Source organism: Marmota marmota, unplaced genomic scaffold (genome assembly GCF_001458135.2).
Source record: "Marmota marmota marmota unplaced genomic scaffold, marMar, whole genome shotgun sequence".
In the NCBI taxonomy this organism is placed as follows: Eukaryota; Metazoa; Chordata; class Mammalia; order Rodentia; family Sciuridae; genus Marmota; species Marmota marmota.
Genome location: NW_026000026.1, coordinates 12,776,924 through 12,846,386, shown reverse-complemented (window position 1 = coordinate 12,846,386; position 69,463 = coordinate 12,776,924). Strand labels below are relative to the sequence as shown.

At 54.4% G+C, this 69,463-nt stretch overlaps 1 protein-coding gene and 2 long non-coding RNA genes across 3 annotated transcripts in view; 2 read left to right on the top strand and 1 right to left on the bottom strand.

Annotated features, from left to right (window-relative positions):
* Window positions 1-6,557, top strand: part of LOC125610357 — a 7,271-nt gene extending 714 nt beyond the window's left edge. Inside the window, exons 1-2 of the long non-coding RNA XR_001502870.2 lie at window positions 1-369; window positions 540-6,557. The exon at window positions 1-369 is cut by the window's left edge and continues 714 nt beyond it. This is a non-coding gene — a long non-coding RNA (uncharacterized LOC125610357). The remainder of the gene's footprint in view (window positions 370-539) is intronic.
* Window positions 6,558-20,788: 14,231 nt separating this feature from the next.
* Window positions 20,789-45,172, top strand: Ctcfl (CCCTC-binding factor like). The gene is made up of 10 exons (XM_048810870.1): window positions 20,789-21,520; window positions 21,939-22,164; window positions 28,953-29,132; window positions 29,716-29,849; window positions 31,763-31,883; window positions 32,375-32,524; window positions 34,157-34,317; window positions 36,473-36,655; window positions 39,736-39,859; window positions 43,796-45,172. Exons 1-10 carry the CDS (start codon window positions 20,978-20,980, stop codon window positions 43,942-43,944), a joined length of 1,971 nt encoding a protein of 656 aa, XP_048666827.1. The 5' UTR covers window positions 20,789-20,977; the 3' UTR covers window positions 43,945-45,172.
* A 1,114-nt stretch (window positions 45,173-46,286) lies between these two features.
* Window positions 46,287-48,496, bottom strand: LOC125619164. Its single transcript, XR_007350675.1, has 2 exons — window positions 47,886-48,496; window positions 46,287-47,215 (listed from the first exon to the last, which is right to left on the bottom strand). It is a non-coding gene; the product is annotated as an uncharacterized LOC125619164 (long non-coding RNA).
* Between the last annotated feature and the right edge of the window lie 20,967 nt (window positions 48,497-69,463).

Here is a 69,463-nt window from a genome sequence, read left to right as displayed (position 1 = left end):
CCCTGAATCTGCTTTCACAACCGGGCTTTGTCTTCCCCTTCAGTTTGCATGTTGTAGACAAGGTGTACAAAGCCCATTCTGCCTGAATTTTTCAACATTCCCTTTTATTCTGAGCCTGAGTTTGCAGCTGGCTTTCCATGTCAAGGATGCTAGCTGCCTTACAGAGCTCCATGTGGCCTTCTAAAATGCAGGCCATCTCTGTGTGACTCTAGCCTGATCGACAGTAGAACTGGCAAACAGACAGATGGCCCCCACTGATTCGTCCCTGCACCTGCAGTCCCTGACAGCTCCCTGAGGCTCCAAGTTTGCTCATCTCTAACTGAGACGGCCCTTCATACTCAAATCACTCTTGGCTTCAGGTACTACCGAGTAAGTCAGTCCGTTTTCTAAGAGTTTGCTTCAAAGAAAGTGAGAACGAATTTGTCACAGAGCACAGCTCCAAACGCACTCAGAAATGACAGCCACATCAGGCAGAGCAAGGGCAGGAGGGACTAATTGTATAGTTACCACAAAGACAATCCAACACACTTATTTCACAGGGAGAAAATGGACCATTCTGTTACTCCACTGGAAGTAACAATGATTGCTCAGGAACTGAACGCCACCTTCCGCCAGCTCCCTGGTATCAATGCAAATCGTCCCGTTTTCCTGTGATGCCGCCACTCAGAACAGAAACATCTTTTCTGATGGGTGCTGGGGATAATTCCTAAAACTCAGTGAAGTTAGCTCAGCCTGTGGGCTCTTCTACCAGGGGGCAGACTTCACAGCACCCAGACGCGGGCCACACAGCCCAGGTGGGCCCAGCCCAGCGGCTCCGGGGCTGGGCATCTAACTCTGCTATAGAAACCGGAAGTGTTTCCAGGTTGAAGTTTAGAGGGGACGGAGCCCCCTGGGAACGGCTGTTCCGGTAGCTGGTGCTGGAGCTGGGTCTGTGTTCCCGCACACGGGTCGCACTGTCAACCACAACTCTGCTGAAGACAGGTGCCACCTGGAAGCCCCTTCCCCAAGGGGAGAGCATGGCTCAGAGAGGCCCCCACCAGGGCCGGGGGTGGGGGCAAGAAGCTTTCCCTTGTGCTTGGGTATTGCAAAAGAAACTTGAGGAGCTGAGAGCTCTGCCCCAGTGAGTGTCCCAAGGGGAGGCTGTCTTCTGGGTAGGTTGGGGCCCCCGACTGGAAAGCGGGAAGTGGGGATCAGGGCACCTGTGCTTTCTCACATGTGCTAGATTCCTTCGTTCCTGGATCCCCCACCGTTTTCTGCTGAAAGCCGGCCAGGGTTGTGCAAGTTTTCTTTCCCCAGCTTGGCACCAGGGAGCTGTGAGCCAAGAGGCCGCTTACTGGATCCCTCCGTCCTGTCCCGTGCCGACCCCGCTGGGCCCACGGGGGAAGGCAGGGTCGTCTGTTTGGGAGCAGCTCTTAGCTCACAGGCTCTCCCAGTAACAGGGTCAAGTACCCAGTGCTGGGGGCAACGGGGCCTGGCTTCAGACACAGACCTCCCTGCAGAGGCCATCCGTCTTGCTGAGTGGCTGACCCCACTTGGCCAGAGAGCGCGTCGGAAGCCAGGATGGGCTCAATCTGTGGGCTGCAGCGGGGCACAGGAGGGGCAGCGCAGCGCGCAGGCCATCGGCATGGGCCCTGGAGGCAGACCCTCCCTCTGCCTTGACCTGGGCGCTGCCACTGGGCGTCCTCAGTCTCCCCACCTGTCAAATGAGGTGGATTTGTCCCTGCTTCCAAGGGGAGTCAGCTCTGAGCATTAGACACCCCAAGGAGAGCACCAGCACGCTCAGCCAGCACTCCCCAGAGCTACGGAGGAGCAGCACGGTTCCTCTGCTGTTGTGGGCAAACTCCTTTAGGGACTCTACTGTGGGCGGCTCTGGGGCACTAGCTGTGGGGGGAATAGGATAGTGAACGCAGAGCCCGATGTCTGGGGGTCTGCATTCTCACCCCTGTGATGGCCTCCTTGCCCCTAACGTAGCTGGTACACAGGAGGCAACCTCCTTACCCCAACCGCACCTGGCACACGGGAGGTACTTAGCAGATGCCTTCTGCACGCCCAGCGGGGAAGCCCCTTTGCCCACAGAGCTCCCCAGCGAGCCTGCAGGTGGCTGGGCCCCAGAAGAGCTGTCTGGCAGCAGACGGCCCTGCGGGAGCCCCTTCAACTTTCCCCGCACACTTTCCCGTCTGGACTTCTCTCATTTCCCTGAACCAGATGCATGTTATCTCGTGGGGACGAACTGGCTGGTCCTTCACTGTGGTGCTGTGTCCCCATCATCCACAGCTCCCAGAACACACACGGCCCCAGACTCTCCGAGGCCTCCCCAGTGGGTCCCCTCTGAGCCACGTGGTTTGCTTTTCTAGAGTCTGTCAGTGCATTCTCACACTTGTGAGCACCGGGGGCCACAGGATGCAGGCACCTCCAGCCAAACACGCGCGCTGAACAGCCAGAGTCACTTCCAAAGTCCTCCAAGTCCCAGCAGGACCAGCCCCTGTTAGCACAACTCCAGAGCTTACTGGGAATGTGGGTAAACACTCTGGCAAGACACTCGCCCTGACAGCCGTGATGAATAGCCGGACTCGTTCTCCACCTGGCCCAGCTCGCTCCAAATGCAAGCTCTGGAAAGATCCTTTTCTCGTTTGCCCTTTGGTAAGTGCTGAGGCATGAACAAAAGTCCATTCCCTAGCTGGGTACCTAATTTTTATTAATAATATCTCCACTCTATCAATCACTGCTAACTAACGGGAACACTTAAAGAAATTAATTTAAACCTGGCAAGAGGAAACACAGCAGTCCACCGCTTTCCCTCCTCGGTGAATTCTGAGACTTTGGCTGCACTGAAATGTGCGCCATGCCATGGGCTGGCCGGCTCAGCTTCCCCCAGTGGAGGCCAGCTTCTCTTTCTGCAACGAGGCACCCTGGACAAGGGGCAGTGTCAGCAGAGTCTCCTAATTACTTCCCGACACCCCACCTGTTCTCGGAAGTGCTGGAGTGGCCACAGCCCACAGGGGGCCTGGGCACAGGGCTGGCCCACAGGTTGGGGGAGCTGCCCATTCTTTGCAGGACACATCTGATGCAGAGGTGGGGCCCCTGCTGTGTGGCTATTCCTGCAAGTTCAGGCGTCTACATTTTTTACCCAAAGGTAGAGACACATGGGGCAGGAAGACACAGGCGAGATGCAGGAGTTGAACAACCCTGAGAGGATATACTCTATTCTTGCTTTGTCTTGCCCCTGGGTGCTGGTCCCTATCTAACCTGAAACCTGGTGCTCCAAAGATGGCTGGCTGTGGGCCCGTCTTCAGGGGCCCATGTTTATTTGTTCTCAGCAAAATACAACGTCTGGGATAAAAGTCAAAGACAGCACTGGCGCATCCCCACACCCATCCCCACACCGAGACTTCTTCCCAAACCACAAAACAAGGGAGGCTGGACTTCCAAAGAGCTGCCCACGGTGCTGGAGGGACGGTTCAGGTGCTTCGGGCCAACACGTGTTTTCAGAGTGATGTATTTGAAGACAGGCAGCAAGTGCTTCTGCACTTGGATATTTCTGCATACATATTGAATGTGAGAAGCTTATTTGAGCAGTGTTAAAAAAAACTTTATCTTTTAATTTAATGTTTAAATTAATTGGTTTTATAACTCCTTTTAGAAGCTTCTTACATTTCGGAGAGTAGTTATTTTTTAAGTTGTGCTTTGTTTTATTTTTGAGTGACACATGATAACTGTATACATTTGATGCCTTGTTTTCTCCCTTTCATGTGAAAGTCTCAGGTGTCCTTTATGTTCATGTGGTCTCCACAGCCTCCGTTCAGAGAGCGGAGGCAGAGGAAGTCAGTGGGGTTGGATAATTGCATTCAGCAGGTGCCACATACAGAGCAGCTCCTGTGAATTATTAATGATAAATTATTTTGGGAAAAAACTTCTTGGACTTTCTTTGTCGTACTTTTAACAATTGAGCACGATACTCGTCAGACAGCTTCTTGCGAGCTGTCAAATTATTTAAATGACAGATGAATGTGCTGGGTATGTAACGAAAAAAGAGTGCTCTCTGTGCTGGTTTGATGGGCACCGTTCGGGCTTTTCAAAATAAAGGTTCTGAGCACTTTAATTTTGGAGTGACTTGCTGTGGTTCACCAAAGAGATTTAAAATGCTCTCAACTACTTTGGAAAAGAACAGAAAGAAAGTTTGGTGCTTCGTACAAACAGAGGAACACTCCACAAGTGACATTTGAAAAGCAGCGACGGTGGTAATCACTGCTCAAAATACACTCAGAGGCGCTCTGCTCTCGTTGTTCCTGATGGATCTCATTGTTCCGGGTATTGTCGTGTCAAAAGAAAGTTTCATGTGACATCTGTTGTTCCTTAAGAAAAACAAAAAAAAAGCCCAAGTCAGAGATGAGATCCAACTTCGCTCTGGAAATCGAGGCCTACACAGGTCACCAGGGTGAACATGGAGGCCGCATCGTCTCTGGCTGCAGGCCCTGTGTCCCAGCAGATGGGCCTTGACTTGCTGCACTCCTGCCCCGGCTGCTCCGGCCCAAGCTCTGCAGAGCCCCGGTCCTTCAGCAGCACATCCTGAGTGCAGTGCAAGGGCTGGGTGACATGGGCGAGCTCAAAGGACAACCAAAAGAATCCTGAACATTTCAGTCCTTGTTTTTTTTTTTTTAAATACACCCCTTCTGCTGAATCCATCCTCTGAATCAGAGGATGGTCAGCCCGCGGGAGCTGCAAGTTCCCTTCGAACTGCAAAACGAGCTCAGCTTTTGTGAGTTAACTTTGATCGTATCCTAGAGTTGGTCTCATGCCCACCTCGGAGCCTTTGCCTGTACTGACTCCTGCCTGCAGCACCTGTCCTGGTTTGTGCATGGTTGGGCCTTCTTGTCATTCTCGTCCCAGCGGCTCCCACACCCTCGGGCATACCGCCCCATACCTGCAGCGTTCCCTCCCAGAACTTTCACTAGTCCATATTAGCTTCTCCACAGGTTAAATCAGAATCCCTGACTAGGACCTGAGCTCTGTCCTGGGCAACACTGTCTAGGTCAGCCCTGAAGACTGTCTCCGCCAGGGTGAGTGCTCACGGTGTTGCTGGGTAAGAGTGGCTTCAGCTTATTAACCAACGTCTCGGCTGGTTCTCTGGTCTGGGATTATGATGTGGGGTCCTAAGGTCCTACGGGTCAGAGGCGGGGACCTCTGGGTAGCACAAGACCCTGTTTCCCTGCAGGCCAGCCCGGCGGCCTTGCCATCCAAACATCAGTCTCCAGGGTTCTGCTAAGACGAGGCCACCTCTGATACCCCAACTGCCAGGTTGCCCACAGCCCTGGTCCAGGGATGTGCAGAGTTAGAGGTCCTAACCCTGGCATGTGGGAGGCTCAGCCTGGTGTAAATGTCCACACCCACCCCTGCACTAGGGACTCAGCCGTAGGCCCTGCCCAGGCCTCCGTCTCTGACTTCCTCCAGAGCTCGCTTATTTGCCTGAGGTACTTTACCTCTCTCCTTGCCTGAGACCCCAGAGCCTATTTCTGCAATAATTCTTCATTAAGAAAATGAAATACAAAAATAAAACAGCCTCTTGCCAGGCTTAACAGCAGCACTAAATTAGATCTCTGTGAGTAGCCAAGTGGCCACTGTAAAAGAGATGGATGGGCTTTTAGCCTCAGAAACACACAGCATCTTCTAGAACTTGGCAGAACTGACGGTCCCGACACACTCTCACCAGAGGCAGAGCCCTCCCTACCGCCTGCCTCGGAGCTGCCTTTGGAGATGTGGGGGAGGCTTTGAGGTTGTCACAGAGATGGGGGGTGCCATGGGTGTTCAGGGGCCAGGGATGCTCTACATCCTGCAGAGGGCTGTACTGGGCCAAGGAAGTCCTGTCCCAAGTGCCAGGACATCTCCTGGGAGTCTCTGCACCCTTGAGACTTTGTGGAGGGCACCGAGAGTGGACTCTGCCCATGGGTGTGGGCATCCTGCGGACCCCTGGCCAGGGGAAGAAACACAACAACCTCTCTTTGGTGGGCAACCTCGTAGCAGCTCCATCTCCTCAAGGGTGGCCCGGGACATGAGTCACCTCAGACAGTGGAGCACGGGGCAGAGCATATTTTATATTAGTGATTCATGTGTGTTTTTGAAATTAAACAATAACTTCCCGCCTGCTCCCCTCGTTTACATAACCACGACAGCAAGACCTATTATGAGTCAGGAAGGAAGGGTTTGGGGGCTCAAGTTCATCCTTTATCACAAGATAATCAGTCACCGTTCACCAAATGCCAGCTGAGCACCTGGAACACGCAGCTTTAATGAGACTCTTCTGTGGTCATTATTAATTAATTTATTCATTTATTCATTAAACCTTTCAGGGTAATTTACCATCTGAACAGAGAGATGATGGCAGAAACACACTCGGGTTGGAGAAAGTCTACAATTTAAGCCTGAATGAGCCACTTTAGAAAATATTGAAAAGTTTTTCAATATTGAAAGTACCAAAATTAAGGAGGGGAAAAAAAAAAAAGCAACAATTGTGGTGGTAAATTACAATATGCTAATATATAAGAAAGGCAATTACATACTCATCACTTGCAGTAAAATGGTTATTATAATAATGTGGTATTATAAAATTGATATGGTTATTATAAAATAATAGGGAATTTATCTTACATTGTTTCGCATTGAGAAATAATAAAATTACCGTTGGAAAACAAATTATGCTTTCTATCGTCCTCGTGAAACATTAGCTAGGCCTGCACAGCACTCTAGAAACTTCCTTTGTTTTGCTGGGGGCTTCTGGAGTGGGGAGCTGCCGAGGAGCTGTGGGGTTCACAGCCCTTCTCCCAGGCCTAGCTCCGGGGTGCACAGAGACCCCTGCAGGGGAGGCACAGAGACCCACACCCCAAGTGTGCCTCCTTGGAGGCCTGCATTAACTCCCTGGTTGGGTCAAGCTGTTGAAAGACTGCAGAGAACCTTCTGGAAAGACCACGAATCCCTCCTCGCCCAGCTGAGGCTGCTGCGGCCCACATGGTCACATGATCGGCTTGGGCCTCAGAGCAGGGGAGGGGACCTTTCCTCCACACTCCTATCTTGCCACACCCAGAGCTAAGCTGCTCCTGGAACCTGAAATTCCGCTGAACTTCCTCCGAGCCAGTGTAGCAGAGCACAGGGCTCTTTCTTCTCGTGACACTGGAGGCCCGGCCTCCGCTTGGGCCATGAGTATTTTGACTGAGAAACTAAGGGAACGTTGCCAAGGAGAGAGGGTTTGAAAGCCACCAAATGCCAGAGAGGACAGCATGTTCCCTATCTGGTGGCAGGACAGATGAAATCAATGTCATCCAACTCTAGGTGGCCTGTGAAAACCCCTCCCTGGGGCTGAAGACCACCCTGGCCCCGGGGAGAAGGGCCCTGTGCCACCTACTTGGTGGCTTGGCAGGAGGCCCAGGGAGGGGGATGGCAGGGAGGTCAGGAGCAAGACGCCTGGCAGTGCATGTGACCTGGGGCAGCTGCCTGCCTCAGTTTCCTCATTTGAAATAGGAGGCCAAGAGCAAACCCCCTGCAGAGGCCGTCCCCAGCACCCAGGGCCCTCGGCCATGTCCCAGGCTCCATCACTGTTCTCTCTGGACAGCAGGACCAAGAAGCCCCGGCGAGCCCTCACACATCGCCTCGGCCCTGGGCCTCCCTGACACCTGCAAACTTCGGCAAGTGCAGAGGAGTCAGAGGGAGCCACACGGGGGACCCTGCAGCCACCATCGCCCCCGCCCGGGAGCGCCCGTCCCAGACTGTCTGATCATGTTTCCAAATGAAAGTACACTTATAATTTGTCTGGCTTCTTAATTTCTCCTAAGACAAAGTGACAGGCTCCTCTGCTCTCCCCCTCTATGTTGGCTTTCATGATTTCTTTCTTTATTTTTCCATCTCGCCCACTCCTCCCCGGTGCTCAGCTCCCCGCGGCATTCAGCTGTCACTTTGGCATTAGCCCACTGTCTGCCTGGCAACCCACTATTATGCACTTATTTTATTACTTGGTTTCCTACCCTGATCTTGTGATTCATCCCTAACCTTTCCTGGCTGTAACATAACTCCTGTGCGGCTCCTTCTCTCCCCCACCAGCCCCCTCAGCCTTAACTTTCAGATGTCAGTGTCTGTTCAACCCCGGTGGGAAACAGACTCATCTCTAGCTCCAAGCCCACAGCCTTGTTCTCCGCTCATACAATCAGTTTAATCAAATGAAGGGCCGTGCTTAATGTTTTCAAGTCCTGTTGAATAAGAGCTGAAGAGATCAACAGTCATCGGGAAGGGAAGAGGGTGAAAAATGGGCCCATGGGCTGATCCTGGACCTAAGACAAAACCCAGGCCACTCCTCTTTGCAACCCAACCTCACAGGGTGAATGTGTCAGCAGAAGGTTATATAAATGGAGGTCGATGTCCACGATTCAGATGGTATGCACATGGGGTTCTAGATGTTTCCAGAATTGCAATGGGGTAATTCCAAGAAGGGTTAGGAACGTCCTGTTTGAAGGATGCCCCACTCAGAGGAAACTCAATGCATGAAGCATCCCAAGGGATAGAGCACAGTAAGTTCTCCTCACTTGGGATAAGTCCTCCTCACGTGGGCACAAGTGAGGAGCTGTCAGGGCTGATCTTCTGGGAAGACACATCAAGGACTAGAGCTGGTCTCTGACTCCGAAACCCAAATATTTTCAGGCCTGTTTACTCATGAGTGTGAAGTTCAGATTGAGAAATTGGATTAAGGACTTTGAAAGCACACGTGCACCTTGGTTGATTATGGCCACACTCCCAGGTCCTTCTCCTGACCTGGTGGGTCACAAAGGTGAATGCACCCCCAACCCCTGCTGGGCACAGCAACATAGGTTTCACTGTATCCCACAAGGTGAGGCATCTGTTCACAGCACCTGGGAGTGAGCTTTGGTAGCAGAGATAATTATCTAAAGACACGCAGTCTCCTGTTTCATGACCCTAAACTCTCCTAATATGTGTGCTCTCTCCCATCTCTTTCCTGTCTTCCCCATTTTCCACGGGTCAGTCTCTCTCTCTCTCTCTCTTTTTCCCTTCATAACAGTTTAGCCGAGATAAAGTTCACACACCTTTAAAAATGCACAACTCTGTGGTTTTTACTGCACTCGCAAAACTGTGCAACCCACATCTCCATCTCCTCCAGAACATTTCACCTCCCCTGAAAAAGGATGTGGCCGGTGGTCTTCCGTGGCGGGCACCTCCCTTGGATGATGTTCTCGAGGCTCTTGTGTATGGGGGTATCAGAGCATCACTCATCACGGCTGAACAGGATTCCATTGCATGGTGGTGCCACGTGCAGCCTGTCCAGTGGTCAGCCCCTGGTCTTGGTGGCTTTCTCCTTTGGCTGTGGTGAGCACACTACAGGAGCACTCCTGCTTGGTAGCTTCTCCTAATCTTGTCTGTCCAGCCCTAGGTCTTCCCACGGAGGATCAAAGACCACACATTGCTAGGCAATACTCTTCCATGGCAGGTGCTGGGGGTCCTGCTAGAGCCTGACATACCTCTAAATGGCAATATGTTGTGTGAAATGTCCCTGAGGCATTTCTGATTTTGTCCCTGCCTCCTTTCCTGTGCCTCTCTTAGTGATCCCCTAGAGTATCCATGTGCCAGTCCATCTATCCCACCTTCAGGCCTGCAAGACCTTGCTGAGAGCTTTCTGTAGAAGGCGTCTCTGCTGTCTTTGGACCCCCAGCTTCCCAAACCCCACCTTTACAGCTCCCAGAGGAAGGAAACCCAAGGATTACTCAAAAACAGTGAAACTGAATTTCAAAGAAGTGAACAGAGCTTCTCAGAACAGAGGCCAGAACGCAGCCTGCGCTTCCCATGCAGCTCATGAATGTGAAAATGAATGGAAATTCCCTGCTCAAAAATTCCTTCTTTGGAAGTGAAAAATCAACAAGTAGAAAAGGTCACAATTACCACTGGGCCTTCCCACTCCACAAGGTGAGGCTTCTGTTCACCCTGTGTCGGGACCTGACCACTGTATGTGTGACAGCAAGGTAGAATGCTTTTCTTTTTTCTAGCAAGTTCAACAAAATGGAAATGAGCTAGGTAAACTTTATTGATTCTAGATGCCTCTAATTTATAGCAATGCTGATAGTGGCCGGGTTAAATTTTACCTTTTAAGATCTTAAAGAAAGGCTTTGCTAAGCAAATTAACACTGTCAACAGGACTTCTGGTGACTCTTGCAGCTGCTTGAGAGTGCCAGGTGTCTTAGGCCTGGGAGCAGGGCGGGGATCACACACACAGACCTCTGGATAGGTACTGTCTGGACGTGAAACGATAACCAGTACAGAGCTAGAAAAACAGAGTTCCAAATCATTCTAATCTATTTACTTAATATTTCCCTAAAGAATTTTATTACCTCAAAGTCTCCTATCCCAGCTGTTGCAGGTTTTAAAAGCAATAAAAAGTCTTTTTTTTTTTTTTTAAGTTGGAAAATAATTTAAACTTTTACTCATTTAGCCAGGTCCTCTCAGACACCAGTCCAAATTATAACGGGACAAGCTATTCTGGTCATGATATAGAGATTTCCAAACCACTGAGTTCTGCTGTAAAGAACTTAACATTTTAAATTGGACAGTAATGCAGCCAAATCAGGCAGCGAGATAACAGAGGAAAACACTTAAGTCTAGACACATTACGTGAAGTGCGGCCCTGTCCTTAAAATGCTCTTGGGGTAAATACCAGGAGGCCGCAGCGAGGGGCCTGTGCTATCTAGGATAAGGTCATCGTTCAGAGGAGAGAAAAGAGCAAGAGCTCATGAGCCTCAGCTAATCCACTGGTGAGTTGCACTGGTGGGAATCCATCATCGTCCCCATTTTGCACAGGAACCCAAGGTCCAGCGTGGTCAATTCATTCACCCAAGGTTAAGATGCTAGGGAGTATCACAGGCCCTGCACAGGAGAGAGGGGAGCTCTTGGAGAAGTAACTGACTGCACAGGTTTGTCACTGGGAGCCCGGCAGTGTCCTGCTGCAGACTGCAAGGTGGCTCAGGAAGCTGCCGTTGGGGTACGGTTTTGTGCCACACAGGAGTAAGGCGAGGCCACACAGCGGTGACTGTTTCCACGGCCACAGCCACTAAAGTTCCTCTCAGCAATGGTGGCTTGCAGTCACAAAGCCCTCCCTGCACCCAGGCCCCAGGTTCATCGGCTGCCTGCTTCCCACACATGGCTCAGTTGACAAAAGAGCAGCAAGAGGCCTGTGAGGTAGATGACACCGTGACCCAGTGTGGGTTTTTTGATACTGAACCTGAAGCCACTTATTTGAGGCCATGTGTTGGGAGAGAACCCCACGCTGGTGCCAAGGCTGTGCTCTCGACCTTTGCAGCAGTCCCGAGGGTTCTCCTGTGATCTTCCCAACAACACAGGAGACAAGATCTCTAGCTTCCCCAAGAGGAAACTGAGGCCCAGGAAGGTTTAGGATTGCCCCAGGTCAAAGTGGACCTAGGACAAGGTCATAGTGGAACTAGATCAAGCCTTTCATACCAGGTCTGACTTGCTACTCTATCAGGACTGTTTTCCCACGGCTGTCCCTCATAGCAGCTGCAAGGGACAGTACCTTCTGGGTGGCGTATTTGAAGTCTGCCTCCGTGAAATGGTGGCACTTTTCTTGTCAGCTAAGCAACTGGCCCCTGGATGATATTTGAGTACCTTCGGAGTCTGGTTCGTTCCCGTGGAGCCATGAAAGTATCAGGCTTCTGGACCTCCATGCTGCAAATGAAGGCCCTTGAGGAAGAGCCTCACAGTGACCCTCAGGTGTCCATGACATTGGCTGTCCTGTGCTATCAACCCATGGGTGAGTGCAACAATTGCCAAAGCAAAATGTCACACAAACAATTGCAGAAAACCAAATACAAAAGCCACCTTATAAATAGTACCAGGCATGAGTCTGATGTTTTTGCAGATAGCAACTGTGTAGAAAAACTTCCATCTGCAGGTTAAAGCTCCTGTGCAAAGTGCCCCAGTGATATCTTTAGACATTATTATCTAGAATAGGCGTCAATAGCTATTACATCTTTAATGTCGGTGCTGACAATTGAGACTCCAAAGTGTTCCATGAAATGAAGATGAACATTTTGATATTGTCGAGGACGCAGGCGTCCTTGAAGTTTGTTCCTCTCGTCAGTTCTGCAAGCTTAACTTTGGTGGCTGGCCCTGTTTGAACTCCATTCTCCAGCAGCCAAACTCTGCCCGGCACTGGCCCTGCATTAGCAAAAGGAGCCGCAAGCTAATTGGTTTCTCATAGGCTGTCCCTGCATTCATCACCGAGGCCCAATGAGCAGCTCTGCCGCAGCACGGACTCATTTGTGCCAAGGCGAAGATCCCGCAGTCCTTTATCTCCATGTATTTGACAACTGCTGGTAATTAGAAAATTACCTCTAAATTCATCTTTTCAAAACAGCTACAGTCCAGTCTAATGGCTGAAGGGTGGCTTAGTCTTCCTGACAGATTGCTGGAAAGACACCAGAGAAAGTTCTTAGGAAGAAAGCCATGACGCTAAAGGAAAGTTTAGGATCCAAGGTGCACTGACACACATTAACTTTGGAGGGGCACAGAGCCTCCGCCTCATGGCCCAGGCATGGAGGTTCCGGAACATTCCATGTCATAGAGTCCACCAGCAAGAGCAAAACACTTCCTCCAGCCAATGCCTGAGCAGGCTGAGGTAGGAGAGCTACAACAGCATGTGGGCTGTGGTCAAGGTCAGAAGCACCAGCTCTGCTGGGCTCCCGTCTCTGCGGGAGCTGAGGACTTCACAGCATGCTGGACATGTGGACTTTTAAGGCCGTTCAGCAGGCAAATGCAAACAGGTATTGTTCAAGGCTCTGCAGAGAAGGAGAGAGTAGTCCCTGCCCTCTGAGTCTGCAAACTCATCCTAGGGAAGCTCACATGTAAATAAGAAGTCAGAGGAAAGAGATCATGAAGCTCGCGTCTGTGGTGGAGAGCATGCTGGGGTAGGGCAGGGTGTGGGAAAGAGACTCCATCAGACAAGGTGCAGCCTTCGTGGGGAGGAAGGGCCACACTTCTGCCTGAGGACAGTCGCCCACCAGGAGTGAGCCTGCCGTTGGCATCTGTGAAGGATGGGGGCTGTGAAGGCTGCGGAGCAGGGAGCAGAGGGGAGGGACAGGGAGGAGGAAGAAGACCCCTGAAACTGTGGGCACACGTGCACTGTGATCTGGCATGAAAGGACACCAAGAGAAAAAAAAAATGAGCCAACATCTCGGCCTCCTGATAGATCAAATTTTCAAGGTCAACCAACCAAAGATTAGTTTCTTTTTTCATCAGCCCAGTCTGTTTAGAAACAATGAAGACCAAGCAAATCCACTGAGGGACCCTGATGGGGAAAGTGTTCTGGCTTCCGTGACATCCTTTTCACTCAGCGGAGGGAGGAGGGGGAGGGTGTTCCTGGAGACCAAGTCCCAGCAGTAAGAACACACAAAAATGTCAATCGCTGTCATTTCCAGAGTTCTCACTTGGGAAAAGCCATTACTTAATAAGTAAATGAAGTGCTGCTAGCCAATTTCCTCTGTGTATTCTTGTTCTATGACAAAACTTAAATACAAAAATGAAGACCAGTGGAGAAATACCCCAAGCAGAGGTCACCGGCTGGCTTGCACCACATTGGGTTTATGCACCCTTCTTGTTTGGTTGACAAGAGAACTTGACATTTGTTTTAATTGGTTGCCACTGTTTAAAACTCAAGGGGATCACTTACACACCCAGGTCTGGCTTCTCCAGAAAACTGGGATGTGTCCCCATCGGGGTTGCAGTTGCTGGACCAAAGAGCAACTGCTCCCTGGGGAGAAGACACGCATCCCTCTCCAGCCGCCAGAGCCAATGGCTGGCCCGCTTCCTATGTGCAAATCACTTCGAAACCCTTGTCCTCGGTCACCCATAATGCAGGCACCCTGCGACACCCCATCCCAGCAATTACAGCGGCCACCCCGACTGGCATGGGGGCTATGGAGGGAGGGGACGCTGACAGGAGGTGCTGCACCACCTGGCCGCTGCCCTGTCCCTCTGTGGATGTCCTGGGCTCAGGGGCCAGGCTCAGAACTCTGCTCTGGTACTCTGCCCCACACTTGCCAGGTGCCAGGTCCTGGACCCTGCTGACTCTGTGGAATGAGAGGACTTTGGAGCAGGAGGCGGTAAGGATTAAAATCAGTGCTGTTTATCAGTGCCGGGTTAGGGTCCAACAGCCCAGACCTGAAATGTCAAGATAAGACAGGAGGAACCTCCCTCGGGAATCTCCAGTTCCCGAGGGGTTTGATTTCTTGTGTCAGGCAGATGGGGCTGTGGAGGAGGGCCGAGGTCACTACCAAGGGCAGCATGAGGGAGTCTTGTGGTCAACTGCTCTACCCTGGAGCGTTGGTTCTGTGAGAGAACCATGCACCCCGTTACACACACGATTATGGGCAGAACTGGGGACCACCTAAACAAACCCTATGCCTTGTACTGATGTCAGCTTCCTGGTTTTGATGTTGTACCGTAAGATGTGCCCTTGCTGTGGTATAAGACATGTCATTGGGGAAACTGGGTCAAGGTCCCATGGGAGCGCCCTGCACACTTTTAAAATTTGCAATACTCTGTCAATCTATAACTATTTTCAAAACAAAACAATAAAAGCAAAATCCTCATAGTAGGCACCATCCAAGCTCCCAGTTCTGATTAATTCCACGGGTGCATCATTTCCGCCTCTCGTGATGTGGTCCTGCCCTGTGGTGACTCACACAGATGCAGAGCCCAGCCCCTCTGTGAGGCTGGTACCCACATGCACGCACACACACACACACACACACACACACACACCATCCCTCGCCCGCAGGGAGCTTAAAGATGCACACAGTTCGTCCTTGGTGAGGGGCATCATTCTGGCACCAATGGGTGGGCAGGAGCGTTTGGTGACTCTCCTCCCCTGTCCTCCCTGCCCTCTCCTTCCATGTCCCTCTCCTTCAAGAACAAACACACAAAAAGCAAAGTAAAAGCCAAACAAGACGAGCTGTTCTCTCAAAGGAGAGTAGCAAGCGGCCCTCTTGTGTCCCCTCCTATGCACCAGGAGCTTATCAAGGTGCCCCAGGACTGTTCTGCTGCCTGGCGCAGCACAGAGCACCCCCTCCACCCCCCGCCCAGCTGCACCACCAGCGTCTTCTCTCTGAGAGGCTGGCTCACAGCCGCCCTCCAGGAACATGGGTCCAGTGGCCTCTCCAGCCCCCGCCCAGCTGGACCTGGCTTCCCGGGTGCTATTGACCTCCTATCTTTTCTTCACTCCTTCCTTTCAAAATATCTGGTCGCCCCCTCCCAAGAGCTGCACCCTGGGACAGCCCGAGGATGACAAGAAACCATTTGTGCACAAGAGGCAAATTCTCCGGCAAGTGTCCCACAGCCCCAAGGCCAAGGGCCGTCCTCCGTCTGCTTATCTGCCCACACGATTCCCGCCACCCCAGCCGGCTCTTCCTTGCCTCCTTTTTGCCAAGTGATGGTTCTGAGTTTCTACTCTGCAGACAGTATGATTCGGAACATGAATCAGTTAAAGTTCAGGGGTACTTTTAACGAGCGAGATAAACCAGGAAGATAGTTTCACCTCCAGGTTGGGGGCTTACTCTGTTGTTTTATTACAGGATGGAATCAGGAGATACTATATACTATTAGTAGCACATTACCATCTCTCTCCCTGCTTCTCTGGTCACCTTCCCTTCTGATGTGGACCTCGGACCCTCCCGTCTCCCTCTTATAAGGTCCTTCTATGGCACTGGGCACCCCCTGGGTAATCCAGGATAATCCTCCCATTTTGAGAACTTTTTTTTTATTGGGAGGGTACATAATTTCTGTGTACAATTTTAAAAAGTTAAGTGAAGCAGAAAAAGTAGCTCTGCACATCAACCCTTTAGTACCCACCACCCAAATTAACTAACTGTCACTCATGGCTTAGAGAACATCTTTCCAGATCTTTCCTTGAGATGCTAGTTTTCAGACTCCATTTAAATAGACTAAATGTAACAAAGCTCTTATTTGTCTATTTACCACCTGCTTCTCCATATGGAAGCAAGGCAGAGTGGAGGCTATAATAATTAGGTACTGGAGAATTTCAAACCCCACTGGGCTTACTTAGTGGTCAGCCCCCCACCCTGGGCTCTGCCTCTTCAGCCACTGACTTCCCAGTTTTAAGAATCCCATTTAGTATCTCATTTGTTCTCAAACCCCTCAGCCTGTGGCCAAATTCAAGAGTAACGCTGAACCACCATTAAATCAGAGTACATTCTCTGTGTTCACACCAAAGTTCAAAGTAGAATGACTGGTGTCAAAACAATGTTTTCTCAACAGGCTGCTCAACACCTTCCAAAACAGATGCCCGCATAGCAACCTAGCGCTTGAAATGAGGGTGACCCCAGGACCATCCTGGGCAAAATCAAGCTAAGCTGTTTGCAAATTATCTTCACAACCCTTGGATAAGCCAGGCTTAGCTCGTGAGGATGGATTCAACAGCGGTGTTAGACCAATTGCTGGTTCATCTTCAGAGTAATGATAAATAAACACAGAAACAACCAGCCATGCAGAAGAAAAGCCTGGCATCGAATCTCTAATCCCATTGCCCAATAATGAAGCAATCAACTCTCCAGCTCTTTCTGTTTAGAACTGAAGGTGAGGGTGGCCCACAGCCGAGGCGGCACGGAGGAAGCTGGGTAGGGAGAGCCTCCTGGCCTGCTAGGGGTCACCTTCTCTCCACCCTAATCTCTGCCATATTCCATCTTGGGAATTCACACACAGCATTCAGGCTGGGAGTCTCGGGTGCTGGCCTGCATTTCAGAAGAGCCTTCTGAGCACCCCAATGGCCCACAGTGTAGACCTCAGAGTGATCATGAGTATGAATTGCAGGAGTGAGCTACTGTGAGGGGACACAAAAGGCTCCTCAAAACTAAGAGGACGGTGACATCACTGAATTGCCTGGGTAAATGCCACATAGGGCAACGAGAGCAAATCCCCTGGGACACTTCCTTGGGGACAAAGCCAGAGGTACCCTGCACACATGCCAGAGAGGCACAGAGAGTGACCACTGGGCTCCAACACTCAGCTACCCCACAGATAGCTGGAGAGGACACTGTCCCAGGAAGCGTCTAGGCCCTCTAGGTACTGTCAGCACGAGGAGGAAGGTCCCTGCCAGGACAGAGCTTTCCCGTCCCCCCCACCACACTGCACAGACGGGAAACTCGTATAACTCTGTACTCATGTGTAAATACATTTTACACCTCTCAACTCTATTATAGTTACATGTTAAAGTGTAAATACACAATATGCGGATATTAAATAAAATATTTTATGCATTATTCCCCCCTGGGCAGTAGAGAAGAAACATGAAGAGATTACACGTGGAAGAGGCGGGAGCTCCGGCCTGCAGCTCCTGCCTCCAGCTCCTGCCTCCCAAGCGAGAGTCCTAACCCCCGCGGGCTGCTCTGGCGAGCGAGCTCCTGCAGGTTTCCGAAGGCCCTGCTTCCCCTGCCTTTCATTATCCTACTCCTTACTCATCTGGGAACCTTAAAGACTTAAGTGCTTACCCAGTGCCCCAGAAAGAGTCTAGGCTCACGTTCAGGGCCAGGAAACCATGGAGTGGCAAGCCCCGTGATGCTCACTTTGGAGCCGTGAGCAAACTGAGCCCTTTCAGGACTGTGACAGCCACTGCTACATCCATCGTGGCCCCCCGTGTTTTGTTTCAGTTTTATCCTTATCCTTCACGCACCTCCACTGAAATCACCAAGGACGATCAGGAGATGGGTCAGGATGGAGCAGGGATGGCACTCGGCGGAAGAAGTGATCTGAAGGAACGAGGGGGTAGGCCAAGGAGGGCCCAAACCAGGTGGAGGGGCATGGGCATAGGCCTTCCCTGTTTCCCCTCAACTACATGGACAAGACGCAGGCACCACAGGGCAGAGACCAGAGCTCGGCTGGTAGACACCACTGTGCACTCAGGGTACAACAGAATCCCACCTCATCCTGAGCATCTCCGTCCGGCGTGTTAGCAGGAAACCTACCATCTCTTTGTTGAGATGCCTCACCCCCAAACAACCTTGTCCAGGAAGATGGGGAGGCCGGGGGGAGTCCAAGTGCAGAGCAGTGCCCGTGTGTCTCCCGGCCCCTGCCTCCTTCCAGGTCTTTCTCTGGCTTCTCCACCCCTGTCCAGCTGTCTCCCCCGCTTCACCCCACACTTTTCCCTTCTGAATCTGACTCAGTTTCCCCTTCCATGTTCCTCCTCCTGGCCTCACGCCCTTCTATTTTAGTACTGGGGATTTAACCCACGGCCTCAGCATGTGAGGCAAAGTGCTCAACCACTGAGTTCTTCTATCTCCTTTAAAAAAAAAATAAACTTTTAATCAGTTTTTGAAATTTCAAAACACAAATCTATAATATAAACACTGCAAAGGCTTTCTAGCTGCATGAGTATTACAGCAATAATGCGAAGTTACCCAAAAAAAGGCACGAAATAGGTGGTGACTGCTCAAGCAGAAAAGCTCATTTAAATGATATAGAAGAAGTTATTATAACACACCATTTTCCGGGTGACCTTCAAATATTTATCTTCTCCATGTGGTACATAGACTGTAATAGAATCCCCAGACACGGTGGCGAGACTAGTGATCCACCAATCACCCGCAGACACATTACTGCTGGTACATGAGTTTCTTTTAAAACCGAATTTAGTTCTATCCTTTATACTACTGAAAATGAAGAAAATATTTGCGTACATATTCTGCAGAAATAAGAGAGCAACAACAAGGGTAGAGGATGGGCTAGGATATGGAAAAGCACTTGTATGGATATAGAACATTTTCTGGCTGTGGTGGGAGGAGAACCCTTCCCTGGTTGTTGGAAGAGCTGCTTAAACAATGGAAGGCCAAACAAAGCCACTTACTTCCTCCTCAAAGCCATTTCTCATTGCTCAGGGAAGTTTGGAAGCCTCTTCCCCCAACTCTTTTCTCCTTTGAGTTGTTTTTCTCCCCCGCCCCCCCGCATACAAATACATTCACAATCAGCAAAGAAAATTCCTTTATAATTTTAAAATGTTTTGAATTTGAAATGTTATGAACTACCTAAAATAAAGGAACTGCAACCCCCTGACCACGCTTTACCCATCCCTTTCTTATTTTTTACCTTGAGATGGGTCTGCTAAGTGGCTCAGGCTGGCCTAGAACTGGAGACCCTCCTCCTCAGCCTCAGGAGTGGCTGGGACTGCTGGGGTTGCAGGTGTGTCTGGAATTACAGGTGTGCATGCAAAAGCCCCACTTGAAGACTACTGTATTGACCTCCTGGTTCCAAACTTGCATTTATTTTCTGTCTAGTTTAAAGATGATCACCCGCACCCCCCCTTCTCCCCCCCCCCAGATCATCAAAATGATTAATTTCCATTAAAAAATGAATTATTAAGGTGAATAACACACAAAGTGCACTCTGTTGTTGTTTCTGGGTTTTTATTGTCTTGTTTTTGAGGTGCTGCAGGACAAAACCAGAACCTCGGGCATGCAAGGCCAGAGCTCCACGCAGAGCCGCCCCCAACCCTGAGGCGCACCATTTGAAGTGCACAGTTCGGTGCCATTTTGATTCTCAACTCGTCCCCAGCACTCCTGTCTCCTCACACTTCCGTTTCCCCCTGGACCTCCCACGCGCTTGAATGAGACAGTTCTGGAATTGCATGAGATCAAAAGAGCCAGAAAGACCTAGAGCTATGCATGCCCCAGTCGTCTTGCTCCCTTGGCTCCCAGCTCCCCACCTCTCCACTGCCCTGTCTCTGTCCCGCTGGCCTCCATATCTGTGCCACCCAGGGTTCCCTTTCCCCTTCCTCTCCCTGACCCCTCACCTCTGCACACCTACGCCTCCCTCTGCGACGCCTGTCTGCGCGTCCTCTAGGGGTCCTCCCTCCCCACCCCCAACTTCTCGCGGACTTCCCTGTCCCTCCTCGATGCCGGCAAAGCGGGGCTCTCCTGCTCGCCCCTGGGTGCTTTCCCGCACATTCCTACACCCTGTCCAGCTCCGCTCGGGAAGCCTCCTCCAGGGCTCTCCTCCCGCCACTCCTGCCCTGTCCAGCTGCACTACCCTGTTTCTGTTTCACGAACTCTTAAGGTCCGCCCTCCTCCACTCGGCCCCCTTCCTCACCCCCCGTGGCTCTTGGCACCCCCTTCAGGGCCCCCTCCAAGTCCATCATCCACTCCCCCCAGCACTCTCGGCGCCCCCTTTAGGGCTCTCCTCCGCCTCCCTCTTCTCCATCTCTCACCTCTCTCCAGCTCCTCCCTCCATCCCTACTCTCCATCCCACCCGGTCCTACCTGCCCCTACCCTGGTCGCCCCCCTTGCTCCATCCCCCCAGCTCCCCATGCCCCTGACTCCGCCCCCTCTCATAGCCCCTTTGACGCTGGCGCCTGCGCACTGGGCTCACCCTCAAGGTGGCGGCGGCGGCGGCTGCAGCACGCGGTGCACGAGGCCTGGACAGGCGGGCTGGCCCCAGGCCACGCCTCCCGCGGTGAGGGAGGCCAGGGGCGGCACGAGGCAGCCTCTAGCAACACAGACTGTACCTTAGGGTGGGAAGGGCACGGGCGGAGGGTGCCAGGGAAGCGAGGAGGGGGGCCCCTGGCGCTCAAGACCTGGCCAGTGGGATGGGTCAGGAGTCACCAGGCCGCAGGCTCCCTGCTCCTGAGGGGTTGGGCCAGCGCGGTGCACGTGGAGGCCTGCAGGGTGGAGCGGGCATGTATCCCACCTAGGCCTCACTGGGCAGAACGCACGGCCCCCACCCAGCCCGTGCGGCCCCCCGGCGTTCTAGAACATTGCTGCGGCCAAGGTCCCTCCCATGCAGCCCTCTGGAGCCACGCAGGGTCACTGTGGTCTGACCCTCTTGGGCCAGAGCAGCATCACCCCTGAAGCCCCTAGGCCCAGCCCTTTGTGCCCTTCCAGACCGCTGGCTTCTTTCCCAATCAGGCAGCGGCACCATGGCCGCCACCGAGGTCTCGGGCCCTTCCACGCAGTTTACCAAAATCAAAGAGCCTGATGTGCTGCCGGCCCAAGTCCCAGAGCAGGGTACGCAGGAAGAAACAGTGCGCAGATCTGGGAGCCCGCAGGGCGCCAGCGAGCTGCAGGCCGAGGGGAGCTGCAGGCCCCTGCAAGCCAAGCACCTGGAGGGAGAGCTGTCGCTGGTGCCCGCCCCGAGCGAGAAGCACATCCTGACACTGCAGACCGTGCACTTGGCTTCTGAAGACGTGGAGATGCGGGAGCTGGGCTGGCTGAGTGCACAGCCGGCAGAGGAGGTGCAGGTGGTGGTGCAGGCCGACAGCGGGCTGCCGTCGCTGCTGTGGCTCCGCGAAGAGCCCCAACAGAGTGCGCAGCAGTGCCTGGCCATCAGCGTCCAGGAAGAGCTGTTCCCGCTGCAAGGGGTAGAGGTGATGCAGTTCCACCTGCTGGAGGAGAACGTGTCCGCAACGGGCGAAGAGCGCCAGTTAGCGGCCAGCGGGGCCCAAAGCACAGGATTGACCAAGGTACAATTGTTAAACCGACCCTGTGCACAGAAGAAGAAAATAAAACCTTATCGTAAAACTCGGCTTTGTGCAATATTACCAACGGACAAGCTAATTTGCAGTTTAAGATTAAACACAGTAAAAAATAATTCCCAGGAAAATCGTGGGAGACCTTTGTTTCTTTTTTTTTATTAGGGTTTTTAAAGTTATGCTAACTCAAATACTATAGGTGCATCGTGTTTAAAAAAAAAAAAAAAAGTTGTTTCACCGTAAAAACCGTAGCGATAAATCATTGCAGCTGAAGCATTTTGGTTGCACTGCATAATCTTTTATTTTTGCTTTTCTTCATATATTCTATGGTTTGTCCAAGGCAGAGATTTTAGTTGGACTGTAATCAATAGTGTTGCCTTTGTTTGAATGCTCCTTTTTTGTTGATCAGCTTGAAAAAGGTGAGGAAGAGGAGCAGCTGGTGGTGGAAAACCGATCAACTGAAGGCACAGAAGAGCAATTCTTTCTTGTGGAAGCAAGGCCAGGAGTCGAAGGAAAAGATGAAATTGTTCTGACAATTTCCAATTTAAACGTGGAAGAACAGCAAGATAAACCTGCATCTGGTCAAGCAGATGTCGAAAAAGCCAGCTCTATAAAAAATCAAAGAAAAACAAAGGGTAGGCCTGTCCATCTTGCCTAAGAGACTACAAAATCCGGGCTGCTTTTTCTTTGTGGGAAGGCAGTGGTAACTGAAGTTTTAAGTGGCTGACTTTTAGTTGCTTTCAAAACGTCAGGAAATGGGGAGAATTTTAAACTAATGCTCTGTATTGTGAATCAAATTCAGAAGTGTTTTGCATTTTGCACACAAGTTTTAAAAGCACAGTAAAAATGTTCTGCAAAGTATTGTCCCCATAAATAGGAGACTGAGCTCCGGACGCTGCTGTGTAGTTTGCAGCCCCAGTGGAGTCTGAGAAGGGGGCCAAGTAAGACCAGGACAGGGGAGTGAGCCCTTCCCCGATTGAGGAGGAGCAAGAACGACAGGCCCTGGAGCTGAGCAGACTCCTTCAGGAGACTGTGAGGCCAGGGGGAGGGACTAAGAAGCCACAGCGGTGGGGACCACGGGCCTAAGCAGCAGAAAGTGCTCTGTGCTGCCCGTCTGTCCAGCATGTATACATCGCATGTGGGTGTGGACTGCTCTATGTTGGAGAGGTGCTGGGTGGGCCCCAAGAGGCAGATGGGGCCAGCCCTCAAGAGGGACTTTCAAATTCTATAAAAGCCATATTAAACCATTGTATTTCAGTGGCCCCCCAGGGTGAATTGGACCCTCAAAATAATTTGTTTGGCTTCTTTCTTAAGCAAACAAAAAAAATGCTGCTCATTTATAACAAGACTCCCCCCCCCCAGTGCCTCATCGTACCAGCTCAGATTTTCAGGGTCCTACCTGGCATCACTCAGCATTGTTCTCTTCCTGACAACAGGTAGCCCAGTGGGAGGTGATTCAGTTAAGAAGAGGACTGTCTAGGCACACTGCCACCAACGGTGGCTCTCACATGTGGCCGAGGCTGTTCCATGAGGTTTCTTGCCTTGGGCTTGTGCAGGAGGTCAATTCTGCAGCCTGTAGCTTCGTGGCCCTTTCTCAGGCATGTGCTCAGGAGATGGCCTGCTGAAATCCCCAGTTCTAGGTCATTTCAGGGTTTTACATATTCACAGTTTTGTGCAACCTTCCCTGCTGTCTGGTTTTGTCTCTCCCAAAAGAAACCTCTGTCCACCAGTCACTTCCTGCCCTCGGCCCCTGGCAACCCCCAGGCCACTTTTTGTCCTCCTGGATTGGCCTGGGTGTGGACATTTCATGCAAGTGGGGTCACTCTCTCTTCACACGTGGCCTTCTGGTCTGTACGCTTTCAACTAGCATCCTGTTGTTGAAACTCACCTACATTGGTGAGCTTTTAATGACTAAACAGTGTTCTGTTGCCGAACACATCGCATTGTGTTCTTCCAGTCCTCCTTTGCTGGACATGGGTTGTTTCTACCTTTTCACTAGTACAAATGGTGCTGCTGTGACCGTTCACACCCAAGGTTTGGTTTGAACACCTGTTTTCAATTTGGAGGTGCACACTTAGGAGTGGAGGTGCTGGGTCATGCAGATGCCCTGTGCTTGGCTTCTTGCGGCCCTTCCACACTTCCACAGCAGCTGCAGCCATCTACATCCTCAGCAGGGTGGTGGGGCTCTAGCCTCTCCTCGGCCCCTCTAACACTTACTTCCCATGTGGCTTTTAAGTTACGGCCATCTTGTGGGTGATTGACATTTCTCTAATGACAGATGACGAGTGCTTCTCACACCCTTGTTGCCCGTGGTGTGTCTTCGGGGATGGATTGCTCATTTCTCAGTGGGCTCCTTCCCATGTTAGTTTTCCAGGGCTGCTGTAGCCAAACACCACAAACTAGGTGGCTCAAAGCAACAGAAATGTCATCTTCCACAGTGCTGGGCTAGGAGTCTGAAATCTAGTTTTTGGGAAACCGTGCTCCCCAGGAAGACTCTGTGGAACCATACGTTCCAGGCCTCTCAGCCTCTAGGGCTGCCAGCAGCCATGGCTGTCCTTGGCTTGTCGGTGCCACATGCCCGTCTCTGCCCCCACTGTCCCTGGAGTTGTCCAGGACCCTCCTGTCTCCTTTCCTCTTCTTGGAAGGACACCAGTCATATCGGATCAGGACCTGCCTTCATCCAATAGGACCTCATCTTAACCTGACTCCATTTGCAAAGATACTATTTGCAAATAAGGACAAGCTCACACGCACCTATTTGGGGGCAGGGGGCAGTTACAGTTCAACCCACACACCTTCTATTTCAAGCCCCTTGAGTACTTTGTCAAGAGAAGGGCATTGGGTTCTGTGAGACTGCTGAGATGCCCGTGTGCAGTTGTCTCCTTCATCCTGTAACGTGGGTGCTGTACTGAGTGATCTGTACCTTGAACAGCCCTCTGTTCCTGGGCAGGTCCCACCTGGCCTGGCGCCCCGTCCTCGCCATTGCTGACGCGATGTGCTAGTGTTATATTGGACGTTTAGTTAGAAGGGGGCTTGCTCTGTGGGTTTCTTGGGATGCCTTTGTCTGCTTTCCCATCAGAGTGATGCTGGCCTCTGGGGATAGTTGGGGAGAGAAGTTTGAGGCTGGGTGGGGTCCATGTTCAGATAGTTGCTAGAGTTAATCAGCGCACTGGTCTTGTCCTGGGATGGTCTTTGTGGGAAGCTTGTGACCAAGTCAGTATCTCTGTCTCTCTCTTCTCTCTCTTTCTCCCTCTTTCCTGTGTTTCTTTTTTGGCAGTGCTGGGGATTGAACCCAGGGGTGCTCTACCACTGAACTACATGCCTCCCCGGCCCTTTGTAAAAATGTTTTATTTTGAGAAAGGTTTGGCTGAGTTGCCAGAGCTGGCTTTGAACTTGTAATCCTCCTGCCCCAGGCTCTGGAATCGCTGGGATGGGGGTGTGCCCACTGAGCCTGGCTGGACCCATCGCTTTACTGCTGTATGTCTGTGCAGATTTTCTGTTTCTCCTTGGTCAGTTCTGGTCATTTGTGTGCTCCTCAGAAGTTTCCACTTCGTCTGGGCTATCCCATTTGTCCACAGTGTTCTCATGCTGCTGTGTACTTCTGCAGATTGCTAGTAATGGCCCCACCTTCCTTCTGACTTTAATTTGAGTGTTTCCCCCCCTCCTTGGTTCAGAGTCTAGGTAATGGTTTGTCAGGGTGATTTCAAAAAAACCACCTTTAATTTCAGTTGGTTTTCTCTGTTTTCTGTTTAATGTTTCACCACTCTCTTTATTATTTCTTTCTACTAGCTTTGGGCTTAGATTTATCTTCTTTTTCTTGTTTTTCAAGGTATAAAGTTAGGTTACTGATTTTAAAATTTTCTTTTTTACAGTGTCAGTGTTCACCACTGAAATTCTCCCTCTGAGCCCTGCTTTAGGTCCATCTTGTGAGCCTTGGTCTCTTCCATTTCCCTTTTGTTTAATGTAGAGTATTTTTTGATCTTCCTGTGATTTCTTCTTTGACCCATTGGCCTTAGGAGCGTGTTGCTGAACTTCCACATATTCATGAATTCCCCTTAGCATGGGTTTCGAATTCTATTCCCTTATGGTCTGAGGGCATACTCTGTTAAGATTTCTGCCTTTTAAAGAGTTCATCCAGCCTTGTATTGTGGCCTGCCGTTTGCTCTGCTCAGAGCCGCCTGGGGTGCTCCTGGTAGACGCAGAGCTGCTGCTGTGCAGTGTTGCGTAGCTGTCGGTCATGCCTGCTTGGCTATGGTGCTGCTGAAGTCTTCCGTTTCCTTGCTGATCTGCATCGTCTGTAGTTTAAAGGGTGGCGTCGAGGTCTCCAGCTATCATGAGCTGTTTCTAGTTTCAGCTAAGTGCATGTGGTTTGTAACTGTCCTGTCTTTATGACGGATGACCCTTTAACCTTATGGGATGTCATTTTTGACTGACACCAGTCAGTATTGTCTGATGTCTGTGTCACCACCCCAGTCCTCCTTTGGTGGTTCTGCCCACACACCTTCCCTTTATTACTGTCAGCCTTGTTGTGCCTTTGAATATAAAACAAGTTTTGTGCAGAAGGCAAGTGGTTGGACCATGTTTTTTGTCCTTTTTTGCAAATATCTGCCTTTTAATTGGATAATTTGATCTACTTACTGATAAGGAAGGAATTTTTTTTTCTGTTTCTTTTTCTTTCTTTCTTTCTTTCTTTTTTTTTTTGGAAGTTTAATCTTTTTATTGATATTCTCAATTTGGCGAGATACCATTTCCATGGTTTCTTTCAGCTTTTTACACACCGTTTATTTAGGTCTTTGAACATACTTAAAATCATTGATTCAAAGTCTTTGGTACGTCAGGTGTCTGAACNTTATCTCATTATATATATATATATTTATTATATTATATATCTTTTTTTTTTTTTTTTTTTTTTTTTTGGTAGTAGGAATTTAACCCAGGGGTGTTTAACCACAAAGCCACACACTCCCAGCCCTTTTTATGTTTTAAATTGAGACAGAGTCTTGCTAAGTTACCTCAGGCCTCGCTAAATTGCTGAGGCTGGCTTTGAACTTGTGATCCTCCTGCCTCAGCCTCCCAAGTCACTAGGATTACAGGTGTGTGCCATTGTACCCAGCTCAATTTTTTTGAACTGTCATATTTTTCCCCTCTGTTCTTCTATGGCTACTTTCCTTCATGTTGAGTAACTATTTTCTACTGTGCCTTTATTTAAATATGTTTTTTGATTCATTTTCATTGGTTTTGCATTTAACATATCAATTATAGCAATCTAATTCAAGTTATTGCCACTTTCCTTTCAACAGTACATTTTTAGAAACATCATTTTTCAGTAATTTTACTTTCCACTCCTCCGTACCGTTATTTTCCCAGAACAACGTTATATATTGTGTGCCCATTAACACAGATACATGACACTGTTTTATGCTGTTCTCTTTTAGACCAACAGGGAGAAAGAGGAGTCACACGTAAGAGGATGGCATTTCTAGTGAGCCTGTGTTGTTGTGGATTCGAGGTATATCCAGTGTCCTTCTGTTCAGCCTGTGGAGTCTCCGGAGCAGTGTTTATAGGACAGTCTGCCCGTTGCAGACTTGCTCAGCTTCTGTCTAGCTGGGAGGGTCTGAATGTCTCCTTCAGTGCTGAAGGATGCTCTTGCCCACTGTGGAATTGCCGGTTTCCCTTTCAGCTCCTGACCACTCGTTCCACTGCCTTCCAGCCTCCATGATTCCAGTGGTGGTCAGCCGCTCATCTTGTCCAGCCTCCGTGTGGTGAGGAGTCTCATCTCAGGTTCTGCTTTCCAGACTGCCTCTGTCTTTCAGTTTGACTCCAGCGTCTTGATGCGGATCTCTCTGAGTTTACCCTGGGTGTGGTTCAGCAGGCTCCTCAGTGTGTAGAGTTTCTCATCACATTTGGGAAGTTTTCTGCAGTTATTTTTGCAAATAAACTTTTTCCCCTTGCTTCCTGGATGTCTTAGTACAATTGAGGATGTCCCACAGGTCTCTCAGGCTCTGCTTACTTTCTTCATTCCTTTTTATTTCTATTTCCAAACAGTAATCTCACTTGCCCTCTCTTCAGATTCACTGATTCATTCTCCTTTCTGCTTGGAATTGCCATTGGGACCCTTTAGTGTATTTTTCATTTCAGTTTTTGTATTTTTACATTCTAGGATTTCTTTTTTTTTTTGGAAGTTTAATCTTTTTATTGATATTCTCAATTTGGCGAGATACCATTTCCATGGTTTCTTTCAGCTTTTTACACACCGTTTATTTAGGTCTTTGAACATACTTAAAATCATTGATTCAAAGTCTTTGGTACGTCAGGTGTCTGAACTTCCTCCGGTGCGGTTTCTTTCCAGCTTTTTATCTTATGAATCATCGTATTTTCCTATTTCTGGACAAACCTTGTCTTGCTTTGCTGAGAACCATGCATGCTTTCTTAAGGGGGCAACTCTGTAAATCACATTCTTTCCCTCCCCAGGGCTGTTGGTTGCTTCTCCTTGTATTTCCTGGGCTGGTAATTTTTCTGAACTTTGTAAAACGTCTATTCTTTGCTTTGTGTGCCTGCTGCAACCCTCTGCTAATGATTGGGCAAGGATTTCCTTCAACACCTGAAACCAAAAAATAAAATGAAATCTGTTTGAGTCTTGCTGAAGAACATGTGTGTGCTGGGCCTGGCCATCCCAGTGTTCACCCAGGTGATTGACAGCTCTGCCTCAGCCTGCACTTCCTGCTTCCAAGAACATCAAGGTCAGCCAGGGCTGAGTGCTGAGAGCCTTGTCCAGTCAGGTATAAACCCTGGGCACATATGTGGCCACCTTTTTTTAAAACAAAATATTTATTTTTTTAGTTGTAGTTGGACGCAAAACCTTTACTTAATTTATTTATTTGTTTTTATGTGGTGCTGAGGAAGGAGCCCAGGGCCTCACACATGTGAGGCAAGAGCTGTACCACTGAGCCACAACCTCAGGCCCGTGCATGGCCTTCTTTATTCCCAGGGACATGTTGGAGCTCTTCAAATCCTGTGTCCCCAAAACACCTCAGAGCTGCTTTTCCCTGCTGCCTGTTGCTCAGGAGTGTTTTAAAAAAATGTCCTCCTCCCACACCACCCCAGGTAGCCTCTTTTGCACTGGGTGATTCCAGATTAGGGAGGTAAAGACAAGTCTTTGGGAAGCCACTGGCCAGCTCAAATAAAATAATTGTAATTTTTGTGAATGAGGCTGGCGTTGCTCTCTCTGGTACTGGTATCATGCATTTGGACTGAAATGCCATCAGCGGTTTGTAACTGCAAATGTGAGTCCAGGGGCACTTTTTGCGTCCCTAGCTGCTCCCGCTGGCTCCTAAACTGCTGCCTGCTCTGATGTGTTTCAATAGCCCTGGGGCTGCTAAAGGAAGACTCCGGTGACCATGTGCTTTCTCTTGTCTCCCCACAGCAGCCAAGCGGACCTTCCGGACCTTCCGCTGCAGCGTCTGCATGTTCACCTCCTCTAGAGTCTCGAGTTTCAATCGTCACATGAAAACCCACACCAGCGAGAAGCCTCACATGTGCCACCTTTGCTTGAAGGCCTTCCGCACCGTCACTCTGCTGCGGAACCACGTCAACACCCACACAGGTGCAGTGGCCCCGGGGGCTGTCCCTGGGGCAGGCCGAGGCTCATGCAGAAGGAGAAGGGGCTTTTCCTCCCCTACTTCACTCTCTGTGGCTTCAGTGCCCTATGGTCACCTGCAGTCCAGACTGCTAAATGGAACATTCCAGAAATAAACAGTTCATAGGTTTCAAGTAACTTTTATCCCAGTGTGTTCTTATGACTCTATTTTATTATTAGTTATAGTTGGTCTCAGCCGTCGTTAGTTCATCTCTAACTTGTGCATTAAACCTTCCATAGCTGTGACCGAGGTGCAGCGTGCGCAGGGCTCCTACCACCTGCCGTCCTGCAGTGTCCTCCCAGGGTCGTGGGCTACGGTCGCGGGTTGCTTTGTACTTCAGTTCTGCTGGTTCTGGTTGTTCCTGCACTAAAGTTGAGAGCACTGAATGTTACCAAGATCTCTCCCACAGACGTCTGTGATATTGATAGCCTAAAGAGCTCCTCCTTAATTTTTGAAGCATTTTGAGTTTGAGTGTAATTTAGAAGTTATGAAATCCTGGGACATTTTGTGGTTGCATCTTGTTAAGGTGTGAACACTGTGATTTTGTAGGAACCAGGCCCTACAAGTGTGGGGACTGCGACATGGCCTTTGTGACCAGCGGGGAGCTCGTCCGGCACAGGCGCTACAGACACACCCACGAGAAGCCCTTCAGCTGCTCCTTGTGCAAATACGCAAGTGTGGAGGTAGGTCCCCTCCCGCCCACTGCCTCGGCCAGCGCCAACCCCGGGGCCACTGGGAGGACCCAGCCCAGGAGAGGTTTTCCTGAAGACGGGGCTTGCTTCAGATTCATGCAGGGAGTACTACGCACCTTGTTTTCTAAACAGAACACAGAGAATTGGATTTCCTTCCCTCTTTGATTACTCATCAGTGAAAATAATACTTGAAGTTATACAAATCACAAATGAAATTACTGTGGTCAAGAAATAATTCTCGGATTTGCTGGAAAGGTCTACCTAATATGTCATTCTCGGTGCTACAAAATTGAAATGTATTTGCTCTAACATAAAACACAGATCCAATCTAAATTTTTGTTTTTTTGGCAGTTCTGAGGGATTAAGCCCAGGGCCTTGCACATGCGGGGCCCGTGCTTGCTCCCCCACTGGACTAAGACCCACTCCATCTGAATTTTTGCTAAAGTTTTTGAGCTGACCTCAGTGTCCCTGCCTCAGATGCAAAGCAACGTGCTGGAAGATGTAATCACAGCCTTTTCCACTCTTAATTACAGAGGGAGTGCCCTTTCCAAACCTGCTATTTTCAAGGTCATTCAAGGAGGCAGTTTTATAGAGACCTATAGCAGGTTTAGCAGACGCAACCGCATTTACTTTTCAAAGTCAGTTAAATTTCGGGACCTGCTCTGTTCAGGAGCATGCTGGGTCCTGGCTGGGCCTGGTCAGTTGGAACTGAGCTAAAGGGGACAGCTAGTGTGGAGATCCAATCATGGGGCAAGAGCGTTTCACAAGGGAGGGAACTGATTCCAGGCATTTCTGCCTGCTCTTGCTCTCTCTAAAGACTCGCTGTCATGTGAGTTAAAGGTTGTGACATGGGACGCACACACAGAACGAGGTTTCAAAGCCCAGAGGTTCCGGAGGACCCTGAGCTAGGGATGGAGTCTTGTTGCCCGGTGGGTTCTGGGCATGAGCTTCCAGCTCCAGAGCTTCCATGCTGCCTGGCCACCAGGATGCTGCTGCTCTCTGCTCCTCGGAGCCCTTTCCAGATGATGCCTGCTGGTCTGCGTTAGGGTGGGGAGGCTCCATCCCTGTGCACACTGGCCGGCCGGGTGTGAGGGATGCACTGTTTTGGAAGGCCTTTGAGGTCCCCTGGCCCTTCCTACCTTGAAAAGTCATTTAGAGACATTGCGCTCAGCCTTCCTCCACCAGTCAGTCCACTTGTCTGACTCAAACCTTCATGCTGTGATTTTTAAAATTCTTTTTGCTTTGCTTTCTAAAACGCTCAGAGATATCCACTCTTCTCCTGGATAATTAAGCTAAGTCGTTCAGTTTGGTTAGTTTTCCATCCTACACTTCCCCTGTTCTTGAAGGTTCTCCTGGCCTGTGCATACCTTTCACTTGGAAGCAGATGAGTGTAGCCCTAGGTGATGATAAGCAGGATGCTGTGGGCCTTGTGGGTGACCACCTCTGTCTCCTGCAGAACACACAAGGAACACAGCATAAGAACAGTTCTAGAAGGAGGTAAAGCAGGCGACCAGAAATGACCAAATGGGGGGTTTCGTGTTCGCTATTTAACTAATTCATCAAATTCCGATTTATTTTCTTAAAAAGAAATCAGTAACACACATCCCTACACTTGTGCTACTGTGAGCATCAGTGGCCTTGGAAATAAACCCACGTGGCACTGATTGGTGAGGTTCCCAGTGTTCCTTTGTAGAGTGAGGTTGAAAAGCAAAGTGCCTCCAACTGTCTGTCCCCAAAAGTCTCACACCTCGAATGGAAAGTGCCCACAACCAAATGCCAAAGGCAACGGCTGTTTGATACTTTTGGGGACATGGGCTCTGGTGCTAAGGCCTGGTTCCCTGAGGTCTCTGCTGTAAGCTGGCTGGCTGAGTTCCCGTTTCTCAGCAGCCTTCCCTTTGCTCCAGGCCAGCAAGCTGAAGCGCCACATCCGCTCGCACACGGGGGAGCGCCCCTTCCAGTGCCGCCTGTGCAGCTACGCCAGCAAGGACTCCTATAAGCTGAAGCGCCACATGCGCACACACTCGGGTGAGGCCCGCCCCATGGCCATGTCCAACTTCTTTAGAACGTGGATTTCTGTGGCCACGGGGCTTTTGATCTGTGTTGAGTGTTGAAGGGGAGGCACAGAAGCGCCCGCTGTGTCCACTGTGGCAAGTCCCCCTAGAATTTGTTCCTGTGGGTTGTTCAGGTGCCTCAAAGTCCACCCCTTAACCCATCCTTCAGCTTTAAGGCCAAACATATAACAGGTGTGCCGGCCCCGCGGTGGACACGCTGTTGAGTTTTCTGAACAACGTGTGTGTTCTTTTATGACCCTGAGGATGATAGCCGTGCGCCCACCTGAGCTGGCCAGTAGCCTCCGGGTCTGGGCCACATGGACACAGCTAGGCCCAGTGGACGCTGTCTGGCTTGATTTAGGGGCTCACACCTATGAGAAAGGGATTGGTGGGGAAGCTGCAGGCAACAGGCGTCCTTTAGAGGGGTGAGCGGCACTCCAGGGGGTGGTTCCGTTCCTGTCGTAGGTGAGAAGCCCTATGAGTGCCACGTCTGTCACGCCCGGTTCACCCAGAGCGGGACCATGAAGATCCACGTGCTGCAGAAGCACAGCGAGAACGTGCCCAAGTACCAGTGTCCCCACTGTGCCACCATCATCGCGCGGAAGAGCGACCTGCGTGAGTGTCTGACCCTCCCTCCCAGCATGGCGCTGGCGGCCCCCTCTGAGCACAGCTGGCAAAGGCAGAACCTGTCTGGAGCCTGCCCCGCGTCTTGTCCAGGGACCAGTTTTTTTCCAGAGGTCTTGCGGCGCCATCTGGTGGCAGGTTCCTTAAGTGCAGCCTCGGCAGGTTTCCAAGCTAGGCCTGTCCACACGAGGTGGGCCCCAAACCAGGGTCTCAAGTGATACTTTAGTCCACGTTGACCTGCTCTTAGGGAGGAAGACACTGTGGCTCAGAGACCTAGAGCGGCCTGCCCCAGAGTCCCCTGATCCTGGTGCTAGGGCCGGTAGGCTGTCACTCTAGCTCTGTGGGTGTTCTCTCCCCAAGTTGGGGGCCAGCCGGGCATCAAGGGCACAGAAGGCTCCCTTCAGGGGAATCACTTCACTAGGGCGACTCTGACACAAAGGCCACACTCCTCTGCTGAGCTTCGGGGACACCACAAGTCAGGACAGACACTGGGAGAGTGCACACCAGGGACCTGGGTTTTGCGTGCCTGCGGGGAGGGCCACCAGCATTCAGCCTGGGGACTGGGTGGGAGAGGAGACCGAGAGCCTGTCTCCTGGCTCCTTGGCCTCCCTTCCCGTGGCCTTTTTTCTCTTTCCCAAATTCATGACGTGATGACACTCAAAATGCATTGGCAAAGATAAAAATTCCGCAGTTTGCTCTGAGGAATTCTAGAGGTGAGATAAAATGTTTTGAAATAGTTCCCCCAAAATAGTAGAAGTGTTTGACAGATCTTTTGTTTTGCATCTGGAACATTCTGTCGATCTCGACTCACCCCAAATACAGCCCAGTGGGACTTGGTAGGAACCCAGGATCACGAGCCCGTTGCTGAGAGAGGCTAAAAGGCTTTCTGACACAGAAAGTGTGCGGCACAGAAAGTGTGGCAGAGGAGCACAGTTATGTCACATGCCTGTGGGTGACACGTTCCACGTACCCCAGGAGGCTCCATCCACCATGAGAAACCACTTTGGAGATGTCCAGGTCGGACCTCGCAGGGTGCCCTCTGCCACAGCTGTCTGCTCTGGTTCAGCCTTTCCCACGGTGACAGAAACGCCACCCTGAGACTTAGTTGAGCAGAAATTGCTCTGGAGCGTGGCCAGACAGTGTGTGTGCCCCAGGTCACTCTGGATGTGAGGAAGACAGGGCCTGACTCTCCGCAGGATTGTTGGGTCCGAGTGCAGAGGGGCTGTCTTCATGACGTGCGAGCCTTAGTTATCCTGAGACCGCCCCCCACCGTGGGACAGTTCTCAGGAGCTTGGTTAAAGGGACACTCTGGCTCCCGCAGGACCAGCCTCACGAGACCCTAACCCACACTGGAGGGGGTTAGATGAAGGTCCCATAGCTGCTCCTTGACAGCAGCAGCTCTCAGCTGGGAACAGGGCACCCGGGGATGCGGGGCACTATCTGGAGGCATTTGGGCTGTCACAGTGGAGGCAGGGAGGCTGCTGGTGTCTGGCAGGTGGAGGCAGGAGGCTGATGAACACCCTCCAGTGCACAAGACAGTCCACCCGCCCCACCAGGGAAGTCAGAGGTCAGCACCTGACAGGAGGTGACAGTCTGGGGCGGCTGTGTCCGTGACTCTTTCAGGTGTGCACTTGCGCAACCTGCACACCTACAAGGCCACAGAGATGAGGTGCCGCTACTGCTCCGCCGGGTTCCACGAGCGCTATGCCCTCATTCAGCACCAGAAGACCCACAGGAACGAGAAGAGGTTCAAGTGCCAGCACTGCAGCTACGCCTGCAAACAGGTACCGCACTGGTGCCCCTGGGTGGCAGGGAGGTGGCGCCGCGGGGCCCGGGAGGAGGGCGGAGCCGGCTTCTCTCGCTGGGAAACTGCTGAAGGAGCCTGGCACATCCAGAGTGGCCAGAAGCCAGTGTCAAGCAGCAGCCCACGGCCCCTGGGACCTGTCAGGGGCCCACCCCAGCCAAGCCACTGTCATAAGAATGCCAACACGTCCCTTTGAGCTGTGTGGCATTTGCACTAGGTGCCAGGGCTGTGGTGGTGCCTGGCCCAGAGCAGTGACCCCACGGGCCTGTGGGTCACTGTGATAGCCTCGGGGCACCAACAGCAAACACGGGGCCCTCTCACTTAGGCACGTCCTCGGGATGTGGCAGAAGTCATGAACAAGCGGAGCTTGAGCCCAAACTCAGTGCTCCGTGTCGCGGGCCAAGGGGGGAGTTGCACAGCACCCCTCCCACAGAGCACGTGCGGGAAGAGCCCGCGGGGGTGGCAGGAGCCGCCAGCTGCCCTGACCACCTCCCCTGACCTTGGCTCCCACCTGGAAGAGCAGGTGCTGGATGAACTCTGCATGCAGTTGGAGGCACTTACCTGTCCCTGAAGGGGAGCATGTGACCAGTGGTGGAATTTCACCTCTAGAAAGACAAGCCGTGTCTGGAGGGTCTGCTTACCACTGTGAGCTGCGCAGCCTGCTGGTCCTCGGAGGCTCTGTCTGTAGGATCAGGGTGAACTGAGAAAGTGCACTTGATTTTGTTCTTTTAATCTTGCAATGAAATGTGTCAACTTTACAGAATCGCCAAAGCCCAGTACGCTGATACTTTCCAAATAACTAGTCCAAGGTGTTACAGAATCACACATGGACAGAAGGTCCAGAGCACAGTGTAGACGAAAGGGTTTTCAGGACAACGGGATAGAAAGTTGACAGGCACACAGGTTCCACTGCAACTGAACTTGAAGAAACACCATTTTTTTTTGGGGGGGGGGGTACCGGGGATTGAACTCAGGGGCACTCAACCACTGAGCCACATCCCCAGCCTATTTTGTATTTTATTTAGAGACAGGGTCTCGCTGAGTTGCTTAGCACCTCGCCATTGCTGAGGCTGGCTTTGAACTCAGGATCCTCCTGCATTAACCTCCCCAGCCACTGGGATCACAGGCGTGTGCCACTGTGCCCAGCTAGGAAACACCCTTTATTGATTTGGGGTATAGTATCAAAGAGCAATATCCACACTTATTTGAAAAAAAAAACCTATTAAAATTCTGCTTCCTTTTCTAACTACATATCTATGATTTCCTCAGTTACTTCCACACACATCAGGGTAGAATCAGGGATAGGATTCCACCTAAATTCTTTGGAAGATTGTCAGATTCAGCAAATAAAAACACCAGACAGTTAAATTTGAATTTCAGATAAACCATGAATAGTTTTGCATTTCTGATTGTCCCAAGTATTGCAGTGAGCAACCTAGACTGTTAGACGTTAGTACTATTTTTGTTTTGCTTTGAGAAATATATATTTCTACAGAAATATGTTAACGAGTAGTTGGTTTGTTATTTTTTAGTGAATTGATTTTATTTTTACTTTTCAAAATCCCCTCTGCCTCAGCCTCCCGAGCTGCCGTGGTCACAGGCGTGTGCCACTGTGATACCAACGGGATGTGCTTGGCGTGACTCGTGCCTGTCTCCCAAGTCCCTTCTGTGGTTTTATTTTTGAAACAGCTAGTTCTTTCTTCACTAAGGACAGTTATTCCCACCGTCATGCTTGAAGACCAGCGTGAAGACCTGTGGTCGAGCTCTGCAGGGTCTAGCAGGGGCACTGTTGGGCAGTAGGTGGACAGGGGTTCAGACACGCGGTACTTCCCATGCCGCAGGTCCACTGCCTGTGAACCTGGGTCTGCAGGGCTGTGTGCGGGTCACTACAGGGGACTCTGTGGATCCCAGGGCACGTGGGGCCATCGTCTCACCACTCACCCCCAGGGTGGACGCGGAGCCCACACAGAGCTGACTAGAGCACCAACCCCGTGGCGGGGTGGGACGGTGGCACTGTGCCCACAGCGTGCCAGCAGTCTTGCTGGTTTGGTGGCCCTTCTGCTGGGAGTGGGGAAGCAGGGCTGGTGGTGGGTGGAGGCCTTTCACCAGCTGAGCCCTGCTCCTCCTTGCCCTAGGAGCGCCACATGACCGCCCACGTCCGCACCCACACGGGGGAGAAGCCCTTCGAGTGCCTTTCCTGCGACAAGCGCTTCCGGCAGAAGCAGCTTCTCAACGTCCACTTCCGGAAGTACCACGACTCGGATTTCATCCCCACGGTGCACAAGTGCCCCAAGTGCGGCAAGGGCTTCTCCCGCTGGGTAAGCTCGCAGCGCCGTGAGCCCGGGAGGACGCAGGCTCAGGCTAGTGTCCACCACCAGCCAGGCGTGGACACCGCAGCCTCTGTCACCTTGGGAGGTCAGATCTCACCAACAGGCGGTCCCCTTCCCCCAAAGCAGGCAGTCCCTTGCAACACGCCTAGCTGGTGGTTTGGGGGAGTTCTCAGACTCCCGAAAGGGCCTCAGCTTTTGAGGGTTGTTTTTAAATTACCCCGGAGAACTAGATTGAAGCCACCTCACAGAGGGATGTGGCTCTGGGCATTTCTCAGGTGCCGTGGAGCGCGCCGGGTGCCCTGCTGGGAGACAGACTCATGCTTCCTGTCGTTCCCTCGGGTGCTGTGTTCCTCTGTTTCTTCATAACAAGTCACCCCAGAACTTGTGGCTTAAGACGGCGAACGTTCGTCATCTTGGGTTCTGTGGGTCAGTCGCCGGGGACAGGCTCCTCTGCTGGGTCTGGCTCGGGGTCGCCTGAGGCTGCCGGCAGGTGGGTCGGGCGGGGGACCCACTTCCACCACGGCTCCCCCTGCTGCCGGCCTCAGCTGCATAGGGCCACTGCGTCCTCCCTGCCCAGGGCACGTGGGGGAACAGGAGGGAGGCCAGTACCTGTCACCGCCTCGTCTCGGGTGACACGAGTCCCTTCATCAGAAGTGAGTCACTGAGTGCAGCAGCCCATGAGGGGTGCACAGTCCTCTGTGAGAACAGGACTGTGGGCGAGTGGGCAGGGTTTTAAAACCAGCACAGGTGGCCAGCGAGGTCCCTGGAGGACATGTGCTCCGGCCCAGGTTTGGTGGGCTCTCGGTTATCTGTATTTGACGGTTTTATAGGGAAACTCTGTCTTTTCTGTGAAAAGAGCCGTGTAGCTGTGTTTTTCTGAGCAGTGCAGTGGATAGTTCTGGAACCTCAACCCTGTTTGTGTAGGATTTCAAATGAAAGTAGTGGTGGTGGTACAGGTGGCATCGCCCACACCGAGTGCTCGAGAGCAGCATTCTCCAGAGCAGAATGGCCCTGGGTGCCCCAGGTGTGAGCAGGACGGCAGGAAAGGGGCATCAGCCACATGGTCCCAGGGAACATGGCGTCAGACAGTGTCTGTCTTCCATGCAGGAGGCTCATCGGGGCTTGTATCTAGAATATCTGAAGAGCCCCTCCAACTCGAGGAGACAGATACCTCGCTAAAAACAGGCAGAACCCAAATTTAAAGTATCTGAACAGACTTTTTTGCAGAGGAGCCATGCAGATCACCTGTAGATACGTGGAAAGCATCAGGGAAAGTCCGAGCACAGTGAGAAGCCACCAGGACCACCCAGGGGAGGCCCTCAGCCAGGCGGCAGGGATGCAGTGGGTGAAGGTGGGGGACAGGACTCTCTTGTGTGGCCGGTGGGTTGCAGCATGGGGGAGCCACCCTGGACAGAGGCAGGTCCCTGCCAGTGACACACGGAGTTACCACGTGATGCAGTGCCCAAGAGAACCGCCAGCCCCAGAGGGCCCGAGTTCATAGCCCCAAGTGGTGTCCCCTCAAGTGTCCAGCAGCCAAAGCTGCTGTGCTGGAAGAGGTCGCCTGTCCTCAACTAGGGGCAGAGCGGAGGGTGGGCACCAGCTATGGTGTGAAGAGCCCTGACAGAAGCCAGGTCAGAGCCGCTGGGGCACGGTCCTCCGGGTGAATTGTCTGGGGTGGCAAATCCACAGACGCAGAAAGTAGACCCATGGCCGCTGAGCGCTGAGGGGCCGCGTGGGTGCGGGGCTTCCTGGGGGTGGTGAGAGGCCCTGAAGTCGCCTGCGGTGGCCTCTGTGAGTGAACTACAGCGTCTGCGTTCTAAGTGGACAAGTCACGCGGCCTGTGGATTTTATCTCCGCAAAGCTGTTAAACGTAAGAGAAAGCATATTGAAAACCGGAATCCAAAGTGATTTTTAATAATTAAATCATTCACAGACTTCTGTTCACGGACACAGTCACAGTGATGGTGTCGGGGGCCAGAATGTCCCAGACCTGTCCTCCCCAGTGAGGACCCTGGACCTGTGGATGCTGGTGGCTCCTGGCTGGGTTCAGTGCTCTCTCAGGCACAGGTCTGAGCCTGACCCCCACCCCTCGGGCCAGGCTGAGAGCGTCCCCCCAGCTGCTGCTCAGAGCTGGCTGAGCCGTGGGTGCAGAGCCGCCGCCCGGCCCCGCATCTCAGGAGGTCGCTTGCGGGTCCAGGGGCCTTGCTGGGAAAGCACCTTTGCTTTTGTCTCATTTTCAAAGAATCTTTGGCCTCCCAAAAGGCGGGCGGAGCGCTCCTGAGCACCTTATCAACCAGGGAACGGCCTGCCACAGCGTCACACTGGCCACCACCGCCGCTGCCACTGTGGGCAGTGAGTGACAGACACAGCTGCACTCTGACAGAAATAGGTGGGGGGGCAGATGGGACCACTGGTCAGAGTGTGCCAGCCCCGCTGGCCGAGCCCAACCGGGAGGAGCCGAAGGGACCTCCCGGGCCTCCTCTTAGTGTGCTCTCCTGCCATAGAGCAGGATGCTTCTGGCAGCAGGTCCACGTCGGGGCGGAGGTGAGGTGGGGCGTTTCATGTGATCAGCAAATTCGAGACAACCAGCTTCCACGTTTGCATGTGAACTTTAGAAATAGTGACAATTTTCTAGCTGATTTTAAGTCATCCTCTGTGTTCATTAACTAAGAATGTGTTGCTCTCGGGCTTGACTGGGCAATACCTGACTTTGTTTCCAATTTTGAGTGTCAGGTACACTTTCATCCGTAGCCACCTGTGTCCTCATGCCCAGTAGGTCCAGGAGAGAAGCTGGCAGGACAGCCTGGCCCCCGGTTGTGTAAAATCGACGGGAATCTGTGGTCATCAGTCCTCACCTTAGAGCTGCTGTCTCACTGACTCCTGATATAATCTAGGCCAGCGAGCTCGGCCAGGCCAGCTCAGCAGGAAGGGTCGCTGTGAGCACGTCGTCTTTCCTGTCCAGGGTCGTGGGGGTGCGCGTTGCCTGCTGACTTGCCGAGGCTCATCCTCCAGCTGGTGGTGAATGCAGCCGGGGACACGGCCTCACGGTGCCTTCGTCTCTCCCGCAGAGCAACATGCACAGACACGCAGAGAAGTGTGACTCGGGCCAGGAGAGGACGGCCACCTCGGGGAAAGGAAGACGGGTGAGGAAGAGGCGGCCGACAGTCCCCAAGGAAGCAGGAAAGGATGACGGTACCTCCTTTATACAGACTCCTTTTCCGTGGGACGGTGATTTTCCTGTAAACCTCTCAAACTGAGGGTCACTGCAGGGGACATGGCTAGAAACAGCCTGTCCACTCAGATGGAGGGGCTCCTGGCTGCTGCCTCTGGCCACGGTGGGCAGGTTCTGATGGTTGCGCAGGGAGGGTGTCCTGGTTCTGCTGGGGGGTGTGGGGGCTAGAAGGGCCGGGTGTGCCAGAGCCCCGACAGCAGCACGGTCACCACTTAGGCCCTTCCAAGCTTGTCTGTGAGGCTGAAAGACAGCCGCACTGACCCTCAGTACCCCGGAGACTCTGGTCACAGCACTGTCACCCGTGCCCGCCAGAGCTGTCCTGGGGCTCCTGTGATAAATGAGCTCAGAGTGGCCGAGGATGGTGCCAGCTGCAGAGGCCAGAGGCCCCACACAGGCATGGGCAGAGCATGTCCCTCAGGGCTGCAGACAACAGTCCCTCCTGCCTCTGCGGCCTCTGGTGGCTGCCAGCATCCCCTGGCCGGTGGCCTCCTCCTCAGGTGGCCTTCTGCCCTCTAGGCCTGTGTCTTCTCCTGTAAAGACACTTGTCTTCAGATGGAAGGTCTGTGGGGAAGCCCAGCATGGCCTCATCTGGGGGTCCTCACCCTCCTCCTGCCCTCTGTCCAGGTGAGGGTAGTCACAGGCTAGACTGGCCCCTGTGCAGGTGGCTGTCACCCTCTGCACGCCTTTCCTGGTTGAACCTTAGAGCTGAGAAGAGGACCCGGAGCAGGTGGCCTTCCCCCCAAACATTCCCCTCGAAACGTCCTGCATTGTGACTCCAGCCTCCATCCTTGATGGGTGGGTGTCCCCATGGGGGTGGCGCCACCCTTCCTCCCTTCAGAGTTGCGGGATCACATAGCTGGTGCCCAGGCAATTCAAACTGCAGATGAGCCGTGAATCATTGCTCAGCTTAAGTATGCCCCACACGCTACTTGGGATATACTTGTACTAAACGTTTATCCACCGTTTCGGGAGACTGCCGCTGAACAGGTGTGCACAGTCCTTACCCTTCCAGGCTTTGTGCAGGGTGGGTTCTGGGCCTCTCAGAGCAGCCCACGGAGCTCCTACCCTCGTCCGCCTCTTGCCCACCTGCAGAACTCCACAGCCGCCTGCTCCAGGCCTGGAATCCAGGTCCTGCCGGGCGGGGTCCTGGCAGACAGAGGGGCCCCAGTGGAGCACCCTGGCCAGCCTCATAGGCACTCCCCAGAGTGGCTCCTCTGCCCCCTGGAGCACTGTCCCTTCTGGAATTCACACGTCCACCAAGGGCTTGCACAAGTCTCCTTCCTGCTGACCACAGCCCTGCATGGGTCTGCCCTCCCACATGGGACAGAACTGAGGCAGGAAGGAGTGGGTGCCCAGCCTACCTGGTCCAGGAAGCAAGCTGCAGCTGGGCCCCAGGGTCCCCACGCTGAGGTCCTGCAGCACAGCCTGGCTGTGAATGTCCAGCTGTCCCCAGCCCAGACTCCCTCCCCCTTCCTCGGGGCGGGGGCTCCTGGCCTCTTCTCAGGCAGGTGGGCCGGGTGGCTGCTCCTCAGCATCCTGTGTCTCCCCATTCCCAGAGGACTTCCTGCCATCACCTGCCAGCTCTGAGGGCTTCCCCCTTGGGCTCAGGGCACGGGGCTGCCCACAGTGCTCGCGGGGTCAGAACAGAAGGAAAGGGTGAGCAGCGGCAGACCTGGCCTGGCCTGCAGATGTCTCCATACCAGCGATGGTGTTGAATGTCACATGGCAGAAGGCCCCAGTGTCCTGCAGGAGCGCCCTGCCGCTGGACCAGGTGCAGGCGCTCTCCTTGGTGCTCAGAGAGGAACAGCACCCACCAGCAGGCTGCTCACCCCAACACCCACTCATGCACACCTGGGCGTGCCACCCGATCCTCGTGTGACAGCTCCTGCTGGCCCACATGTCTGAGGCCCCTGGCCTGGGACTTGAGCTCCCGAGAGCCCTGACCATCTGTCTCCACCTGACCCAAGACATGGCCTCTCGGTGTCCCTGCTGAGCCACCTGGAGACCTTCCAAATGTGCACACGAGGCCCCATCCCGACCCCATCCCAGCCCCTCCTTGGCCCCCAGGGTTGTGAAGATCAAGCCCTCGTGGCCATCACCCTTTGCTGCCCGGGCAGTGGCCGCCCTCCCCGCTCTGGTCCTGTGACTGCTGCGCTTGGGCAGGTCCTGAGGTCTTCCCCCCGGGCAGGGCCAGCCTTGCTCCCCAGGAGCCCGGGACCGTCCTGCGTTGGTGTGACTCTGTGCTGAGTGTCTGCTCCCACGTGGACCCTGGTCCCCTCCAGGGCAGCGTGTCCAGTCTGTTCCTGTAGCACTGCCTGGGGCCTCCAGCTGGCATCCTTTCTTTCTCCACCTGCTTGGTAGGAGAGTGACCCACAACCTGGCCCCTGCAGGGAGGAGGCTGAAATCCGACTCACAGTCCTCCAGAGCAGAGAGGCCTATCACCCACCCTGAGCTGCAGTTTGGGACCTGTCCTAAAATGCCATAGAAATCAGGTCTCTAGCAGCTCCTCCGCAGTTCTCCCTCTGCACGCCTAATGTAGTATGTCCTTTAAAAGTTATCTGTGAAATCCCGAGGCGCCGTGGTGCATGCTTGTGATCCCCACAGCTCAGGAGGCTGAGGCAGGAGGATCACGAGTTCAGAACCAGCCTCAGCAACTTAGCGAGGCCCTGTCTCTGAATTTAAATTTTTTTAAAAGGGCTGGGGATGTGGCCCAGTGGTGAAGTGCCCCTGGGCCAATCCCTGGTACCCAAAAGAAGAAACAGTCATCTGTTAAGCCCTTGAAAACCTTGGGCAAAAATCTGCGTGAACTAGAGTAACCTTCACTGAAATTCTGAATGGCTTGGTTGCCTTTTCAAAGTTGGTGACATTTTTGCTGTGGAGAGGAGTCGGACAGCACAGCAGCGTTGGCAGGTGAGCTGGTGCCTCTGGGGAGGGGCCCTCGTTGGTGCTGAGCTGAGCTCAGACCTGCTTCCTGGACACGGACGCCAGGGGGAGCTTTGCCCAGCTGGACAGAGGGACTGTCCCCCTCCTCCCTCCACTCATCTTTGGAACTGGAGTCACGCAGTCCAGGTCAGGAAAGGGGCACCTGGCAGTGCTCATGCCCTGAAGGTCCACGCTCCAGGAGGGCGGGGACGGGAAGCTCTGACATGGCTAAGGAGGGGCTTTTCCGTGTTAGGGGACAGCTGTTAAAAGCAGCGTGTGGACTTAGACAAGGGACCTGGCTCACGGTAGCAAGAAGCACGACGTCACCTGACTTCAGGTCTTGGTGACCTGGGCTCTCGAGACAGCTCTCGCTGTGGCCCCCGGCACGCTCATGGCATGTCTGCCCTCCCCAACCCCGCGATGCCGGGGCAGACACACCTCCCGCAGCAGCAAGCTGCCGCCATACATGCTGTTGGTGGGGATTCGCGGCTCCTGGCCCAGCCGCTGGGGAGTGGCTGGCTGGGGCCTGTGACCTGCAGCCACCATTGTCCCTCTACCCTACAGGGAGCTCTGTGAGCAGGTGGTGGCCTGTTCCTAGCAGGGCCCCGACGGGCTCCTCGGTGTCCTCGGATCCAGGGACATGTGCCCGCCAGCAGCTGGCTCTTTGCTGTGGCCTTGTCCTGCTGTGGGCTCTGCAGTAAGACGGGCAGGCAGGGGGCAGGACTGGTCTCTGAGCCACATCCTGTACAGCAGCGTCTCTGGTCAGCAGCCATTTGTCCCCCGCCCCCTGTGATGCCCACATGTGCCCCTATCTGGAGATGGGCATCTCACGGGGAGGCCACTGCCCACTCCTTCAGTGACCGTTCTGAGCTTGAGGGACTGTGACTCAGGCACAGGGCTGGCACCAGGGTGAGTTAGGAGATGCCTGTGGGTTGGAAGACGTCCCTAACACGCCCACTCCCCTGTCCCCCCAGAGGCTGCTGCAGCAGAGGTCTCCGTTGCCAGCGGGGCCCCGCTCCCCAGCCAGGTGGCTCCTGTCCCCCGTGAAGAAACAGCAGCCGGTGGCAGGGCCCTGGGTGAAGACATGACCTGCGAGATCATCCTCAACATGATGGTCGAGTGACGAGAGTCCCCTCGCCCACCTTGCGTTCTCACAGCCCCCTGGCCCCTCTAGCTCTTCTTTGAGACAAGTTCATGACAATGATGTCCCATTTCCCCAAAGTTTGAGTGGCTCTAGGAGTGTTGACGGTGAGTGCGGGCAGTTCACAAAACTCACGGTAGTTCATAAAAGACGAAAGCCCCAGCCGGAGGGCAGCAGCTCAGACCTAGGAATTCACTCCTCCTCGAGCTTGGCAGGGTGCCCGTGAATGCATAATGAGTTCTTGATAGCGGTCATTTCCGCGGTTTGGACCAGCTAGTGCTTCCACCGTCTGAGCTGGAAGACTTCACGTTGAACTGCCCACACCCACCCTTGGTGGCTCTGATAGTATGATTTTAAACAGGAAAGACTTAACTTTATGTCCTTTTTATGCATAGGAGTTTTCCATGAAATATAAAGCTACCCGAATACTTATAATCAATTCTAAGTTCAACAAAAAGATCCTATTATAGAGGAGAAAACGGAGTAGACGATGAAAGACGAGGTTAGAGTAGACGATGAGGAGTGCCCTGTCCCACTGGCTCAGCAGCAGAGCGTGCCCCGAGGTTTGTCTTCTCTTTTAATGATGGAGCCAGGCAGGTAGGAAATTGCTCGTTAGTGCTGTTGCTTGTTGGGATTTCAGACCCGTATGGTTTGCTAAAACAGCCTTGTTTATATGTTTAAAATAATTGGCGGAGTTGAGAAGAAACCCAAAATCCCCAGGATGAAAATGTGCACGTGTGAAGGAACCTGTACTTTCCTGACGCACAGTGGTGGGTGAGCCTGTCTCTTGCCCCATGGGGTCCCCACCCCGGCAGTATGGCAGGGGCCTCCTGAGCACCCCAGCAACCAGGGCTGCTCTGCAGGAGACCGTTTGTGTCTTGGCGTAGCTCGCAGCTGCTCGGCTGTGGACCTTTCCTTACCCCCATATTTCAAAATCATTGATAGTTCCCAAGTTCAGATTCTTAAAATGTTGATCTGTAGTTCGGATTATCCCAGGTTCAGAAGCCCTGCACAATGGGAACATGTGGAAATAATTTCCTAGCAAGAAAGGCCTGGTATCCCCTCTGTGCCGGCAAATTGATTCAGTTCATACAGTGAATTTAAATTCGGGGTCTGTTGTACTCTGTCATGGTGACTGTATTTCTCTCATGGTTTACTTTGGATTGTTGTTTACAGATGTTTTGCATCTCAATAAAATGAAATGACTTAAACTTGCACTCTCTGTCATGTTTAAATGATGTCCTTTAAAAATATGTTCTTGGGCTGGGGATGTGGCTCCGTGGTCGAGCACTGTGCCAGACCCTGGGTTCCATCCCCAGCACCTCTCTCTGTAGGGAGGAGGTGAGAACTGCCGCCCTGGCGCCTGCTGGTGGGAATGTGAAATGGTGCCATTACTGTGGACACCCCCGTGCAGATCTTTAGGAGTTAGAATTCCCACCTGAGCCAGTAATTCCACTTCCGGGCCCATGCCCCAGAGATCTGAAGTGGGTTTCAAAGAGCCACATCCATCTCAGCCTTAGCCACAGTAGCCAAAGATGGAAGCTCTTCAAATTCCATCGATGGGTGAATAGACCAGCAAAATGTGGTATATTCATACAGTGGAATATTATGAAGCCTTAAAAAAAATGGGAATCCTGCTTCAAAATGGATGAACCTTGAGGGCATTTTGCTGAGTGAAATCAGCCACACACAGGAAAAGCACTACATGATCCCACTTGCATGGAGACCCTGGAGTGGTCAGATTGGTAGAGATGGACAGTAAAATGGTGGTCTCCAGAGGCTGCAGGGAACAGGCAATGGGGACTCACTCAGTGTTTAATGAGGACAGCATTTCAGCTTTACACGGGGAGAGGAGTTCTGGAGTGGATGGAGGGGGATGTCACCTGACGGCATGAATGGACCCAGCTCCACTGTGCTGTGTGCTTAGGAATGGCCAGGATGGTGCACTTCCTGTGTTATTTTACAGCAGTTGATTTTTTTAAACTTCAGAAAAGATAATACAAGAAACATTTTAAAAACACAAGTCTTGTTGGTATCTAAAGACACCAGTAAAAACACATGATGGCTTTGTAAGAAATTACACATTGTGTGTGTGGAACACCGGGGAGGAAAATTCACCTGGGAATGTTGCCGTAGGTTCCCTCCTGCACCCAGAATTCCACCCAAAGCCTGGATTAGAGGTCGCCCCTGGTCCTGTGGTGCCCCCCACTGAGCTGCGGTGCTGGACGGTCATGGAAGCAGTGCCCGTGGTCCCCACAAGGGGGCAGGCGATTCTTTCTTTTGCGAAATTGAGACCAGTGAAGACTGGAATAAGGGCGCAGTTATTGCTAAGTCTTGGCCAGTTTATTAATTCAACACCGTACTGGAATAAATAAAAAGTGGTTTGCACTAGTAACAGGACATCTTGCTCTTGAGGTTGCTAAGGAAGAGAGGAGTGTTTGTGAAACCCAGCAGTGTGGACACTACTGGCTCGGGGTCTCAGGAAGCCTGGTGAGGGACGTGACTTTAGGACGTCCTGAAATGGTTTGGAGATCCGGCAGAAGGTAATTCCAGAATGCACATCTCTGGCCCGATTTAACATCTCTGATTGGTGGGGAGCGGGGAGAGGGTTTTAAGTTGCAATACTGTTGACAAGGGATGTTTTAAACCAACCGGAGACCTGCGTGATGTTGTCATCAGACGGTTCCTGGACAGGCAGGGGCGGTGGGAATCCATCCTCAGGAGCCCACCATGACCACCCAGCTTGGCAGCCCCCCTGTTTTTGTTAATGACATCTAAAATTTTACATAGTTTGGGTTCATCCTGGGGAGCCCGCCTCTTGATGTGACAAGACTCTCTTCCTTCCAGATACTAATGCTCTGTCACTGTTTAATTTTTCCTGATAACTCTCTTTCTGATACCCCCGCGGGGCACTCTTTCCTGACGATTAGTCAGGATGGTCTGATTGCTTACGGAATGGTCTCAAGAGGGACCCGAGGACATTTCTACTGGATAAAAACAAACATTTTGTCAATTAAATAACTCGTCTTCCGCAGGCCTGCTCGGGTCTAGGTCTGCTGCAGTACAGGAGCTAAACAGGCTGCCCTGGAGGTCACAAGTCACTTGAAAGTGCAACAAGGGACAGGCCTGCTTGTCTCTCTGCTCTGGGCCCTACCAGGCAGCCCTGCCAGGCCGGCTCTACAACAAAGCTCATGCTTGAGGGAAGCGGCCTTCATTCCTGGCTGGATCCAGCTGTGGGGTTTGAGCCACGATCCTGAAAGACAAACCCAAGTACGGCCTTTTGTTCCATGGGAATCGCAACTTGGGGATTTGGGCTTTCAGGATCTCAACCCTCGGGATTATGACCTTGGAGACTGTCTTTTGAGATCATGATGGACGCGGCCAGTATGTGGCCGGCAGAGCCCTGGCACCTTTACTCCCAGGACCAACTGGAGGCCACAGGGTCAGCACCCCTGACTTCAAGGCCAGCAGTCTCCCCCAAATTGGTCATGACTCCTGACCCCACTTTTTTTCCACCTTGTGTCCCTGCAGTCTGGGAACGCGATCCGGAGGACGCTGCTCCACGAGGCTCGCGAGGCTCAGTGGCCATTAGCTGAGGGAGGGGAAGCTGCCACCCCCCGCCCAGTCCTGGGGCCGTTTCCAGGGGAGGGTGGGAGTCAGGGGAAATAGCTTTGGAACAGAGGGGCGGGGGCAGGGGGGCCCAGCTGTGCCAGGGCTGGTGGGCAGCATTCCTCAGGCCCCGGGAGCTTCCCGCTCTGGCAGCACACAGGACCCTGGATCCTGCCCCCTGGGTGTGCACTTCACGCACATTGAGGGACCAGCGTGGTCCCTCCTCCTGATTCATAGCTGTGCTTAGCTCTGGCCAAGACACGCCCCGGCCTGCGTCTGACCCCGCCGTCCCCGGTGCAGGCCCAGTGACTCACCTGCCTGTGAAGCCCTGGGCACCACTGCTTCCTAAACCTCTTGGCACGTCCCACCCCAGGACGTGTGAGGACCGGCTGTGCCATACATGACTGCACCTGGGGCCACCTGCCCCCAGCTGGGATTGTCCTCTGTCCACAGACGGTGGGGAGAGCAAAGCTCCCTTCCCTGGCCAGGCCCCGGGCACTTTGTTCTGGATGGTTCTGCCCAAAGAGCAACTCAGCCTCCCTAGTGGCCTGTCAGCTGACTGTCCCCGAGGCCAGGGGTAAGGCAGAGCCCCTGCCTCCAACATGTGACCTGGGGGTGGAATTGGCCAGCCTCCTCCATGCAGGGGACGGGCCAGTGAGCCAGCTGCCCGCGGTGACAAACAGGAGTCACTCCACAGGATTCACTGCATGCCAGCCACACACCAGGGCCCGCAAGGCCCAGCAGGACTCGCTGACCATGGAAAGTCCTCTGTCCGAATCTGCCAGCCCCTTCTGGGCTACCAGGACAGTGCTCCACCTGGGGGAGACCCGCTGTCAGACGGGGCAGCCACGATTTCCACAGGCGATTCCTGCCATTGCTTGCGGCAGGTAGCAGGACGTCAAGCGTTTGGATGAGTGGATTTGCACACAGGGATTTTTGACATTGAATGAATTATTTTTAAGCTGGGCTTTGGTGGTGCATTTCTGTAATCCCAGGGGCTCGGAGGCTGAGGCAGGAGGATCGCGAGTTCAAAGCCAGCCTCAGCAAAAGTGAGGCACCAAGCAACTCAGTGAGACCCTGTCTCTAAATAAAACACAAAACAGGGCTAGGAATGTGGCTCAGGGGTCAAGTGCTCCTGAGTTCAATCCCTGGCAACTCCCCCCCCCCAAATTTTTTTTTTAATTCCAAAAAAAAACAATCAGAAATTAGAGATGAGATGTTAAGGCCTTCAAACGTTGGCCAAATGGAAAGTAGTTTGTGATTACCTGGGAATGGATGACAGAGTTATTAGTGTTATTTTCCAACAATGCATTATTTATAGATTTTTTTTTAATTTTTTAAACATTTTAAAATATTTTGAGGCCTAACCCCAAACTGTAGTAAAATCCCCCTTTCAAGTGTCCATGAGTTCTGACAAATGAGCCTCCGTGTCACCAGCACTGAAGTCCAGAGGTGGTTGGCATCGTCACCCCCATGTCCCCCATGCTGCTTTGTAGCCAGCACCAAACCTGCTCCAACCCCTGGCAGCCACTGACTCAGTCCTGTCCCTAAGGTTTGGCCTTTTCCAGAACATCACATAGATAGGCTCATCCACTGCATTCCACAGAAGCACCTGGAGATCCAGCCCTGCTCTCTGCAGGCCCCTGCTCCTTCCTGTGTGCTGCTGAGTATTTCCCCTCATCTCTCTGGATATCCCACAATTCACTCATCCGCTCACCAGTTGCCTCAGTCAGCTCTCTGTCCCTGTGACAAAATACCAGAGGCAAACAACTTAAAAGGAGGAAAGGTTTATGTTAGCTCCCAATTCCAGGGGTCTGAGTCCATGATAATTGGCCTTGTTGCTTTGAGCCTGTGGAAGCACAGTCCATCACGGCAGGAGCATGTGACAGAAGATGACTGTTCCCCTCATGAGACCGGGAAGGAGACACAAAGAGGCTGGGGTCCCAATATCTCCTTCAAGGCACATCTCAGTGACCTCTGATCCTTCCACAAGGCCCCACCCACTGAGGGTTCCACTGCCTCCCAGTGGCGCCGCAGGCTGGGGACCAAGCCTTGCACACACGGGCACCACTTCAGATCCACACTTGTGACACCAACTCCGGGACCTTCACCTCCTTCCATTTGGGAGGTCAGGAATCGGCCATCACACGTCTCCACGCAGTCCTTGTGGGAACACGTATTTCCATTTCTCATAGGGAGACACCAGGTCACAAGGGAGCCGTGCTACAAGGACGTCAAACACCTCCCGAGTTCCCTGGCCGCCCTGCGTTTCCCCACCAGGTATAGGCGTCCCGTGGCCCCAGAAATGCCCCCTCCCTGCCATTGCTGGGCTTCAGCTGGGTGTCCCACCCAGCAGGTGGGCGAGGCCTCAGCACGGTTTCACTAAAAGCCAAGATTTTGCAAATCTCTCCCTGGGCTGATCGTCCATCTGCATCTTTTGGGGGTGACATTTCCGTTCACCTCTTTTGACCATTTTTTACCCTGGGTTGTTTGGGAGAGATGTTGTAGTCAGCTCTTTCACGGCTGTGACTAAAAGGACCCGACAGACAACTGTGGAGGGGAAAAGCTTTATTTGAGGGCTCACGGTTTCAGAAGCCTTCGTCCATAGAAGGCGGGCTCCATTCCTTGGGGCTCGAGAGGAGGCAGAACATCATGGCAGAAGAGTGTGGCAGAGGGAAGCAGCTCACGTGGTGATCAGAAAGCAGAGTGAGACTCCACTCGCCAGATTAAAAATATAAACCCCCAAAGCCACGCCCCCAGTGAACCACTTCCTCCAGCCATACCCCACCTGCCTCCAGTCACCACTCAGTTAATCCCATCAGGGGTCAGTTCCCTGATAATTCGCTGATCAGGTTAAGGCTATAACCTAATCATTTCTCCTCCAAACCTTCTTTTTTTTTTTTTTGAAGGGGTGGCAGGTAACCAGGGATTGAACTCAGGGGCACTTGACCACTGAGCCACATCCTCAGCCTTATTTTGCATTTTACTTAGAGACAGGGTCTCACTGAGTTGCTCAGCTCCTTGCTTTTGCTGAGGCTGGCTTTGAACTCGCGATCCTCCTGCCTCAGCCTCCCGAGCTTCTGGGATGACAGGTGTTCGCCACTGCCCCCAGGGCTCCCCCAAACCTTGCATTGTCTCACATGCTAGCTTTTGGGGGACACCTTACATCCAAACCGTTATTATTTACATATTCTGGACATAGGTTTTTCCTCAGCCATGTGTTTTATAAATACTTTCTCCCCATCTGTCTTTTCATTCTCTTAAGTGTCTTTCAAAGAACAGATTTATAAAAAAAGAAAAGAAATTGATGAAGTTTAAGTTATCAATTTTTTCTATGATGAATCATCCTTTTGATATCCTATCTAAGAAATCTTTGCATAACCCGAGGTTGCAAAGATCTTTTCCGAGGTTTCCTGCTGCAAGTTTTATGATGTGTGCTTCACACTTGGGTCTGGGATCCATTTGGGGCCACACCTTGTTTCTGGTGCAAGATGTGAATGGAAGCTTGGTTTTTGCATTTGGATGAACTCGCTGAGCCCTCCCTATTACCCCACACCCATCCTTCCTCCTCTGACTCTTCCCTGCAGGTGCGGGACCTGGCCACCTGTGTGCAGGTCTGTTTCTAGACTGTTCTGTTCCCTGGAGCCGGTCCCTCAGTACCAGCGTGGTTCCTCTCCAAGACAGCTCTGGTTGTTCTAGACCCTTCGCCTTTCCATTAAAAAAAAAAAAAAAAAATCCAAGCAACATTTTTGTTTTCTTTTCAGATCTGCTTGTTGTTTTATGCAAAACAACAACAACAACAAAATGTTGCTTGGATTGTTGGAGAGATGGTTTAGATCAGTTTGAGAAGAATTTCCCTCCTTAACAATAGTGAACCTTGCAGTCCACGGGTGCAGGAATGGATCCCGGAGTGTAGTTAGGTCTCCTTTGGTATTTTTCGTCCTCATTTTGTAGTTTTCAGCACACAGATCTTCTACAAATGGTGAATTTATACCAACGTTTTTCATAATTTTGGGGGTGCGATTATAATATTAAAACTTTCTTCCCAATCGTTCTGTGCTAGTGCGGAGAAGCACACTGGAGTTTTGCGGGTGGCCCTGTGCCCTGCAGCTTTGCAGAACCCACTGGATCTTGGGACCTGCAGGCTCCTCAGCGGGCGGCGTGGACGGCCATGCCCTTTGCCAACAGAAGCGAGTTGGTTTCCCCTTCTGGTTTGTATGTCTCTCTTGTTCCTTCCTCACCATATGGCACCAGCGAGAATCTCCGCTGGGATGTTGAACAGGAACTGAGAGTGGGATCTCTGGTCCAGCCCAATTTCCCGGGGCCCCTCGAGGGTGGGCGGTGGGAGGGAACCCGGGCCCACCTGCTCTGTCGTCCTCAGCTCCTGGGTTCTCAAGGTCGGAGGCCACCCACCTCCCAACATGCTGGCATCGGAGCAGGGGAGAGGGGGCCACTGTTGTCTTTTTGAGTTAGAAGAAAAGCTCGGAGCCATTGACAAGGAAGGGCTGGGTGGCTCCTGGGAAGGGGTTCCTCTGCAGCCACTCACCGCCATGGGATTGCGATGCTTTTGGACGTGTGCCCTCCCCGCAGGTGGGTGGGGCGTGGTTCTGCTGAGCCCCATTTCAGCTGAGCAAGCCTTGGCATTGGGTCAACCTCTATAATAGGAACCAACCAGCCCTCAACCTTTAAAAGACGGCCAGGGCTGGCAGCCTTTGCCAGAGCTTTCCCTGGGCTCCCCTGAGTCTGGGCCAGCTGGGGGGCTTGATGGACAGCTCGGGGAAGTTCTCCCACGGGGTCTCCTGGACAGCTACACAGGCCACTGCTGTGGCCTTCCCCTCATCCTGACCATCCCAAAAGTACCATGAGACTCCGGCCACGTTCATGGCATTGCACGGCGCGTGACGGTTTCTTTCCCGTGGCTACAGTGGAGGCAGCAACTGAAGAGCGCGGGGGACAGAGCGTGGAGCACGTGTCCTACCTGCACTTCTCATTCGGCTCATTGAGTGCAGGTGTATACAGTCAGCTCCACTAGAGGCCGGGTTGAACCGCCCGCACACACACCCCTGATGCACTACTGTCCAGCCTTCGTGGTGGGGGCAGCTGCCGCACCCCCCTGCCTCCTGGGCTTGCAGCAACAGCCCTGTCTGGGGTCAGCTCAGGTCAGCAGGGAATGAGGGCCTTGTGGCAGGAGGCTCCACAGTGGATCTCAGGCAGCCCCTCGTGGCTGAGCTTTCCTGCATCACTCGGCCCTGATGGACTCTCACCTCCTGGGTTCCCAGCAGCTCCAGGCACACACCGTGTCCAGGGGCCCAACAGGCTGCAGGCCCGGGGCACCTAGCAATGTGCAGAGCCAGGGCATGCTGCCCTCTGACTGGCCTGCCTGGCCACACCCTCCCTGGAGCTGGAGGTGGCTCAGCATCCCGGGGACCAGGGCAGGAGCAAGGGCCCACCGCCCAGCCTCAGCCTTGGTTCACTATGAAAACCCATAGACGCATTCCCTTGAAGCTTTTCAATCTTAGGGTATTTTTAAACTTTGTGATGCTTAAGGCTTTCCAATTGCAGAAGAAATGCAGAGCTATTTGAATAAGGAAACAGTAAATGTAAGCTTTGCGAACTGCAAAGTCAGTCCCCCCAGCCCCTCCCACCACCTGCCCATCCTCCACCCCTGTCCATGGTCAGCGGCTGTCCTGCCCGTGCCCCTCTCCGGCCGGGTAGATTCCAGCAACGTCATGTGGGGTTCGCTTCGCCTTTCCTCAGGCTGATCCAGGCCTCACACGTGATCCCACGTCTTTCTCTCTCCTGCTCCTAATCCCGGGCTTCCCCAGCAGTCAGCGGTCAGCCCAGCTCTCCCACGGCTGGCTCCAGGGCCGCGGGGCTGGAGGCTTTTCATTCATTGTGCCTGCAGCAAAGACTCTTGAGATTTCTAAATTTGGTCAGAGAGTACAGGGCTGTGCGGGTGCCTGTGTGCTAAAAATACCTCCTGGGTCTGGGCAGAGGCTGCACCCCAGCGGGGGGGGGGGCAGGGACAGGCAAGAGCATCTGGGGTCCTAGCCAAGTGTCCTCGGCTCCTTCCAAGAGCCTGGCCTCTCCCAGATCCACAGTCCCAGCAGGGGATGGGCGGGCTGCACCCGTCCCTAGGGGCCAGGGCAGGGTTCTTGTAGCTGGCTCACCTGTCCAATGTGTGCAGCAGCCTGAGAGAGGCACGCGAGGTCCCCTGGCACCTACAGCCTCGTGGTGCAGGTGAGGACAGAGGCCAGAGCCTAGGTGGACAGGCACCCCCACATCCCGCTGTGCTGGCAGGAAGGTCCCCGGGGCACAGTCTGAATTGTCACTCATTCCCTCACCTGAGAACCTGCCACATGCCCCGTGCTGGGGGCGCATCCTCACCCTGCCCTCCTCAGTGAGGTTGGGGCCGTGGGGGCTGCTCTAGCTGACAGGTGCTGGGTACTGGGTGCCTAAGTGCTTCATAGCGGGTGGGAGGTGCTGTTGTTTGTCCCCAGAGGCCCATGTGCTGAAGGCTGGTCCTCACCCTCTGGCCCATGAGAGAGGTGGGGCCTGCCCCAGGCCTTCCGGGCACGGGCATGCCCTGGAGGGGACAGTGGTCCTATCCTTCCTCTTCCTCTCTGTTTTCCATCCTGGCCACGAGGTCAGCAGCAGGGCAGGACTGCCCTTGCCCACGCGATGGCTGCCTCCCCACCTGTCCAGAATGACAGGCCTGTCAGACCGTGGACTGAAACTCCCAACCAGTGGGCCACACAGGCCTGTTCTTTCTATGTCAGTCACCCCAGGCCTTGGGGACAGAGAGCTGGCAATCACAGTGGGAACAGGGGCTCACATACCAGGTCCCCAAGCTTTTAAGTACAAGCAGGAGCCAGGAAGCAGAGAGGAATCAGGCGATTCACACACGTGACAGGATTGGGGAGGAGGTCCCGGTCATCTCTGGTCCCCACTGCTGCTGACAGACTGCAAGATTTCCACCCTCTCCTCATCTGGAAGTAGGAAGATGGGCCCAGCTTCACACAGGGTAGAGGGTGGACACCACGTGGCCGCAGAGCCCGCCAGAGAGCTGCTCAAGGGGGTGTGCATTACAGTGATTATGTCTGTTCCTGCTGTGGCAAGTGACAGTGTCATCCAGTGACAGTAGTCATGTTGCTAGGTTTATTTTTTAAAGTGATTTTTTGGTTTTTGGTATGGCACCTGGGATTGAACCCAGAAGTGCTTAACTGCCGAGCCACACCCCCAACCCTTTTTAATATTTTCTTTAGAGTCAGGGTCTCACTGAGTTGCTTAGGGCCTCGCGAAATTGCTGAGGCTGGCTTTGAACTCACGATCCTCCTGCCTCAGCCTCCTGAGCCCCTGAGATTACAAATGTGCCCTACCACGCCCCACTGTGACTCATTTTCAAAGGTGAGTTTCGGAGCGAATGGAAAGCAGGGGCAGAAAGCAGCAGCAGGAGGCAAACTCAGGCTGGCCTCCCCAAGATGGGCTTCTCCTCAGCGGGTGGGCCTGGAACTTTCCAAGCCGCAGGTGACCTCTAGCTGTAGGAGCTCCTCTGATCCTTGAGGGGGTGTAGGAGGTGAGAGCTTCCTTCTCTTAAACAGCTAGGATTCATTACCTGATGGGAGATCCAAATTCCTCACCAGATGGGAAATGCCTGGTATTTCTAGCCACACAGCTCTCCATGGGCCTCCCAAATCTGACGGAGACCAGGCCTTGACCCTCCACGCTGAAGTCCCATAGAGAGGCATCCTGGGTTTGCTGGAATGTCCACTCGGGCCACCTGCCTCAACCAGAAGAAGTTGTATTGTCCTCTCCGTCCACCCCAAATGCATTCAACCCTCGTGGAGACTGTGGCGTCAATAAGAAGATGGGTGTTTGGGGAACTTTTTAAATCCTGAAATATTGTTTCTTCAGGTGGAGAAAGAAAGAGCCAGGACCCTGAGGAGGGCGTGTGGGTGACAGCTGTCCGATGCTGCCACAAAATCCCAAGATGATCACCTTAAAATGAGGAAAGGTTTTCTGTGGCTCAGGGTTTCAGAGGTCGCAGTCCGAGGTTGCTGTCCCCAGCACTTGGCGAGAAAGCTCACCCTGCGGGGCTGATGATGGAGGGTCCAGGGTCCGAGGTTCCCCTGACCTGGCTGACCCAGCTGCAGTGAGGTCACCAAGCAGCCCGGGGACCCGTGCCCTGCAGACCCCGCCGCCACCTCCGCGGGTGGGGGTCGCGCTGCCCTGGCAGGTGGGGGCTCCCCGTGCCTCGGTGTCTCTCTGTAAAACAGTCGTCCCTGTGACTCTGGGAATCTTAAAATGAGATATCATAGGGACGTGTGCCTGGCACAGACCCACGTCCTTAGCGAGTGCTAAGCAAATCCTTCCTGTTGTCATTAATGCCATCTCTGCCATCGTCTATGGAAAGGGACCAGCTACTGCAGCCTCAAGGTGACTGGGGTCACGTGGAAGAACTCTGGGTGGATGGCAGGACCCAGCCCCCACGGCCACGGGCCTCATGTCTCTGGGCTCAGTCCTTCTGCCTGCCAAAGGACAAACCCCTGCCCACCACAGGGACACAGCCCCAGGAAGCTGTGGGGACCCGGGCCGCCCACGAGCAGGGTCCGGGGTGGGAGCGACTGTGGGGCGGAAAGGCAGAGGGAATCCCAAGGAGAGAGGCAGAGGGGCAAACCCGGGAGGAGCCAGTGTCCCCTGTGCACAGAGCTCTGCCCTGGCCACTCCACCGTGAGCTGCACCCACCTTGATGCAGCAGCGATGGCAGGCCAGAGCCCAGGTGCCGTGTCCTAGCTGTCCCCAGGCTGGGTGATTTCAGCAATGACACCACGTGGGCCTCACAACCTGAGGGACACCATCGTTTCCCTCTCTTACAAATGAAATCAAGGCACAGAGAAGTTAAGGAACTTGCCCCAGGTCACAGAGCTCAACCTGACCCTGGGCAGGGAGACACCAAAGCCCAGGGACCCACCGCCCAGAGCCTGCCCGCACCTGTCTCAGAGTGGATGCTGCCTGGGGGCACCTTGGCTCTGCTCCCTGGGCTCTCGGGTCACTTTGTCATGTGCATTTAGCCCACAGATCTCAAGCTGTCCTCTCAAACCTCAGGGGGCTGGGAAACTGCCTTGGCCCAGACTCTGAGTATTGGGGGCCCACGTAGCCAGGAGGTGTGTGCCAGGAGGCCCAAGCTGGCCTTGGTGAGCCACCGGGGGACCTGGGCTGGGCAGGAGGAGCCCCAGCACGGCAGGCCTCTGGGGCCAGCGGGAGATGGCGCTGTGCAGGGTCACTTCCAGAGGTTCTTGCGACCCAGCCCAGGCCCTGCCCCCTCTGGGTTCACTGGCGGCTGAAACCAAGCTCAGGGGGTCGCGGTTTGAAGCAGGTTCCTGAAGACCATCTGTCTCTGACAGCGGCTTCCCAGCGCTGCCCACCGTCCACCCTCGAGCAGGCTCGTGGGGCAGGCAGAGCACTCCTGCCGTCCCCAGGCTGCGTCTGATCTGGAGCCACGCTCTGAGCCCTGCAGACCCCCAGGGAGCATGAAGATGCTGTGTCCTGAGCCTCGAGAAGGGGCGGACAGCTTGACCCTAACCCAGGGAGGCCTGGTCACACTGCTGACCTCCAGAACGACCAGGCAATGAATCCACGGTGATTAAGCCACTGAACTGATGGTTGCTCACTGCAGCAGCCACAGGAAACCAGTGTGATTCCTGTTTTGTTTTTGTTCGTGAAGATAGCTTCCTGGTGCAGCTGATGGCGATAAGTGGCACCCTGCTCTCTGCCGTTACTCGTCCAGAGCCAGCCCCCAAATCTGTGAGGGCTGGCTCAGGAGGGGTTGACGTCCCCAAGGCCCCCCCAGGACACAAAGCCTGGCCACGCAGGCAGCCCTCACTCCATCTGCAGCTCGAGGTACTGTCTTTGGCAGCCGATGACACGATCTTAGCCCCAAAAAAAGATCCACGGAAAGAGACATTAGAGACAGGGGGTTCCACGTTAGTTATTTTGAAAACCAGCAAAAAGTGGCCTGAAGGGCTAAGTGCCTTGTCTGTGGTCACACCCAGAGTCACCCCTGACAGCCCCGAGATGAGCTGGAACCAAGATGTCGTGGGGCTGTGCCCCTGCCCGAGGTCCCTGCCCTCCGGGTCTAGAAGCCATCCGCGTTCCTTAGCTGGAAGCCTCTGCCTCCGCCCTCCAGGCCAGCCAAGGCCAGGCTTGTCTTTCTACCCTGGTGTTGACCCTCCATCTTCTCTTGTCCACACTGAAAGGACCTTGTCACCCCCAACATGCAGCTGGAAAGTCCACCGCAACTTCCATGTAACCAGAAGTCCACTGGCGGCCTGGGCTCCCCTTGGCCCGTGGGCACGTCCGTCGCAGGACGAAGGGTCAGGTGCGGACACCTGGGGGCACCACCCACCACAGAAGCTCAACCTCACTTCCCTCCGAGAGAGAACAGCAGTCTCTAAGCCCAGGTGCCACAGGGAGGAAAACTACCATGGACGCAGAGCAAAACCCTCACCTGGCCCTATGGGCAGTGGTCACCTGTGGGCAGGGTTGCCCCGCCCCCTCCTCCCAATCTGAATTCCTCGCTGATGTTTGTAAACTGGCTGACTTCACACTGAAGCTCAGCTTCCCGGATTCTCTAGACTTCTAGAAGGTCCCGCCCATGGGGCCCGCTCCAGGGACCTTGCCCACCAGCCACCAAGTCGTGGCTGCTCCTCTAGGACAGGCCTTGGCTCCCACCCACCTTGTCCCCAGTCTGCACCACTCCCTGTGGCCTCTCACGGCCACCCTGCAGCTCCAGCCCCTGCCTGGCCCTGGAGGGAGCTTGGTGTGTGACGTTTGCTAAGAGCATCCTGCACACAGGTCTGACCCAGGGCAGTTACCACGGTTCCCCTCGCCAGATCCCGCGGCCTGTGGGGCTCAAGCCTGCCGTGCCTTGGAATTCCCCGGGAACCCTTGAGAGATCCTGGGGTCCATGTCACACCTGGACTGATGACTCCAGAACCTCGGTAGAGCCTGGCTCGGGGCACCCAAGCTCCCCAGGAATTCCAGCCAGGAGAGGGGAAGGGGGAGATGCAAACAGCCCGCCCCTCCCGAGAGGAGGAGGAGGCTCGTGAGGCCCAGAGCCGAGGGGCTGGGGTGCCTGGACGTTCTAGAAGCCTCTGACTCTTGAGCAGTCCTGCATAGTGACCGGCTCCTTGGCCTGTGTGTGGAGCCCACAGCTCCTGTGCCCAGCGGCAGGGTGGCTAAAGGTTCTGGCGACGTAGGATTGAGCTCCGTTACCAGCAGTGAGCAGCAAGCCACACCGTTAGCAAACGAGCCAATCGATTGGACAAATATTTGTAGAGCCGCCCTTGGGACAGGCCCTGGGTGCCAGAGATGGAGCATCGAGCTCACCTGGGTAGGGCTGGTCTCACGGGAAAGTCGGCCATGAGGAGGCAAGTGAAAGGTCCCGAGGGAGCCCGCATCACACCAGAGAGGGAAGCAGGATGGGGGTGGCACAGGTGCCCTGGGAGGGAGGTGGACAGCCAGAGATCAGAGAGTGGGCACAGGAGAGTCATGGGACCCAGGATGCCGTGCAAAGGCCCTGGGGTGCAATGGGAGTGCCAGTGATGCCCTGGGCACCACAGGATGGCCCGCGTCACAAATATAGAGGCTGGAGGGCAGAGGGACGAGGTCATGTTCATGAGAGGCCAACCCAGATTCACATGTGGCTCTTCTCCCCTGAAGCCCGATCCTCACCTCACACTGTCTTCCTCAAGCCTCTGCTGAAGTCTAGCCTGGCCCCTCTACAGGTCAACAAGCCCCCAACCCCCTCAGCCAGAGACCCTGCCCTCGCCCCCCACCCCCACTGTCCCCAGCCCCACTGGGGGTCGGGGCTTGAGTCACTGGCTGAGAAGCAGGCCCGGTAGCCTTCCTCTTACCCATCCTCTGCTCTCCAGGGCTTGTCCACTCAGAGGCATCTTGGGAAGGACAGGCGGGGCTGCCCAACCTTCCTTTGTCAGCCATAGGGAGGAGGGGACAGCCAGGCCCAGGCCCAGACGGCCTGCCCCTCACCACCCTTGCTGCCCAGGCCTCCTCTGCCTCCTGGGAGAGGAGGCTCTGGATTTCCACACCAGACACCCCCAGCTAAGGGTGTCTAGGATCCTGGGGAGGGCCCCCCTCGGGGACTGGACTGGGCTTGGGTACAGGGTACCTGACCAGGCCCCCAACAGGGAAGGCCAGCCTGGGACGGGCAGGGGTTGTTCCTTGTTGACCTCAGTATCCCCCATGTCACTCCACCCCAGTGTCACTCTAGAGAGAGAGGGGATGCCCCAGGAGCACGGTGGCCACAGCCCTGGCTCCACTGGGCAGCCCTGCCCCTGCTGCTCACTGGGAATAGAAGTGGAGAGTGAGTCTGGCTCAGTACAGTGTGTCCTTGTCACAGTCTCCAGTCCACCTTCAGTTAGATTCAAGGGTCAGAGGAGCCAAAGGACCCACTTCAAACTGCTGCCGCTTGTGACAGCCGGGGGGGTGACCATGGGGTGGGTGGGAATAACAAGGAAGCCAGCCTTGCCCGTCCCTTCACACCCAGGGCACCGGGCCTCTCTGATCTTGGAAGGGCGCCCTAACCTGGCCCGAGCAGCCCTTGGCCACAGGGGCTGAGCCACACCTCTGCACACACAGGCTCCTTGTCCAGAAGGGCAGTGGAGCCAGGCACGGGGACCCTGGGGACAGCTGTGGAGGTTTCACAGAGACCACACCCTCAGTGGTGTGGTCCTCGGACAGCCTGGCACTGACCATGCTGGCCGCTGGACCTTGAGGCCAGGCCTGTGGCACTCACGCTGCTCCCAAAAGGCTCACCTGAGGAGGGGGACAGAAGGAGTGGGCACAGGACTGCAGAGCCCCGGGGTACAAATGGGATTAAAATGACCAAGAAATGGGCTGCGGGGACACAGGGAAGAGATGCACCTGTGGGGCAGCTCAGCTCCAGGTGTGGACCCTCCCTGCATCACCCTGGGCCTACACAACCAGCTGTGAGGTTGTCACTGGCCCCATTTATCAAGCTGGGGGGCCGAGGCTGGCTGGCCGGAGCAAGACGATGGATGCGGTACTACGGCCACTGCGTGCCCCGGTCAGCCCCGCGGAGAGCCCTGCGGAGAGCCCTGCGCGTCTGTGGGCAGTGGCCACCACCACTGCACGTGCACCTTGGCAAGGTCCTTGCTCCTCCTGGCACTTGAGGCCACTTGATGGGCAGCGGTGGGCGGAGCTCACACTGTGGGAAGGGACAGGTGGTGCAGTGGGCGGAGCTCACACTGAGAAGGGACAGGCAGCGTGGAATGCGGCTGGGCCACCGCAGGGCTGCACCGCCTTCTTTCTTCTCAAATTAGCTTTCAACATTGTTTTAACAGAGAAAAAGAGAGACTCCGAGGGACTGGGCTTCTCTGAGGGAGCCGTTCCCATCAAGGGAAGCCCTCTGCCGGACAGTAGGGTGTGTGCCGGCCTCGGCCTCCTCATGGTCCACGCGCGGTGTGACCGCCCTTGGCTGCCCCACTGTGGTGCAGTGTGTCCCTGTCAAGACCTTGTCACCAGGCCCGCCCAGCAGGAGTCAAGCCATGCAGGCCGCAGCTCACTGACCTTTGGGCCAGACAGGCCAGCAGCCCAGATGGTGGACAGGAGGCAGCCCCGGGACTTGCCTGTCCTCACTCCCGCTGCTCCTGCGCACAGGCTGCTAATTTGAAATTTGTAGACTCTCCTATCTGCAGGGGATCCCCCTGCAGCGGGGTCTGCCTGTGGGCCTCTGTCCACCCTCTGGTGTAGCGGCTCTGGGCTCCCCTCTTGGTCTCCCTGAGAACAGTTTGTCTCTCTGTGGTTTTCCATAACCCAGAATAGCCAGAGCAGGCTATTTTTACCGACTGAGGGCGAGGGTCTGGACAGCCAGGTTGTGCTGGGCTTGGAATCCCTCATCGTGCATCCCTGAGCCGGGAGAGGTAGCCGAGGCATCTGAGAAGCCCCAGGAATGTTCCCACTGGAGACTGTCTGGGGAGAGTGGGGGCAGCCCGCGGCTCCCTATAAATAGACACTGAGTGCAGGTGGGGGACCGCAGACAGGCAGCCTGTGGGGAGGACAGAGGTCCCCCTCTCCCAGAGCCCAAGGACCCCATTTTCCTAACATTTGCCTGGCAGTTGTTGGAGTCCTCAGGCAAATGTATGCAAATCCAAGTTCCGGGCCCAGAGGTTTTAACCCTCAGTGGGCACTGTCCCTGGAGAGCCCCGAGGACTGGTGCTCTTTCACTTCCCAGGGGGCATTGAGCACCTGCTGTGTGCTGATAGTGTGCTGGAGACCGTCTGGGTCCTTTACCCACTACAAGGCCACGATGAGCCACTGGATGTCCAACGGGATGAGAGGCTGGGATGAAGTTTGGGGGGGATCACGTGAGAGTGCTTTTAGCAGCTTATTTGTGACATGCCCAGATCAGAAAACTATCCAAAAGTCCACCAACTGGGTCTGGAGGGACATCCAAATGGCGGCATCTCAGATGACGGAATGTTCTAGGCTGCTGAGAACAGGTAAGGCACTGGCCATCGGGACACTTCTTCACCCAGCGTGAGTGGAAGCCCGACCCGCAACACGCTGTGGTCATCCAGAGTGGGAAGATGTGGAGTGTGGAGTTGAAAGAAGGAAAGGACTCCTAGGGTCACCCTCCCCTCCAGCTGATGCTGGTGACCTGGCGTGTCTGTCACACATCTGGGCCCTTGAGTGTTGTGCACTGCTCTGCACGCGGCTTCCCCTCTTCATTAAAGTGTACAAAATACTACAGGGGCAGAAATCACCCTCCCAGGAAAACGCAGGGCACCCGGTTCATCTTTGGGGTGAGCACGCCTGAGTGTTGCTGGGCCTCCAGCTGTGTGGGCCACAGGGGGCTGTGACCTCAGCCCTGTGCCTGTCCCCCACATGGAGGTTTGCAGACAGCACCTGGGCAAGATGGTAACCCCCGGCAGCAGCAGATGGGCCTGGCTGGGGGCTCAGGCCTCCAGGGATGCCCCAGGGCAGCCTGGTCTGCAGCAAGGCCCTGAGCTGGGCACCAGGGACGGGGAAGCGTCAGCCAGTCCAGCAAGGACAGCTGGTGTCCAAATGGAAACCAAGTCACTGAAAAGGGCCATTATGTACTTCGGGGCAGTGAACTAGCCTCATCCTCCCCTGTTATGAGCACCAGCAGCATTTATGGAGTACCTGCTGGATGCCAATGCCTGAAATGATCCCAGCCCGTAACACAGAGCAGGGGCTTTGTAAGAAGCTGGCTGACTGATGACCTATGATCCTCTCACAGTCACCCTCCGAGGGGACTGACACGGCCCTGCCACCCACCTCTGGGTGGTCATTCTGGAACTTCCCCTCTCTAAGCCCCAGTCTCTCCCCTGACAAACAGGGACCGTGACAGTGATGGCACCCTGGCCCTGCAGGGGGCCTGGCCTCAGCACTTCTGACATCCAGGTGGTGACCCTGCTGCAGGCCTGGGCGGCTGTCCAATGCAATGCAGGGACTTACGGTTTGCCCTCCTAAGATGCCAGCAGCTCCCCTCCCCAGGACGACAACCCAAAGTGTCTGCAGATGTCACCTGTGTCTCCTGGGAAGAAAATGACTGGTTGAAAGCCAGACGTTGTTAGGACTAAATGAGACTTGGTTGGGACGTACTGGGGACAGTCCAGCACTTAATAACTAGGGGTTACTAAACTGGGACCAGATATGGATACAGGTCCACTCACTGGTGAGGCCTGGGTCGCACCAGCCTTCTCCATACTGGGGTCCTACAGGCCAGCTAGGCCAGAGCTGCCCGGGCACCCAGCCATGCCCTGGGGGTGCTGTGGTCAGCACCAGGGTGCTGGCTCTCTTCTCCACTTCCCTGCCTACTGGACGCTACCTTAATAGAAATTGGGGGTGGGGAGGAGCCGCACACACCTTGGAGACTGGAATCCTCCCACTTTGGCCTGCGCCCAGCTGTTGGCAACCAACATGCTTCTGGAACTGGGCCTGGGGGCGCGGAGAGGGCGGGTGGGCCTGCGTGGCGCGGGAACACCCTGGACTTTTTTTTTTTTTTTGGTATTCCAGCAGTGTTTCTCCTGGGCGGAGATGTCTGGTCCTGAGGAGAAGGCCTGTCTGCCCTCCCCTAACTCCAGCCTTGCTCACAGGGATCTGGAGAGGCTGTGTGACCCCGAGGAACATACAGCAGTATGAAAGTCCCCCTTCTGCCCCCTGCAGGCTGTGTGGCTCTGGGCAGTGGCCTGAGCTCTGGGGACATCAATTTCCCTGTTGACCTGAGCCTGTGACCCTCACACCGCCACCTGGCAGGGGTACTGTGGGCATTAAATGAGGTGATACATGCAGAAGCCCCTCACAGGGCTCAAGAGTCCGGGTCCCGTCCCCTGAAAAGCAAAGGCCAGCTGAGCCAGTGCCCCAGGGACCAGGAGGACCCCTGGGGCCATGAGGACCAGGGAGCTGCCAGGGCTGCACATGCCACTAGGCTGGTGTGACATGGGTTTGACGAGCAAGGAGAGTGGGCAGGGAAACCCAGCCAGCAGCTGGGCAAGGTCGACTCAGAGCGCAGCCCTGGGGACAGTGGTACCCAGGCAGCAGGGATGCAAGCCCTGGCTCGACAGGCTCCCCGTGTTTGCCAACTGGCAACTGAAATCCATTGTCACTGTGACCTGGCAGGTGGCAGCAGGTAGCGGTCACCTAGGCCAGCAGCGCCCAGCACACGTGCCACACCCCAAGCAAGCACACAGTGCTCTCTGAACACCATCTGATTGCAACATTCGCTCTTCGCAGGTAAGAACATGAACGTGTCTGAGCCGTCTGAGCACCTGGGCCCAGAGGGACGGAGACCTTCCTGGGGGTCTGAATGCGAGGGGCCCGAGTGGAAAATATAGAGCAGGGGACCTGGTGTAAGGGACCAGGACCCTGCACGGCCTGTGGGAAACCCAGCTCTGGTCTGCTGGATCCCAGAACCAAAGGACACGTTGGGCCCGATGGGAAGCAGGGGTCCTTCCAGCACGGGGGGCGCCTGGTCAGGGTGCTAATCCCCCAAACCTACTCACGTAGCCCTCACCAGGCGGGAGTCCCGCCCACCTAGAATGTCCTTGGAACCAGGAGCAGTGGCGCTCAGCCCCAGGGAGCCCAGGAGGCCAGCACTGTCCCGCTGTCCTTCCAGCACAGCACCGCCTCCGCGGATGCATCAGGGGGACCTCTGAGTGGTGGCCTGGCTTCTGTGACCCTCGGCCATCACGACAGGCAGGGGTCCCTGCAGGATGGTTCTTAACCCACCTTCTCCCCAGGGATGTCTCAGCCACATTCCCCCAAATATGCTGAGAACTCCCCCTCGCTGGCTCCCTGCCCGAGAGAACAGAAAGGCCTCCGGACGTGCCCCGAGTGCCCGGGACCACACCCCAGCGCTGCCCGCTCCACGGCCCGAGCCCGTGTCGACAGGGCACTGGGCTCCGTGCCGGGGACCAGGTCTGGTTTCAGCAAGGAAATTGGCCAAGTCAGGTTGCAGGATGTCAGAAACGCTTCCTCGAAACCCTGTCGCAACAGGGCAAAGCTGGGGGCTGCACCCATCAGGGACTCGGTCCTGAGGAAGCCAGGGCGAAGGGGACGTGGCCGAAGGGGCGTGGCCGAAGGGGCGTGGCCGCCATGAACCCCACCTGGCCGCGCAGCAGGGCAGATGGACACGTCTTGGCTGAAGGAAAACAATCCTCCCCGCCCTGGCTCCTGTGGTCCTTTCCCACGTCTGCCACAAAAAATCCCCCACCCGGAGCCAGGTTGTTGAAACACGCTCCTTCAGGTGCTGGGAGTCAGATGTCCAAAATCAAGGTGGCACAGGGTCACACTCCCTCCTCAAGCCCCAGGGGAGGATCCTTCCTGCCTCCCCCAGTTTCTGGACGCTCTGGGCTTTCCCGGCTGGTGGCCACGCAGCCCTGGCCTCCGCATGGCCCTGGCCTCCGTGAGGACTTCACACCTCCTCCTCCTCTGTCGCTTTCCTTCTCTTCTCTCCCAGGGACGCTGGCCTTGGGCTTGAGGCCCACCTTAATCCAGGATGGGTTCATCTCAAGATCTTAATTGCATTTTCAAGGGCACTCTCCCCCAGTAAGGTCACACTTCCAGGTTTCAAGAGACCACATCCTGTGACAGTCCTCACGAGGGTCCTCACCACCCTACTTAGACTTGAGCTCCGGAATCCCTGCTGTGTGCTGAATCCGGGGCTCTGCAACCACAGGAGATGTGTAGCCACACACCCTCCCACAGGGAAGATGCAGCCCTAGCCAGGCACCGTGGCCAGGCCTGACTTTCCACACTCAGGAGGCTAAGGCAGGAGGATTGCCAGTTGGAGGCCAGTCTGGGCGACTGAGTGAGAACCTCAGCAACTTAGTAACAGCCTATCTCAAAAAGTAAGATAAAAATGACTGGGGATGTCGCTCAGTGGTGAGGCACCCTTGAGTCCTGGGCCACCTCTGGGAGATCAACTTCTGGCTTTATTTTGAATATCAGGAACCCACAGAGTCCGAGCTTCCCCTCTGCTCCTGCACCACCCCACTGCACAAGAACTGGTTTTAGCCCATGTTTAAGAGGAGGAAATTGAGGGTCTGAGGCCCTGAGTGGTGGGGCTGGGATTGGGGCCAGAAGCGCCCCTTCCAGTAGGGCCTGAGCGCCCGGCTTCTCCCACTGCAGGGCAAGCCCCCCCGCCAGAGCTCTTAGGACCAGACACCACAGAAGCTTCCAGCCCGTCTCCTTGGGCCTCTCACCACCAAGGGGAGAGGACAGTTGGTCAAGGGAACCCCCTGAGATGCACGGGGCCCTGGGGAGTTTGCTGGACAGCTGCTCTCACCCTCCTACCTCCAAGGTGCATGGCTAGGAATCTTCCAGGAGAAGCCCTGGGTGACCCGCAGCAGCAGCCCCCGCCCCCTCCCCTTGCAGGGATGCATGGGCAGCCTCGCTCCAGGCACCATCCGCCAACCAGCCGCATCAGGGCCACGCGGGGCTGGTCAGGCACGGGGGACCTTGGGCTGCTGGGGACCTCTGGGCTCTGAAGGTAAGAGCATGAGTGGCCTCCCCAAGTCTGAGAAGCCTGTTTCCCTCCAAGGAGAAATCCTGGGTTCCCTGTGGCAGGACCCCACTATGTGCAGGAACCCACAGTGTCCCTGCAACTGGGCATGAGGCCTCTGGGGCTCAGGTTCCTAATCAGCATCTTCCTCTTTGCAAAAAAGAAATGGTCTTAGTGGCTTTTACAAGGCTCCCTGAGGCATATCCCGGAGACCCTGGTGCAGTCAGCCCCTCGAGTCCCCTGGGAGGCAACCCTGAGGCCCAGGCGAGGCCATAAGGGGACGTAGGCCCAGGCCCAGGACAGTCCTGATACTAGCTATATGTAGACCCACTGAGGGAGATAGAAACAGCAGCCTAGATTTCCGCAGACTCTGGGGCCCCATGTGCTTCCTGAATCACCAGCCCACAAACCAGCGGGGCTCTGAGTGTCTGCCTTCAGAGAGCGCCATTCAGAAACCACTATCGACAGACACCTCTGCCTAGCAGCCTGCCCCCCACCTCTCCAGGGTTCCTCCTTGGTCAAAGTTCAAATGGATCTAGAGGTCAGAGTGGCCCACAGCTTTATCAGGAGAGGCAGGGAGAGATGGAGAGGGAGCTCTGGGAAAAGTCAGGTTGTCACCAGGCAGGTCCGGGAGATAAAACGATTGGTGGCAGGCAGCCAGCCACAGACAGACCCTCACAGTGGGGCATAAAGGACCCTGTGGTCTGGAAGACAATCCGCTCCCAAGCAGGGCTGTCTCTTCTGGGCAGTGGCTGGGCACTGTGTGTCCTGCTCTTGCCCTAACCGTGCTGCAGGGTGGAGCCAACACTGGGCAGAAACTGTAGCTTGGGGATAGGTTCCCAGGACATCCCTGGACACCTCTGGCCTGTGGCCACCGGCAGGACTGGCCCAAGGCCCACAGACTCAGGGAGGGCACTTGCCCAAGTCACACCTGGGACTCGCCAGCAGCCTTTGCAAGGGGCAGGGAAAGAGGTAGCCCTCAGAACAAAGCAAAGGGACCCTGGCTGGGGGACATGGGGTCAGCTGCCAGGGGCTGGTGGCTGGGGAGGCAGGTGCAGGAGAGGGAGGGAGGATGAAGTGAGGGGTTAACTCTTCACCTCACCCAAGCCAGACAAGGTGGCCATGGAGGAAGACCAGGTCCACTCACACCATGTCCAGATGACAGAGTGACCACAGATGGAAGGTGCCTCCCTGGAGCGTACCCCACCCCTCGAAGAACTCCTCCAACAGTCACAGTGACCAGTGAGGTGCCACTCCAGCACTGCCCTGCACGGGCTCAGCTAACCTAGTGATGGCTCTCTGACATGCCACTGTGAACACGCACACTCTACAGAGGAAGAACCTGAGGGTCAGACAGGAACTACTGCCCTGGGGTCGCAAAGCTGGTCAATGGCCATCGAAGAATTCAAACCCAGATCCAGGTCTCGTTAGTGTTCCTCTCTTGAAGCGAGGGCTGTGGGCCCAGCAGTCCCACCTCTGGCACAGGTCAGCTGGGCTCTCCTTTTACTGCAGCCCAGAAGGGCGGGGCCCAGGGGAAGCACCCCCGTGACAGACAGCACAGCCCTGGGCTGCTCAGATGCCTAATCAAGACCCTGTAGGCAGGAGGTGCCACGAGGCTGGGTTTCTCTAAGTGGGATGAAATTCCACTTCCCAGGGAAAGCTGGGCTCCCCGTTGGGTCTGGGCTGGCCTCACAGTGTGGCCCGAGCAGGCCCAGGGCCCTGGGTTCAGAAGTGGCAGTCAGTGCTCCACGGTGCCCGTCGGACACTCAGGGCTGCTGGACCAGAACATCCACATGCTCTCTGGGCACTGGCCACAGTCTTACACGGGCCCTTCCTGCCCTTCTTCCCAGGGAACATGAAATCCCAGGGCTCTGCCCAGGTGGAACATTCCAGATGCCCTGGTCTCTGGCCCACACTGGTCACCCAATGAAGCCTCCTTGCATAGGGCCTGAAGCAGGGCAGATCTGCAGGCTCTGGCCAGGCTGGAGGCCCTGAGGCTGGGCCTGCATGGCCCAGTGCTGCTGGGAGCAGGCCCTGCTGCCCCCGCCACTCACGGGCAGACCTGGCCAGCCTCCCTTCCAGACCAGGAGTCCCCCTCTCCCCAGGGCCCTCTCTCCTTTCCCTCACCCTCCTCTGAAAGGGGCTTTGAATCCCCCTTCCCCTTAGCCAGTGCCCTGGCTCCAGGACCTCCCCTCGCTGTCCTCTCCTGGGTGGTGTGGGTGGGGAAGGGGGAGTGCCACGCACACTGCTGTCTCCACCCGGAGCGCTGCTGTCTGCACTTGGGAGCACTACCGCCTGCACCTGGGAGCACTGCTGTCTGCACCTGGGAGCATTGCTGTCTGCACCTGGAGCACTTCTTGTCTGCACCTGGAGCATTGCTATCTGCACCTGGGAGCACTGCTATCTGTACCTGGGAGCACTGCTGTCTGCACTTGGGAGCACTGCTGTCTGCACCTGGAGCATTGCTATCTGTAACTGGGAGCACTATTGTTTGCACCTGGAGCATTGCTTTCTGCACCTGGGAGCACTGCTGTCTGCACCTGGAGCACTGCTGTCGGCACCCGGAGCACTACTGTCTTTACCCGAAGCACTGCTGTCTGCACCTGGAGCACTGCTTGTCTGTACCTGGGAGCACTATTGTCTGCACCTGGAGTACTTCTGTCTTCACCTGGGAGCACTACTGTCTGCACCCGGAGCACTGCCATCTGTACCTGGGAGCTTCTCTACCCCCACACCGCCCGTGCATTCCCATGTCATCTGGAAACTCCACATGTCCAAGAGGACCCTCCACCAGCCCCATTGGAATCCCAAGCCCCAGGGCAGACA

Excerpts from the sequence above, each read along its gene's own strand:
- Ctcfl (XM_048810870.1), top strand. The coding sequence starts at position 20,978 with ATGGCCGCCACCGAGGTCTCGGGCCCTTCCACGCAGTTTACCAAAATC. Across the intron at positions 22,165-28,952 it reads AAATCAAAGAAAAACAAAGG|CAGCCAAGCGGACCTTCCGG; the intron begins GTAGGCCTGTCC and ends GTCTCCCCACAG. Across the intron at positions 29,850-31,762 it reads GCAAATACGCAAGTGTGGAG|GCCAGCAAGCTGAAGCGCCA; the intron begins GTAGGTCCCCTC and ends CCTTTGCTCCAG.